The following is a 72,089-nucleotide window of genomic DNA, read 5'->3' on the forward strand; positions in this document are numbered from 1 at the left end:
CCCATAGTAGCCCCTCGTAACAATTAAACAATGACCATCTCCCATAGAAACATAAAACACTTAACCATAAACAATCTTGGTGTGGGCTTGAACAAACTAGATTTTAAAATCTCAGCAGAAACTTCCGCAGAATACACAGCCAATACATACTTCAAGGACCTCTTGCCTCAGGGGCCTAGTTGCACCCCCTCAAACAAAAGAAGTTAAACTCAAGCCCATAAATAACAAGTGGCACAATTCTGATCTGCAAAGGCTTAAAAAATAAGTTTGTACATTAGAAATTCTATGAAGAAACTCCAGCACATAAAATAGTTGACAAATTAAACTTAAGAGGCAAAATTATGAATTTTATATCACAGAAGCAATAAAGCTTTTTTTCACACAACACATTGACACAGCTGACAATTGAGCAACAACACCGTTTAAGTAAGTTTCTACATAGGCAAAAACATCAGAAAACGAATGACACAATGCAATATAGCCATGAGAAATGTCAGATTACGTGCACGACTACCTAGAATCTTTGATCCTCTTATCAAATATGAAACCAACTTTGTTTGTTTGTTTGTTTGTTTATTATATTTCTACAGCGCTCCGAACCCGGGAGTATAAGGGCGCTTAGTACAAGTTACAAGGCACAGTACATGGTAATAAACAGTAGTAGTAATAGCTCAACAAGTATACATGATATGTGTACATATATACAGAATATACAGACAGTAGAGGTAATAGCAACCAATAATGACAGAAATGAGCCATATGCAATATGTACAATTTATAGCTGAGGACTAACTTGAAGGTTGACTTTTTGTCAGAAGCCACCCAATGGCAAGCTTCCTGAACGATTGGAAGGATTTGGGCGCCTTAATATTCAGTGGCAAGGTGTTCCAGAGTTGGGAGGCGAGGACAGTGAAGCTCGAGCCTCCAGCTCTTTTAGAGGTAAATCTGGGTACTGTGAGACATAGGGCATTAGAAGATCTCGTAGTTCTAGGGGAAGATTTCAGAGTACATTTGTTAGTAAGGTAGGGAGGGGCTAGCTGGTTGAGTGCTTTGTAGGTAAGGCAGAGGGTTTTTAGATCGATTTTATGTTGGATGGTGAGCCATTTACATGAGGTTCTAGTGGCAGAGATGTGCTCACGCCTGGGAATGTTTAGTGCTGCCCGTAGCGCATTATTTTGAAGGACCTGGAGTTTGCTAATTATCGCTTGATTGGCGCCTAGGTAGAGGCTATTACGGTAGTCTAACTTAGATTGTATAAGAGCTCTAGCTAGTGTGAGGCAACTGTTAGAGGAGAGAAATCGTCTACAAGCTCTAATTAGTTTACCTGTATAGGCAATGGCTCAAGCGGTCGAGTTGACTTGTTTGGCGAGGTTGGTATTAGCATCGAGGTAAAAGCCAAGTGTTTTTACATTTTTGGCAACCGGGATAGTATTACCATTGATTATGATGTTGGAATAGTTGGGACTTAGTTTTTGTTAATTGTTAGGTGAACCAACGATGAGCAGTTCAGTCTTCTCGTCATTCAGGCAGAGGCCATGTGTGGCCATCCATGCCTGAATGACGGAGAAGATTTCATTGATCCTGGTTACATCAGTTTTGTAGTTGCCTGAGATAGTGAGGAGTATCTGGGTAGCATCTGCGTAGTTTGTGTAGGTGACACCCAGACGTTCCAGTTTATCAAAGAGGGGCTTTGTGAAAATATTGTATAAGTTTGGTGAGACACATGAACCTTGTGGGACACCGCAAGTAATGGGGATAGGGTCTGCTGCTGCCACCGGAGAGAAGACTCTCATAGTTCTATTAGTCAGGAAGGACTGTATCCATGTGACAGCTGAGGGGGAGAAGTGGGCGGCAGAGGAGAGGTGATTGCAGAGAATCTTATGGTCAACCAGGTCGAAGGCGGCTGAGAGATCTAAAAGGAGTAGGATTGCAACCCTGCCCTTATCTTTAATTTCGTCAATCTGACTTTTAAGATCAACAAGGGCCATTTCTGTTCCATGCTGAGGCCGGAAGACAACAACCACCAAACTAAAATGGCCACTGAACCCATTCCCAAACCTAGCTCTTATAATTACAAAAGGCATAATAACCTCCAAATAAATAGAGAAAAAACTACCACCCCCACAGTGCCAATAAGACATATCTCACTCCCTACAACAAATTGCATACCTAAACTTAAAGGAGCCCTAATAAACGCTAGATCTCTAGTCGCCCATGCTATAGAAATATCTGAAGTCATCTCTACTGAAGACTGCAACTTCCTAGCCATAATGGAAACATGGCGCCATGAGGCATAAGGCCCAGCACTATCCCTAGCTGTTCCAAACAACTACACTATCCTCAGAACAGATAGACGTGGAGCTCGAGGTGGCGGTCAAGCCATCATCACCAAAACTAAGCTTGGTATGAGACTAACTCCCTCACCGACTACTGAATCCTGCGAGATAATGTCTACTAAGACACTTACAGCCAATTCGCAAACACTCAACCTCCACTTGATATACAGACCTCCTGGTCCCATCAATACTTTCATAGAAGACCTATCTACCATCTTTTTCAGAAAACCTTAAGGACACCACCCAATCACTATTACTTGGTGACCTTAATATAGGCTTCAATGATACCAATGACCCACAATCCACAGCAGATTCTAACATTCTGACTGAACTGGGCTACACCCAAAGAGTGAATGAGCCTACACACATTAAAGAGCAAACTCTAGATTGGGTTGCTGACCACAACTGCAAAATCTCTACCCTTACTATCTCACCTCAAATATGGACAGATCACTATCTGATATCATTCTCTTTGGATACTAAAACTCCTAAACTGCAACAACCTTGTGCACACCTACACTTACCAGAAACAAAAAAAATATGACACTAGACAAACTACTCCCTGGCATCATACCCACTTTGAATGCTCTACCAAACAACTTAGACCCCAACGCCTTAGTCGAAGAATTCAATAAAATTGTGAACAAAACTCTTGATAATAGCACTTAGAAACAGTAAACCACATAGCCATTTGAATAATTGGTTCACCCCTCTCCTAAAAAACCTTAGATTAGAAAAAAGAAAATGGGAAAATACCTGGAAAGCTCACCCCACTCCGGAAAATAAATTGAAATTAATTTACATCTCATCTCAATATAAGAAAGAGATCATCTCAGCTAAACAAGAGACTTACAATACCAGAATTACACAAGTTAACTCAAGTATGAAAGAATTGTTCTCCATACTTAGAGAACTGGAAAATGCCATAACGCCTCAAGACAACTGCCTTAAAGATAAAAAATGGTGCTCCGAAATCTAGTATACATTATCTAACAAAGTCCTAAACCTCCAAAAGAAAATAGAACAAAAAAGAAAGACATTAGCCACCCCCCACATTGCCTACTACTAAAACGCCATCCAATTCTAAACTATCCACCCAATTCTACTTCTCCAAAGTCTCCATAATAGAGGTGGAGAAAGTAATACTTGGTCTAAAGCCTTCCAATTGCAAAGGAGATCTCTGCCCAGCACAACTTATCAAAGATGCTGCGCAGGACTTAGCACCTTTTATTACTAAACTGATTAATGCCTCCTTTACCACTGGCACCATCCCAAGTAACTTAAAGGAATCCTGGGTGCTCCCACTCCTCAAAAAGCAAACCTTAGACCCGGCTAGATAGAGCAGCACACTTCTCCACTGAGGCTAGTGTGGATCCAATCATTTCTTAGTGACCATACCATGAGGGTCTTCTCCTCTATAGCAGCCGCAGACCCCATCACCTTCGGCGTGCCACAGGGCTCATGTGTCTGACCAACGCTATATAACATTTTCACTAAGCCCCTGTTTGATGATCTGGACCATCTGGGTATGACGTATACCAATTACGCAGACGATACCCAGATCCTCCTCCCACTCACAGGGGACTATGAAAAGGACCTAGCAGTAGTGAACAGAATCTACAGCATCGTTCAGGCATGGATGGCCACCCATGGCCTATGCCTGAACGATGATAAAACTGAGCATCTCATCCAAGGTACCGCATCCCTCATCAATAAACTATGTACAAACTACTCCTCCTTCATCATCGATGAGAACTGCATCCAAGTAGCCCAGAAAGTAAAAACGCTAGGTATATACCTTGACTCTACCTTATCATTTTCCAAACAGGTAAATACCCTAGCTTCATCAACAGCTTACACATGTAAACTAATCAGAGCTCAACAGCTTACACATGTAAACTAATCAGAGCAGGAAAACAATTCTTATCACAGCACAGTTGCCTAACACTAGCCAGAGCTCTAATCATCTCCAAACTAGACTATTGTAACGCCTTGTACATTGGAGCCACCAAATCCACCATGAACAAAATTCAGATACAACAAAACAATGCTCTCCAAGCAGCATTGAACATTCCTAAGAGAGAACACATCTCAGACACAAGAAGGAAACATAAATGGCTTACCACCTATGAGAAAATCAGACTTAAAACTGTGTCCCTCACACACAAATCACTATGCAATAAAGCCCCACAATACTACAGGACAGATTCAACAGAACACACTCCATGAGACAAACGAGACTAGCCAACACCAATCGCCTTCAAGTACCCCGATTTAAACTTGCCACTATAGGTGGAGCCAGCTTCCCTGTCAAATCTGCTCAATTGTGGAGCAAACTACCTGCCACAGTGAGACTAGAACAATCCTTTACCAAATTTAGGCAAAATGTGATCAACTGGTTGATAACAACAAATGTTAAATGAATGTATGAACTTGCTCCTGCCTGCTTTTACCCACTTGCCTGCTACTACTGTTACCTGTCACAGGTATAACACGCTTGTAACCTATGACCTTGTAACCTGTAACCTTGCTCTAAGCTGTACATTTTCTTACCTTCTGCGCCCTTATACCCTAGGGCCCAGTGCGCATAATAAATACTAAACAAACAAACAAATAAACAAACAAACAAACATAAACTTTATAAAACCTTCACTTGCTCGGGATAACATGTTCCAATCCTACTTCGCTGATAAAATAATAAAGACCAGAAAAGAGATTACCAAGAAACTGGTAGCATTACCCCAAGATCCAATCCTACAATGTGTAAACCAAACACCTCCTCTTACTGCACACGCTATGGACCTGCTACTGGAATTCAGTTTCACTCCAGTTTCCCCCAACAACATTAAAACTGTCATCCTCCATCTCAACCTAACCACATGGTCCAGAGACCCATGGCCATCTGTGGCCCTAAAAAAGTATACAGATCATATATTTCCGCGTCTGCCATTCTACCGTACTGTCATCTCTCTCCTCCCTTAGCTTCTCTAGCTCTGTTCTTAATTGGTTCCACTCCTACCTTTCAGACAACTATTCTGTATCCCGAGAGGGCCACCTCTCTTCCCCCCAACTTCTATGCAACAGTGTCCCCCCAAGTTTTGGTCTTGGTCCCCTACTTTTCTCTCTTTACCCTGTCCCCTTGTCTACCAATGTCAACTCATTCAATCTTTGTTTTTTTTCTATGCTATTGATTTGCAGATGTTCCTTTCCTTCTTATCCTTTTCCAACTCTCTTCACTCTAATATGTCCTCTTGCCTTCTTGCAATCGATTTTTGGATTTCCTTTCATTTCCTCAACTTCAACCCTTCTAAAACTGGAGGATTTGAGTCAATAGGGGATACGGTTTTACTGATATATGTGTTCTTCTTATGAGGGATATGTTTTTCTGGAAGGGGAGGAGAGATAAAAGGGGTGTTTTCCCTTTTCTTTTTTTAGACTTGAAAATGTTGGTATTAGAAAGGACTATTACTGTTGGCTGTTGCTTTCTGTTGTTGCTCTTGTACTGATGAAGTGCCCATAAAAATAACTACAACAACTACAGTGAACTTTGATTAAAAGCAGGGCACTGTGTGAAAATGTTTAATTCTGTGTTTATTTACAGACAATAGTCATGCTCTAAACCATTCCTTGTTTGAGAGTCGTTTGGTTGTGCTTCTCTCGTTACCGATGATCTGATTTAAGCATGATTACATTTTGTGTTGCTGGAAATCTTCAATGCAATATATGTTAAACATAACTTTAAAGTGCAATGTGTGACCAATAGATTCCTCACTCCTGTACCTGTGCTAGATGTTAATACAATACCGGGCTACAAAAGTCCCAATGTGAACTGCAGTGAACATTGGTACCTTTGTGACCTGTTTGGTTTTTATTTTCAAACTGAAACAATGCAAATCCGAATGTACACATAAATCAGACAGGTTTATCTCTGTCGCTCTGTATGTCAGACTTGTGATGAAGGAACAGCCACGTGGGCTATAAGGCGTTCACCTGAGGAAGGCATTGTTGTTCCCCTGGGCCACATCTCAGGTAGTTTGACAACAGTGCACCTGGAGAAAGGGAAGAGACACTGGTCATGGAAGATTGCCTTCGGATTGTAGCTCTCATGCTGAAGCTACTTTCCTCACCCAATAAACCAGTTTTTCCAAGCCAAGATACTGTTCAAGACTGCATGCATCATCTACAAATTAGTCACAATTAGCACGCCAGTACCTGGCGGCTAAGCACCACCATTTGGTTGGCGCATGCTCTTCAGGCAGCAAATCAACCAACCGGATTGATTCATAACTCGTTCTCAAGAAGAGTTCCCACAAACAATTCTTCTCTTGTCACACCCCCACTCTCTGGAACGTGATCCTGGTCTTGGCTCGGAATGCACCCACAATTCTCCAGTTTCGCAAATCTCAAAAATTGTGGCTTTTTCAACAACACCTGGCCAAGGACTAATCCTACACACACACTGACGCACAGACCAAAACTAAGCATACTGTGCTACTGTTAAAAGATGCCAGGCCAAACGCTGCATTCCCACACCTTGTACACTGCTCTGCTGCTCTCGAACTAAGACTGCGCTTTAAACAATAAAAGACATAGAAGTAAATTAACTGAGCTTGCAGAAATGTGAAACACATTAGAGTTCTGGTTTCATAGTGACCAACACATGCCACTCCAGCCATGACAGCTTAGTAAAGCTGATGAAAATGCATTTGGTGGCCTCTTATCATCTTGATTTAAAATCTATTCAAAGGATCTTTAAACAGCTAAAATGTAGATATCCTTGTATTGACCATCTGTATGTGGCAAGGTTGAAATAGAAATCTGGGAGATATCAAACACTGTATTTGATGAAAGATGACCTGCCCTTTTTTAGCCCTGCTGGTATCACGTTGTTTCATCCCCAGGTATTTTTTCGATGCAATTTTTAATGAACAAATTACATTGAAAAATCTCATTGAAATATATAGGGGGAAGGAGTTGAAAGGGATGGGGAGGGGTTGGTGTAGGGTTAATAATATAGGGAAGGGAGGTCTGGGGGACCCCCACATATATTAAAAAAAGTCTATCAGTTTTAAAAAAGAATCATTTCTTCAGAAAACAATATTTTGAAAAAACAAATGTGGGTACAGCAGCATAGAACCGCCCTGTTCTCCCGAGAAACAACTGACACACTGATTGCTGACCTAATGTCATGGCCCTGATCAGCAAAAGTCACAGCTGACTATTGAGCATGGTACCTGATCTAGTTAGCGTGAGGTTTGATGTGGCTCTCAGAGTAGCAATCAAAATATGAAGACAGGTGAAATGGGTGACTGTGACCCTCATAGATAAAGCAACCCTTTCTCTGAACCAAACGGCCTCAGGCACAGACTTTGGTCACACTGCAGGCCAATGGATTCTATCCTAAGTGCTTGAAGGTGATGACCTAATCCCATGTTGCGGACACAATGAAAAAGCCTGCATAACCCTCAGATTTACAGCAATTCCCTGCAAGTCATGTGCATGGCTACATTTGCAGGGTTTAGTGTCTTTCCATCGATGGATCACATCGAAATGCAGATCTAAGCCTAAATCTAAACCTAGCCCCAACCCTAACCCAACCCTTAATCTAACCCAAAATCTAACCTGAAATCTAACCCTAGCCCCAGCCCAATCCCTAACCCCATCCCTAACCCTTACCCTAATCTAACCCTTAATCTAACTCCTAATCTAACCCTAAATCTAATCCTGGCCCCTAGTCTAACCCTACCCCTAACAGTAATAATCCATCAAAATTAACTTTCTAAAATGATTCAATGAATATGCTTTTCGATGGAAAGGCAATTCAATGAATCATTTTCGATGGAAAGGTATTTGATTAATAATTTTTAGATGGAAAGTCCAAATATCCATTTGCAGTACCCTCGTGGTATGATTTACAGCCATGCTGTACCCGCACTACACCTGCACATAGGCACAAAGACAATAGATGCAGTGCCTGAGACATGGCCTATCCCCATGCTCTTGGACAGCGACCCAACCTGTAGTATCTGGTGTGTGGGCTTTGGCCACACCCAGGGGACATTGACCTTTGTCTGCTCCCCAGGCACAGTGGTCCCAGCCAGAGAGCCTTCAGGATGTAGCTTGGGGACATATACCTTTTACATATTATAGATGAGGTACAAAGACCCCACCAGCAGTGTCTGGCGGTCTTGCGCCTAGCCGAGTGACCACACTCACAGTCTCCACATTTCATGGCCTGCATCAATTCCCCCAAATATATTGTGTTTAGGGTCTGAATCAAGGAGTATGTTTTGCAAACACTGAAGTTAAGAGAAGTTAATCTGTCTTGGAAAGATACACGGTGCATGTTTGGCATGTTAGTTTTATTTTCTGTGACTTTCAGGCACTATGATTTGATATAACTTGATTTCACAACCTTTACATGAGTCACATTATTCCTCATAGCTCTCAAAACATGGCTATTCCTAAACTAATCCATACACATTGCCACCAGCCGACCACCTAGATGCTGATGCCATCTTTAGTTTCCCTTAGCATTACAAAGCAAATGCTGTTGGTAAATGTAAATTCACAGTACCTCAATACTAAACAAGGTCTGTTATCATGGACACCAATCAAGGTCTATCTGACATTTGGACGTCATTTAAAGTTTAGCAGGTATTAGTTGTGCTAATACTGGCAACCTGTATTGCTGTTGCTGCCATTGGTAATGGTAATCTATGCTTGCTTATGTGATTTGGCTATCTTCCATTCTGAAGTCTCATAGGATTATATTGTTGAGTGGTGGTATTACTGCATGCAGTAATACTGCTTTCCCTATTGCTACCACTGCCAGTGGAGGTAATACCTCCACTAAAAAGCAAAGATTTATTTTGCCCTTGGGTTTAAAAACCCATAGTCAAGTAGAGTGGTGAAACAGGCAACGGTCAATTATACATGTTTTACACTTCCGTTCACACTTTTGATAAAACCCATAGTAACATTAGCTAGAGGAAATCGAGTATTACTGTTCCATGACATAGAAGTGTAGTGGCAATTAATGTAAACACATGGCAATAGTTTTTGTATCTATGCTTAGCTAACACACATGCTAACCGTATATTTCTGCATGTAAACATGTGTTTGTGCTGCTCTCATGCATGCCGACAGAGGGCCTGCTTTGGATCAGGTCCCTCTGCTGCCTTTGGGAGGGGCGGGGCAGGGGGGGAAGGGAACCAAAGCTGCACACTGCTCCACTTTGGGGATTCTATAACAGCACGTTCCCATGCTGCCATTGCCGACCCCAAAGAGCAGAGTGGTGAATGAGGAATAACAGTGTTCCTCCATAATCCATTTTCCAGGAGCCCCCTTTAGGCTTCCATATCTGAACTCCAAATTCATCAAGCTGAGTGTTCGATCCACAACCCACACTGGGATTAGAACATCAAGCGATGTGTGCATCAGTTTTGTTCAAGACCCTCCTTTTCAAAGAATGGTTCATCCTCAACAGCTAGGACCACCCCCTCCACTCCCCACCTAACATGAGACTGGGTGATCTCCCTCCTGATTCATCCCTCGGTTACTTGCAGATCCCTCCTCTAGCCCACTGAATGCATTTTCGCCGATTATTTTTGCAATTTATTTTCAACAGCAAAATGCATATGGTAAGTGGGGTTAGGGTATATATTGTATTATAACTGTCATTTGTATAGTGCATTTCACCATTGGTATGGTCTCAACGCGCTGTAGATTGAACGCCCTCGGGGGACCAAAGTTCAGGTATGGGAAAATTGTCAGATGAGTTATTAGAATGTGTGAGTTAACCATTACGAGGTAGGTAAGGGTGGCCAGTGCCAGCAAGCTACTCATGTCGAGCTGGTATATGGATGGGTGCTGAGAGATATTTAGGAGAGTATGCAAGACCAGGAGACTTATTATGTGTGCAGCTAGACCAAATGTTTGTTGTGGTGTACAGCTGCTTTCTTTTGGAAGTGGTGTTGCGTCTTAGAGTAGTGAATGATAGTAGATGCATTCAGGTGGGTGGCCGTGCCTTTGGTCATCTTCCATAAACATGGAGTGTGATACGTATCTGTGTGTCTTGGCTGGTTTCATATTTTCGTGGATGCAGCTGAAGTTATTGTATTTTTATGTATTTATTGGTTATTTATGATGCACCTTTACACACATGTTTCGAGGAGCAACAAGGCACAAGGGTGGGGGAACAGGGAGGACAAATGGATATGATCCTACTAGGTCTTGTTACATTTAGAATGTGCAAATGCAGTAACGAGAAGTGCAGGGGTGAGTGAGGGGGTGGGGGCAAGTGCATGTCTGGGCGGAAGGGCCTGTAAGTGCAAGGGGAGGCCAGGTGGACAGAGCCAAGGAAAAGCAGAGAGTGCAGGGGAAGGAAGGTCCACGGTCTAAGTGCAAGGTAAGGGGCTGGAAGGTCTACAAGGTTACAGGCCCAGCCAGGCTAGTGTGAGGGGGAGGGGCCTAGAAGGGCAAGTGCAGGATGAGGGGACAGAGTTCAGGGGAGAACAAGTGCAGGGGTAGACTGGACTAGGGATGGGGGTGGTGCCGTGTACGACTGAATGAACAAGGTAGCCCATCAAGAACAGACAAGGAAATTAGCAGGAGAGGGGGAGAGCAAAGGAAGAAGAGAAAGGGAGGGTAATGAGAAGCTTCCAGAACCTTAGGAGATCCAGATCAAGTCTGAGAGGGGCATGGATGCCATTTCAGTGGGAGGCATCAACAGAGGAGAGAGATCTACCCCTAACTCTCTGCTTGGAAACACGTTTGCTCTGCATGGAGTTAAAGCTAGACTACTGAAGGGCTCTAGCAGGGAGGTATTTAGGGAGATAGATTTGGATTTAGTGGGGTCCCAGGTCCCAGAAGACCCCGGAAAGCTGTGTGGATAATGCAGAGGGTTTTGAACTTGATGCTCACAGCAACCCAGAGCCAGTGGAGAGATTTTAGGGCTGGAGAGATGCAGTCCCTGGGCTTGAGGCAAAGGATAAGTCTCGCAGTCCTGTTCTGGATTAGTTGAATGGGGTAAAGGGAGGAGGTAGGCAGATTGACAAAGAGGCTTTTACAGTAGTCCAGCCTAGACAGAACCAGAGCTCTGGAGACATTGGAAAGTGAGGAAAGGGAGAATGCCTCTGAGGAGGTGAAACTGAAAGTGGGCCCTCTTGGCCAGGTCCATAATGTGAGGAGAGAAGGAGAGAGAGGAGTTGAAGATGACACCAAGGTTTTTTGCCTCACAGGAGGATGAGGGGAGTAGGCCCATGGAGTGCGGACAGTGTGTGGGAGGGAAAGAGGGAGCAGGGGTCCCAATGAGAAGGATATTTGTTTTACTGGCATTAAGGCAAAGATTAATAGCAGTGTGCATGCCTAAATAGCAGACAGACAGACAGTCATAAATGAGAAAGGACAAGGAGGAGGCAGAGGAGGGAAGCTTGAAGGAGAGCTGCATGTCATCCGCATAACAGTGGAAGTTAGGAGAAAAGGTGGAGATAAAATGAGCTAGAGGGGCCAGGTAGATATTGAAAGGCCAGGGCGAGAGATGATAGAGCCCTGAGGGACAACACAGCTGGAGAAAGAGATGGTAGAGAGAAAAGGGCCCAGTTGAACCTGGGAAAGTTGGTCCAAGAGGAAGGAGCCAGAGCTGTGATGCCAGGGGTATCACAGAGTCTATTTATCAGGGTGACATGATTGACCATATCAAAGGCAGAGGAAAGGACAAGAAGGATGAGAATGGAAGGAGAGCTGGAATCAAGATCCGAGAGAAAATCTTCATGGGCGTTCAGCAGAGCAGCTTCCATGCCTCTGGCTGCTCTGAAACAAGAGTGGTGGCCGTGGAAACAACCACCAGATTCAGTGTGGTGGATAAGCTGGGAGATGGCCAGCTTCTCCAAAAGTTTGCCCAGAAAAGGGGTACTGGAGATAGGGCAGTAGTTTGCCAGACAGGAAAGTTTGGCAGAAGGCTTTTTGAGGAGAGTGTGCACAAGGGAGTGATTGAGGAATGAGGGGAAGGATACAGTGGAAAAGGAATGATTGCAGATATCGGCCAAGGCTGGATCAAGTGAGACAATGTTGTCCTTGTTAGTTCTGGAGGAGCAGCGGAGCACCTGATTGGATGAGATTTTCATAGAGAGGACTTGTCTAGAAACCTCATCAGATGTTATGGGAGAAAAAGAGAGTAGGAGGGGAGATGAGAGGGGGGCATGGGAGGCCTGAGAACAGGTGAGAGAGAAGGGTGTGGAGTAGAGGAGAGTGAGGACAGGATGTCCTGAGTTTTAGAAATTAAGTGAGAGGCCAGGGAAGTGCAGAGGGCCAGGGAAGGCAAAGGATAAGTGGAGACTGCAGTGGGGTTGACAAGTTCCTTGCATATTTTGAAAGGTTCAGCCGTGTTTTTAGTGCCCACAGAGATGCAGAATTGGATATTGTAAGAGGATTCAATTCAACACTACAGCTAAGTCAATGCCTAGTCTGGGATACTGAATGGATACCCTTATTAATATATCTTTATGTCCAGTTCATGCGTTCTGGATGACTACCCCTATATAACACCCCTCTCTTGGAATCCTCCTGACCCCACTGAGCCAAGAAGTAGTTCTGTTTTGCAAGTTAAAAGGTTTAATTGATAATTTAAACAATAGATATATATATCACACTTTAGAATAAATTAATAATTGAATAGCACACTTAATCTGATATGATAAAGATTAACAACGGAGAATCTGGCACTAGCACACCTCTTTATAATCGCTAAGGAGTTGACATGAAATGGATAAGGTAGCACACTGGTAAGTAGGGACAGAATAATAATGTGATAGAGAATGCTTTATAGAGTTCAAATGGATGTAATGTTGAATGAAAATGCAATACAGAAAATACTCAATATGCGTTCAACAAAACAATGTAATCACTTTTCTCTGGCAATCCCCTCCCCCCTTTATGCAATGCAAGGAAATGGAAGGAAAGCACACAGTTCTCAGAAATGCAATCAAATGTAATTCAGTTCACCCCAGCAAGATTAGACTACAGAAGTTGGAAACACAGGCCTAAAATGCTTTTATATGTGCTGGCAATGAAGTGAAAAATATGCTAAAATGCTTTTAATTCCCTCTAGAGGTTTAGGGTGAGTGGTATCAAGTTAATATTAGTCCAGGCTCACCCTAGCAATGATTCAGGAATGATTGGCAGGTTAAACAAATTTTTTCTTTAACGGAAGGCAAGCAGCAGCAGCAGGTTTTTACACGTGGAGAAACTTGCAAATCGCGGCAAAATGTCAAATCGCGGCAAAATTTGCGAATGCGCCGGGCGCGATTGCAGAGGAACTTCAAGGGCTAGCCATATCATTTTGGAGTCCGAGGAAAGCCTAGGATCTCAGCTTCCAGATGAAAGTTACTGCAAGTCTCTAACACAAACGGTTACGGAGATATGAGCGATTAAATAAAGGTAGTTTTTCAGATTTGAAATTTTAAAGTTCAAAAAGACAAGTGCAGCTTGCAACTAGAAAATGACAGGTGACAGCTTTGCAAATGACAGGTGACAGTTAGGAGGCAGTTCTACTTAGATTAAAATAGATTGAATTATATTATTTTAACTAAGAGATTGGTTCTGCACAGTTCTGCTAGGTACTCACACTATATTTTTGAATTAGGCCTCGCCACGGATCTGGTCAGGTTTTGCACTGGACTCCGGTCTGGTCTGGGTCTCTTCACAATGATCTGGGTCAGCTCTCTCTGGTTCTGCTAACAGTGATCTGGGTCAGCTCTGCTCTCTCTCTGGTTCTGGAAATTTGATAGATTTGAAGTCTCTATGTCTGCTCTCTGAAGGTTGAGGGAGGTAAAGTATGGATTTTCCCGGCAGAGCTTCCAGCTGCAAATGGATTTGAAGGTCCCTATCTGTCCTGTCTGTCTGCTTTTATCTGTTTTGAAAATGGGTGGAGAGGGCAGCTCTCTAGGCCCTACCCCTCTCTCCTTGCCATTGGCCCAATTCTCCCCTCTCCCATGATTGGGGAAGGAACTGTGAGTCAGAGGGATGCTGTAGGTTTTATGGGTCAGAGGATCCTCCCCTGTCAAATTGCACACAATCTATATTTGCTCAAAAAACATATTTGCACAGGTACACATTTGTTTAAAATTACATGCACCCTTCACATATCACAGGAGGTATACCCTGTCCAAATCTGCTCTTCCTGGGGGCTTGCATTCAAAAATGGCACATATTTCACTTTTTAACTGGTTTCGCAATATCGGACATTACCCCAAATTTACACACATGTGCGCAAGGAGTATGGACATTAATTGATGAAGTGTCAGATTTTTCACATGCATACATTTTGAGTAATATCCTCTTTTCCGCTAAAACCCCCCTGAACATACCACCGGGTCCTAACACGTCTTAAAATGTGGGCAGAAAAATCACAAGAATTATGGTGTCATTTAAATAATTTTCACAAGTCCGTACTATGAGTTATTCATCTTTTTAGAGTTATGTTCTGGCCCCAAAGGGGTGTGGTTTCCCCCCAGCACAAGGTTGAATTTCTGGTTTTTCCAGTTCTGCCAAGCCAGCTTGCTCTCACAGGCAGTGCCCCTCCCCTGTCCTTCCAGGAGGAAGCTCCATTTACGACTCTGCAATAAACCATCTGCCTGGGTGAAGGGGGTTGCATTGTTCAGAGCTCCTGTATTCTGTGGGGGCTCCCCTTAATTCAATTATCAGAGAGATGGCATATCCTTAGTGTGGCCAGCAAAAGGCAGATAGGCCTGGGAACACAGCTGTGACTCAAGTTTCACTCCTGATGGGGGCTAGTTGCCAGGCAAAATTCAGTTCCTTAAGCCAGGTTTCAGATAAAATGTCACTTTTTGTTACCCAGTTTCTGCATTCAAATAAAACTAAACATTTTTACATATGCAGCTAGAATGCTGATTCTAAGTTTAAAACTATGACATTTAAAGGTCACTCAGTCAATTTAAACACTTAGATTTTTAGTGTCTTTCAGTCCAAATTTACTTAAACTGCTGAAATCCACAGCTCAGCCAGTCTTGTTATAAACCTTCAAGTCACTTCAGAATATAACTTTACATTGGATCCACCTCTCAGTAAGTCTTTCTTTGGCTTGCTTTAGGTTCATTTATTCAGTTTTCTACAAAAAAGTAAAATCTGGTGTTGTTTTAAAACGCCGGCTTTTTGATAGTGGTGAGTACTGGTACTGCACCCCTTTTTGGGATTTAAGAAAAAGAATTCCCAACAGTTATGGGTTTGCTTTTGGCAATCAGCATTGCCATTCCCAATGGTTTCAGACTACTGTGTGGGTAGTCCAATGGTGGTTTTAGGCAGTGTCCTTCTGTGCCCATAACATCGGCAAAAATGAGTGGCAGCCTATTCTTCATGCATTTCCCTGTGCATTTTCTGGGAAGCTCTGGCCATCATGATGTTTTCCATGTCAGTACTGCACAGTTTTTGAGGTAGGGCTCGGATGCATGGGTAAAAACATCCCACAAGCCCCCCTCTTGCGATGGCCATTCTGTTTCACTGATGGGACTCGCAAGACCTGGGATGTTTCCTCATCTTCTTCCAATAGATGGCACAGTTCAGCATCTTTTCCTCCATCCGGTACTGATCGATCGGTTCTCCTCGCCGGTCCTGATGGGAATATTGGGCGGTACACCGGGCCCGTTGCGTCTCTGCTCCCGGTCTCCGGGTCGTCCTCCTTGGCCCGTCTCAAGGTTTTCTTTCTCCTAGGACGACAAAGGAAGAGCGGCAATACCTACTCATAGACGTCTTTCCACCACTGTTGAGATAGTGGGGCAGCATATGCATTTCATCATAACGAAACATTACATTCTTATTTTGAAAAAAAAACAGTATAACTAAGAGACAGTTTCATGCAAATCACAATATTTTAGAGACTAGATATGGCATGTTTTATGGTTGGAACTGAATTAGTCTGAGACAGTACCCGCTAGGATTCCAGAGGATTCCTCCAGTTGTTGCAGAGTGTGCCTGGGATGGCAACATTTCAACTGGTTTATGAGGACCCACTTGTCTTCCCCCTCTGCCAAACCGCCTTTGGGGATGCGGATCTTGTAGGCCACAGGGGAGATCTTGTCGATGATCTCAAAGGGTCCCTTCCATGTAGGCAAGAATTTTCGCTGTTTGGCCTGGTTCCTTTGGAAATTGTATAGATAGACCCGGTCCCCCACCTGATATTCCTTCCTGGAAGTCTTCAGGTCGTAGTGGGTCTTCATGCTATCAGCTGATCTTTCTAGATTCCGCTGAGCATAAGCAAAAGCATGTTGGAGGTGTTTCCTTAAATTCTCCACATACTCATGAGTAGTGGAGGCATTTATCAGTGTCTGCTCTTGGGTCCTGTAGAGCAAATGCTGAGGAAGCACCATCTTGCGCCCAGTCATCAACTCAAATGGTGACATTTTGGTTGCAGATGAAGGGGTAGATCTGATGGCCATTAGGACCAGAGGTAATCGGATATCCCAACTTGGCCCAGAATCTGCCACAAACTTTTTTAAGATGCTCACAATTGTCCGGTTGTAGCGTTCCACTGCTCCAGAAGAAGCTGGCCTGTAAGCAATGTGTAGCTTTCTCTTGACCCCCAGTATCTCCCACATCTTTGTCATTACTTCACTGGTGAAGTGGCTACCTCTGTCTGACTCAATCCTTTGAGGTAGACCAAAACGGGAAAAGATGTGGTTAATCATCAAGGCAGCTGCAGTTTCTGCCTTGCAGTTTGGGGCTGGGAGACATTCCACCCACTTGGTAAACAAGCATGTCACAGTCAACATGTACTTATTCCCCCTAGCAGAGCGAATCACGGGGCCTACAAAGTCGATTTATAAATCTGACCATGGCAGGGTCATCCCCCTCTTTTGGAGAGGCGCACGGTGCGTGAGGGATGATGGATGAAATTGTGCACACACAAGACACCCCTTCAAATATTGGTCGAGGTCCTGCCCCATGTGTGGCCAGTATGCAACCTCTCTTAAGATTTCCAATGTTGTGTGAAACCCCCTATGACCGGCGGTGGCCGCATCATGGGCGTGACTTAACATCAGGCTTCGGAATGAGGTAGGAACCACCCACTGATCGTGGCCAGCTTTGGATTTCCTTACCAACAAACCGTCTTGGATTCGGAACATTTTTGGACATTTCATCAACACTCTTAGGTCCTCTTTCCCAATGTAATCGGTATCCGTCAGGGGAAAGTTCTCAGGGTCCTCAAGGTGTTGGTAAAACTTACCAATTATTGGATCCCCTTTCTGAGCTGTAATTAAATCAGCATCAGGGGTCTCCTTACTCCATTGTGCAATTGAAAGGTCGTTGTGAGCATTTGTCTGGGACCTAGTGATAGCAGTGACCTGGATTTCCCCCAACAGGGACTAAATCTCAATTAGATCCCCTTGGATGGCCCCGGTTTTGGCCAGCTGATCAGCTAAGTCGTTTCCAGTTTTGTCTGGTCCCTCTACTTTGGAATGACCCTTGATCTTTTTCCAATAGATGGTCATCTCATTCGAGGTGACCAGATCATCAATGTTTTGGATCAACTTCCCATGTTTCAAGGGTTTGTTGTTAGCACATAACATGCCTCTGGTTTTCCAATTAACCAGGTGCTCCACGAACCCATTCCGTACATAATCCGAATCTGTGATTATGACCAGTTCGCGGAGTTGATGCTGGACAGCAGTGAGGATGGCCTGATGCACAGCCATCAATTCCGCCACCTGACTACTTCGGGGACCAATTTTGTATCCAGCGGAGGGTTCTGGGAACTCCTTCACCCATGCATTCCCTACGCCAGCCACCAGTTCTTTCTCCCCGTCGTTGTCAACATGGTAAGAGCATCCATCCACATAGACAGTGGGCATTCCCTCACACTTGTCCTCTTCAAAGACTTTGTGTGGGGAATTAAGGTATGCCTCCATGTTGTCCTTGATTTTTAGACTTTCGTCCTCGAGACAGTTTTCTCTGGCACAATCGTGCAAGTCAGCCAGACCTTGCGCGAGGGGACTCTTCTTGTTTTGGCCATATCTGACCTCCACAGGAAAGCCTTGCATTGACAGAATCCAGGAAGTAATTCGGGAATTACTCACATTTCCGGCCCGGATTCTATCACTTTGGAGATATTGCAGAGGCTGGTGTGGAGTCTCCACTATGATGTGTTCCCCCTGGATAAACGGGCGGTAATTCTTCAATGCCCACACCGTTGCCAGGAGTGCCTTCTCACAATCGTTGAATTTTTCCTCCACAGAGGATAAAGTTTTGCTCGCATAGGAGATTACTTTATTGACCTTGTCATGCTTTTGGTATAATACTGCCGTCAAGCACGTATTAGAGAACCCCGTCTCCAGGAAGAACTCCTTGTTTCTGACAGGGTAAGCTAGGCAAGGCGCTTGTGAGAGGCTTCTTTTGAGTTGTCTTACTGCCTCGGCTTGTTCTGGACCCCATTCCCACTTGACCCCCCCCTTCAGGAGATGAATCAGGGGTCTGGTGATCTCTGCGTAGCCCTCAATGAACTTTCTGCTGTAATTCGTCAGTCCAAGGAGGCTCCTTAGTTCCCACAGAGTTGTGGGGTCTTTCAGTTTCTGAAGTGCTTCCACTTTCTTTTCCTGGGGACAGAGACCCTAAGGAGTAATCTTATGCCCCAAGAAATTAACACGGGTTCTACACCACTGTGCTTTCTGGAAGGAAAGTTTTGCTCCGGCGGCCCTCAACTGGGTCAGAACATAACGGATCTCCGCTATGTGTTCCTCCACAGATGAACTTTTGATGAGGACATCATCTACATAAGCCAGGTTACCCCTCGCACCCAGGTCGGGCATGGCCTTATGTAGGAAAATGTTAAACTCATTACCGGAGTTGAGGTATCCGAAGGGAGTCCGGGTCCATGTGTACTGCTGGCCCCCAAAGGTAAAAGCCAGCTTGTATTGGTCCTCCCTACTGACAGGCACAGTCCAGTATCTATTGGTCAGGTCTATTGCAGTGAATACCTGTGACCCCTGGATCAGGGCCAGCCCTTGGTCAATGTAGGGCAGAGGCCATCGGGAAGTATGGACCCTTTTGTTGAGCTCCCTGAGGTCGGCGCAGAGTCTCCACTGGCCGTTTGGCTTTAATATTCCCAGCACCGGATTATTGAAGGTGCTGTGGATGGGACGGATTATTCCCCGGGACTCAAGGTTCTTAATTATTTCAGTAAGGGACTCCATTGATGCGAGAGGCAAGCGATATTGCTTCACAAACACAGGAGTCATGCCAGGGTCCGTGGGGATTGTTGTTGTGTGGATGTCAGTGCGGCCACAGTCATATGAGTCTACCGCAAAGAGATCTTGGAAATCCAAGAAAACTTGTTTCAACTTTTGCTTTTGTTCCAGAGTCACACAGGCATCAGCTAGGTTGACTCTCTCTTCCACCATCTGCCTGAAGCCTGGAAAGACTTCTGGTTTGGCTATCTCCGCGGCCTCCTCCAGCTGGGTGGAGAAGTCCCTGGTCAGAGTGCTGATTTGGACTGGAGGCTTCAGGTGGGAAAGGCAGCCCTCATGGACTTGGAAAATCACCTCATCCCTCCTGAAGTCACAAGTCACATCTTCCTTACCATAAGGGCAAGAAGTGTACACCAGGAAGTTCCCCGCATGCCGGGTAAAAATCCTGTCTGGTGTTGTATTGTCGTCACTGTCACTGTCAAAGCAGTCCTTGGGGATTGGCCCTAACAGTTCATTACCTAAATCTATGGAAAAATGTCGGTCATCAACCGCCATTCCAATAATGGTGCCTGCGGCTAGAGTACTACTCTTTAAGTCGCTGTTATCCACCTCTATTAGAATGGTGTCATGTTCTATGTTGACTAATGGAGGTGGGTTTACCCCCAACCCTTGCTGTTGGAGAGAAGCATTTAGATGTATGTAAGCATCAGGGTTTTTCAACTCTTGTCCCCTTTTAACTTTCACTTCCAGGGAGAATTGTCGGGTCCTTTCTGGGATGGTGACTTCCTCTTTAACCTGAGTTTCAACTGCATAAGGTAGCAATTGAGCTGACCTAAATGCTTTTTCTGGATCATCAAAGCCCATGGGATTATCCGCTAATCGGGACCAAGCTTTGAAGTTTATTAGGTCCAAACTAATGGCAAAGTGATTGAGAATGTCACTGCCTAAGTAAAAGGCGGCAATGACGTCTCGCACGACCCAACAATTATGGACTATGCTCTTGTTGCCAATGGAGATTTTGAGCATACACCTGCTTGGCAGGAGATGTTTGGAATTAGGTGCTTCCAGGTCCATTTCCCATTTGTCTATCAGTTTGAATGTGGGAATGGCTGGATCTTTTGGGAGTTGGCGAAACATGGCTTCGCTGATGAAGCTCTTACCATTGTTCACGCACACTCAAGCGAGAACAGAGTCCTTCCCATCATTTAACTGAACAGGGATGAACAACTGCTCTCCAATTTGCTGAATATCAGCCAGGCTCTGAGCTGATTTCACATCTTTCTGGACTATAGGAGTGAGAGTTTCTGATTGTGGATTAGTATAGAATCTCAGAGTGTTTCCTTCCAGCGTGGAGTACCACTTTAGACTGGAAGGAAGGTTGATTTTCAGAAATAGAGAGGACCCTCCATCACCAGTCTGTTGTCCTACTGCTATTACTGTCACGTCTGGAATTTGGCTATTCTGGAAGTGAAATTCTACTTGGTCAGATTTTTGTTCAACCATGTGGCAGGTGCCGTTTAAACTAACATGGTTGACACTCTGTTTTAATTTTATTGGTCGGCTAGTCTGGGTCCAGAGGACCTTGTTTACGCAATCTATTAGGGGTGACAACCTTCTCAGGAGGTCATTCCCTAGTAAACAAGGGGTGCCCTCTGGAGTCACAACTATGACTGGGTGTTTCAACTTGTGTCCCCCAATTTTAATGTCCAAGTCTGCAGTCCCCTCAACGGGAATTTCCTTCCCGTCAAAGTTCTGCAGTTGTCCAGGAAGAGTGGTGAGAGGAATTTGGTAATTCTCTCCCCTTCCTGCATTCAGTTCGTCAAAGGCCCTTCTGGACAGAAGGGTAGCTTGAGATCCAGTGTCCACCAGTGCCAAAATTGTACCGTGCCCCTGTACTTGTACCGGGGCATAGTATCTTCCCTCCTTCTCCTCAAGGGGGCACAGATAATGCACATTTTTGGACAACTGGTGGGCTAACTTTCTGGTTTTGGACATTGCAAGAGAAGAAATTTGGGCAGAATTCTGTGGAGAGCCTTGGGAATCTGAAAGAAAAAGTTGGCAACTGGAGATCAGAGCCATTGTGGGTTCCCCTGGATCCAGTTCTGGGCCGCCCCCCCCTTTTTTGGAGGCAGTCACCAGGATGGGTTTGAACCAGGGGATTTTCTTGCTGTTGGTTCTGGGATGAGATGGTGGGCGGCGGTAGCTCAGTCTCCACATCTCCCCAGTCTGTATCCCTAGGGACCCATTTTTCTTTGGGAGGAGTTCCCCCTCTCTGAAGGAGAAGATCCTTTTCCCAGGATCCTCTGAGGATCCCTCTCCCTCAAATTGGAAGATCTGTACCTCCTCCTCAAACTGAGTCTGTTTGGGTCTTTTGTTTCTCCTACCCCCCCCTCTGCTCCTTAGGAGGCAGACTTTCAGGGGCAAGAGATTTTGTTTCCGGTTCCTGGGTTTCCAGGGGCTGTTTACAAGTGAGGAAGGAAGCTTCCTCCAAGGCTTTACACCGCCCTTCCCTTTGTGCCTCCTCCCTGGGAACCGGTGAGTTATCGGGGTGCTGCCCCCGTCATTGTTCTGGAGTACCAGGTCCAGAGTTTGGGGCATTCTGTGCCGGCATGCCCATCTGAGGGTTCTGCTGCGCCCTCAGTATTTGACCCAGATCCCGTGCCATATTTTGGACCTGGCGCTCTAATTGGGAAACCCGCTCAGGCTGATACGGGGCCCTGTTTTCTCCCCTGGGCTGATCCCGGGAAGGGTAGATATCCCTACTTTGGTAGTACCCCTGGTTGGGAAGATTTGGATACCCCTCCACCCTTGGCCTCCCCTCTCCCGGATTCGGTTGTCTGGGCTCAGGGAATTGGGGAAAGAAGGGTGGATGATTTTGGGGTTGGAAATTGGGTGGATACCTGGGGAAAAAGTTCTGCCCAGGATTTGGAGAATTTCTGCCCTCCTGTGGGAAGTTGGGAGGGAAGTTCCCTGGGTTAGGTGCTTGGCTGGATGCCCCCCCTTGGGCTGGAGGAGTCCACACATAACCCAGGATGGGTCGATTTCCCTTGTAACGGGGACTTACATAATCAGGAGAGCGAGGGACCCCATTTGTGGGACTACCTCCTTGACTCCCTGTTTGTGACTGGCCCGAGGACCTTCTGGGCCTAGCATTATTAGGTGCAGGTAGGTTTTTAGGCCCCCCCATCTCCAAATCCAAAACGGGGGCAACCTTTACCTCTGCCACCTTGGCAGCAGCAGGGGTGCTGTTGGTTTTGGGATTTTTCTGGGTATTGCTTTTATTTTCTATGGGCTTCTGCACCTCATAGATCCGGGTCGCCTGTTCAATGACCCAGTCTAAAGATCTTTTCTCGTGAAAATCCCTCACGAGCTGGGTCATTATGTATTTGGGCAAGGCATGGAAAAACGTATTAATAAATTCTCTGCTATCCGTGCTCACCCTTCTTGTGGTCTGTGCAAAAGCACGCTTTAACTCCTGCACAAACTCTTGTGGGGCCTGATCCTCCCCACATTGTAAATTGTAGGCAGCCTTGCGAGCCTCTTGAGGATTTCTATGAGTATAAAAATGTTTCAGGATGGCCGCCTTATAGGTGGACCATCTTAAATGATTTTGGTCCTCCAGCCCCGCAAAGAAACTGGAGTATTCCGGGGAGAAGGTCCACTTTACATATTGAATACAGCTTTGGCTGTCCTTCAAATGGAAAGTCTCCATCATTTGCTCAAACAACTCTAAGTGCTCCCAAACAGAATACTTGGCATTCTTATGATATGGCGTGATGACGCTCCTGATTGCCTTAATCTGCTTTAAGGGGTCCTTAAGCAAGGCCCTTTTTGTCTTATTGGCCCTTTTGGTTCGTAAACCCTGGTCCATTCATCTTCTGACTCAGAGGCACTGCTCCCAGAGGTTCCCGTCTGTTCTTCCAGGTTTTCCCGGATTCTGCGAGCCTGGAAATGGCTGGCAGAATGTGGGGACCTGGTCTCCTGTGTCCTGTACCGCTCAGAGGAGTCTTCAGATCCCTCCTTGCTGCCAGGATTTGATGGGTGACCCCCCCACTGACCTAACTGGGCAGAGGTTTTCAGGATGCCCTTAATGGGCCTACTCTCCTGGGGTTCCCCACTAAATTGCACTGTGCTTGGGTGCCCATACCCGGATGCCCGCCCCTCCATTCCTGGGTGGTACTGGCCTATGAGCCCCATGCTTCTGGCTGGATAGTAATCTGCCATCCCTGTGGCCCTGTGCTCATGTGCGCCAGGGGACATGGGGGTGGCAGAGTCCAGGGACTGAGAGAGATAAAGGCCTCTGGTACTAGGGCTCCTGAGGTTATGCTCAGGAGTTTCCCTTTCCCAGCGAACTTGGTCTCTATCCGCCCCTGCTCCCTGTTGCAATGCAAGAGCCTGCGCCTTCAGTTCCTCAGTTAAGGCCTTACTAGACTCTATCAGTCTCTCCTGCATCGCTACCTGTTGCTGGAGCCTATCATTGTGCTGGTAGAGAGCCTCATTCTCTCTCTGCGTTTCCTGATTGGTCCTGGAGCACTGGGCCAGTCTTTGCTGCAGGAGGGTTACCTCCTGAGCTGTGTCCCTATTGGCCTGCTCCTGTCTTGCCAGGGCCTCCTCCACCCTCCTGGTGTGCTCTAGCAAGTCCTGGTGTTCTTTTTGGAGGTCACCCAGTCCCTGGTGGGCCAGGTGATTTTCTTCTGTTTTTCTTTTTAAATGGCAGACTTCCTGGCCTAAGGCGTCTCTTTCCTGGCTAAGAGCCTGCATTTGTGCCACCATGTCGTCCCTCTGCCTTTGAAAGGCACCAGCTTTCTGGCGTTCTTCATCAAACTCTGCCTGGGTATCCAGGTCTTTCAAAATCAGCTTGTTGCTCTCTGCCTTCACTCTATCTAGATGACTTTGCAGGGTGGCTACCTGCTCCGTGCATGCCCTATTGAAGTCTAACTGTTGCTCCAGCTTTTTCTGGCTCTGCAGTAGGGAGTCCAAACCTTCTTGGTACTCCTTCTGCAAGGCCAGAAATCTGGTATCCTGGTCAGCCTTTTCCTGTTGCAGGAAGTCCATATCCCTCTTTATTTTAATGATGTGCTGTCTACTCTCATTTTCTGACTCCTGGCTCCCCTGCAGCCTCTGCTCAGAAGAGACCAGGTCAGATTGGACCTTCTCTAACGCCATCTGTCGCTTGTTCGCCAGATCTTGGCTTTCCGTAAATTTATCCTGCATGTCTCCCATATATAGGTACAGGTATGCCGCTATCCTAACCATCTTGTCTTGTTCATCCTTAGCTTTAGGAGCCATGTATAGTTCACTCAAGGCCACATGTAGGGGACCCTGATCTCCCCATGTATCTGACCCTGTTTCAGTGACCTGTTGCGTGATGGCCTGCAACCAGACCATGCGGTCCTGGTGAGTCCACTCACCTCTCACAAATAACTTATGTAAGAAGTGCTCTCTGGCTATTTTCATGTCTACTAAGGTCGTCATTCTAGAGATTGGTCTCTGTCCTGACTTACAGAAATTAGTATTTTATTTTTTGCAAAACAGACCTTTTCTTAGAGCGTTCCTTTGAGGAGTGCTTTACAGCGTAACACAGCGTGGTGATCCGACCGGATATGTGTATCTGGTCAGCTGGCACGCTGTATTAATCTGCACAAGTGATAGATCTAATCCAAACGTCCGGCACGAGCCCCCAATTTGTAAGAGGATTCAATTCAACACTACAGCCAAGTCAATGCCTAGTCTGGGATACTGAATGGATACCCTTATTAATATATCTTTATGTCCAGTTCATGCGTTCTGGATGACTACCCCTATATAACACCCCTCTCTTGGAATCCTCCTGACCCCACTGAGCCAAGAAGTAGTTCTGTTTTGCAAGTTAAAAGGTTTAATTGATAATTTAAACAATAGATATATATATCACACTTTAGAATAAATTAATAATTGAATAGCACACTTAATCTGATATGATAAAGATTAACAACGGAGAATCTGGCACTAGCACACCTCTTTATAATCGCTAAGGAGTTGACATGAAATGGATAAGGTAGCACACTGGTAAGTAGGGACAGAAGAATAATGTGATAGAGAATGCTTTATAGAGTTCAAATGGATGTAATGTTGAATGAAAATGCAATACAGAAAATACTCAATATGCGTTCAACAAAACAATGTAATCACTTTTCTCTGGCAATCCCCTCCCCCCTTTATGCAATGCAAGGAAATGGAAGGAAAGCACACAGTTCTCAGAAATGCAATCAAATGTAATTCAGTTCACCCCAGCAAGCTTAGACTACAGAAGTTGGAAACACAGGCCCAAAATGCTTTTATATGTGCTGGCAATGAAGTGAAAAATATGCTAAAATGCTTTTAATTCCCTCTAGAGGTTTAGGGTGAGTGGTATCAAGTTAATATTATTCCAGGCTCACCCTAGCAATGATTCAGGAATGATTGGCAGGTTAAACAAATTTTTTCTTTAACGGAAGGCAAGCAGCAGCAGATTTTTACACGTGGAGAAACTTGCAAATCGCGGCAAAATGTCAAATCGCTGCAAAATTTGCGAATGCGCCAGGCGCGATTACAGAGGAACTAAAAGGGCTAGCAATATCGTTTTGGGGTCCTAGGAAAGCCTAGGTTCTCAGCTTCCAGATGAAAGTTACTGCAAGTCTCTAACACAAACGGTTACGGAGATATGAGCGATTAAATAAAGGTAGTTTTTCAGATTTGAAATTTTAAAGTTCAAAAAGACAAGTGCAGCTTGCAACTAGAAAATGACAGGTGACAGCTTTGCAAATGACAGGTGACAGTTAGGAGGCAGTTCTACTTAGATTAAAATAGATTGAATTATATTATTTTAACTAAGAGATTGGTTCTGCACAGTTCTGCTAGGTACTCACACTATATTTTTGAATTAGGCCTCGCCACGGATCTGGTCAGGTTTTGGACTGGACTCCGGTCTGGTCTGGGTCTCTTCACAATGATCTGGGTCAGCTCTCTCTGGTTCTGCTAACAGTGATCTGGGTCAGCTCTGCTCTCTCTCTGGTTCTGGAAATTTGATAGATTTGAAGTCTCTATGTCTGCTCTCTGAAGGTTGAGGGAGGTAAAGTATGGATTTTCCCGGCAGAGCTTCCAGCTGCAAATGGATTTGAAGGTCCCTATCTGTCCTGTCTGTCTGCTTTTATCTGTTTTGAAAATGGGTGGAGAGGGCAGCTCTCTAGGCCCTACCCCTCTCCACTTGCCATTGGCCCAATTCTCCCCTCTCCCATGATTGGGGAAGGAACTGTGAGTCAGAGTGATGCTGTAGGTTTTATGGGTCAGAGGATCCTCCCCTGTCAAATTGCACACAATCTATATTTGCTCAAAAAACATATTTGCACAGGTACACATTTGTTTAAAATTACATGCACCCTTCACATATCACAGGAGGTATACCCTGTCCAAATCTGCTCTTCCTGGGGGCTTGCATTCAAAAATGGCACATATTTCACTTTTTAACTGGTTTCGCAATATCGGACATTACCCCAAATTTACACACATGTGCGCAAGGAGTATGGACATTAATTGATGAAGTGTCAGATTTTTCACATGCATACATTTTGAGTAATATCCTCTTTTCCGCTAAACCCCCCCTGAACATACCACCGGGTCCTAACACGTCTTAAAATGTGGGCAGAAAAATCACAAGAATTATGGTGTCATTTAAATAATTTTCACAAGTCCGTACTATGAGTTATTCATCTTTTTAGAGTTATGTTCTAGCCCCAAAGGGGTGTGGTTTCCCCCCAGCACAAGGTTGAATTTCTGGTTTTTCCAGTTCTGCCAAGCCAGCTTGCTCTCACAGGCAGTGCCCCTCCCCTGTCCTTCCAGGAGGAAGCTCCATTTACGACTCTGCAATAAACCATCTGCCTGGGTGAAGGGGGTTGCATTGTTCAGAGCTCCTGTATTCTGTGGGGGCTCCCCTTAATTCAATTATCAGAGAGATGGCATATCCTTAGTGTGGCCAGCAAAAGGCAGATAGGCCTGGGAACACAGCTGTGACTCAAGTTTCACTCCTGATGGGGGGTAGTTGCCAGGCAAAATTCAGTTCCTTAAGCCAGGTTTCAGATAAAATGTCACTTTTTGTTACCCAGTTTCTGCATTCAAATAAAACTAAACATTTTTACATATGCAGCTAGAATGCTGATTCTAAGTTTAAACCTATGACATTTAAACAATTGAAACCTATATGACACTCAAAGGTAGGTCACTCAGTCAATTTAAACACTTAGATTTTTAGTGTCTTTCAGTCCAAATTTACTTAAACTGCTGAAATCCACAGCTCAGCCAGTCTTGTTATAAACCTCCAAGTCACTTCAGAATATAACTTTACATTGGATCCACCTCTCAGTAAGTCTTTCTTTGGCTTGCTTTAGGTTCATTTATTCAGTTTTCTACAAAAAAATAAAATCTGGTGTTGTTTTAAAACGCCGGCTTTTTGATAGTGGTGAGTACTGGTACTGCACCCCTTTTTGGGATTTAAGAAAAAGAATTCCCAACAGTTATGGGTTTGCTTTTGGCAATCAGCATTGCCATTCCCAATGGTTTCAGACTACTGTGTGGGTAGTCCAATGGTGGTTTTAGGCAGTGTCCTTCTGTGCCCATAACATCGGCAAAAATGAGTGGCAGCCTATTCTTCATGCATTTCCCTGTGCATTTTCTGGGAAGCTCTGGCCATCATGATGTTTTCCATGTCAGTACTGCACAGTTTTTGTATTAGGGCTCGGATGCATGGGTAAAAACATCCCACAATATAGGCCCTCTTCTTTTAGCAGATGGATAGTCTGTATTGCTTTTGGGCAGGCGGCAGGCCAGTTTGCCAGAGGATGTGCTTGAAGTCTGGCAATTCCGCTCAGTTGCTCTGCACTTGCGTTTCAAAGCAGTCATGTCAGAGTCATACCAGGAGTTGCACTTGGAGGCAGGTTTCATGTGAATCCTCATGACAGGGGCAAGGATGTCCAGAGTGTCAGAGATGGATAGTTGATGGTTAGTAAGGGCTGTGTCGGAGTGAGAGTCAGTGGAAGAATTGGAGGGGGACTGAAGGTGGCAGCAAAAGCAGCAACTCACACTCGCTTCATAAGTCAAATGACGGAGAAGCAGGCTGGCAGTGCTGGGGGGTGCTTAGACAGAGGACCCAGGAGGTCCAAGTGAGAGTACGGGAGAGTATGATCAGACCAGGAGAGAGAAGTAATGAGAAGTTTGGAGATGGGGATGTCTGAAGAGATGTGAGCATCCAAGGTGTGTCCGTCAGAGTGTGTTAGACAGGAGGGAAGAATTGAGAGCGAAAGAGAGTCACAGAGGTTGCAGAAGAGCCTGGAGGCTCCATCAGGGGAATAGAGGTGAACATTGAAGTCTCAGAGGAGGAGACACTTGGAGGAGGAGGCTCGGGGAGAGGTGGTGAGGTCAGCCCAGTCTGAGAGCAAGTGGGAGTCCTGGCCAGGGGATCCGTAGATGGTGGCCAGAGTCAGAGAGGCCAAAAGAAACACCAAGCCTGTAGACAAGGCATTCGAAAGAGGAGTAGGGTATGATAGTAGCAGGGACCCACTCAGGGTAGATCAGGGCCCCCCACCCCTGGCCAGTTATGTCTGGGTTTAGAGAGAATCTTGTAACCCTCAGGGAGGAGGATGTCAAAGCTCATGACAGAGCTGGAAGTGAACCAAATCTCGGTGGTGAGAGCGAGGACATCTTGGTCAAGGTCTTCAAGGAGGTGGCAGATGTCAGAGGAGTGTTTGACGGCAGAGCAAGAGTTGAGGGTAGCTAAGAGGAGCAGCTTGCCACTTTTGAAGGTCTTCCGAGAAGGGGTACAGGAGTGTGGTACAGCCGCTAGAGGTGGAAGAGGGACCAGAGGGATGACAGAAGAGGAGAGACAGGAGAGGGGAGGAAGTTGATGAGGACGTAAGACACCGATCAAGATGGAGGAATTTGGGCTATGAGCCCTGGCCCATGACAGTGCCATTTAGGAAGACATTAATGATGACCCTAGAAGACAGAAAGGATGCCAAGAGCACCTCCCAATGGGTGCCACCATTAATGGGAGAGGAAGAGAAAGGGGAGAGTGCAGCGACCATATGGGGAATCCAAAGGTCGGGAGAGGGAACAACAAAGAGGATGTTGGTGAAAGTCTGCCTGGAAGAAGCATTGACAGGTTTCAGCGATGGGCAGGCATGGGTTGGAGACCAGGAGATCTTTCTTGAACTTTTTCCTTCCAGACTTTGACAGATGACTGGGATAAGTGATAGAATAGCAATTAGAGAAGTTAGGGGCCAGTGCAAGTACCATTGAGGGAGAATGCAGATAGAAGGAACGGGGGAGAGAAGGAGGAAACTGCAGAGCACGACCCCAACTACAACCACACAGCAATGCAACAATCAAGCGTAGTGTCAAGCAAGGGATAGGGCCTACGTCACAACATACAGCAGAAAGCATGACAAGTAGAAGCAAGTTATAAGGATGGATGGAAATAAACTAGATAGAAGGAAACAAGGGAAACGCCTAATTTCTAAATATAGCCAGAAATTGTAAAAGAACACAGATTTAACTTTCCTAAATAAGAGAAAGAAGCCTAAATTCTAAACACAGCCATCACTTGAAAAACCACACATATTTGACTTTCCTAGAAAAAGGGAAAAGCATAATTTCTGAACACAGCAGTAATTGCAAAACGGAATAGATTTGACTTTCCTAGAGCAGAGGGAAAAACCTACTTTTAAACAAAGCAGCAATTGCAAGAAAACATACAGATTCGAATTTGCTGTCCTCAGTAACAAGTCACAGACTAAGATAAGGCAGGTGAAAGGCGAATGCAGAGTGAAGGCAGAAGGTCCCAAGATACAATTTGGGTAGACGGTCTGGTAATACATTGTGGAGGAAAGACAATAAGAGTCAATGCAGGCCAGTATGCTTGAGCATAGAAGATGCATTCAACATCAGGAAGTCAATAGAGTCAATGTAGGCCAGATGCAGGGAGCGAGGTTAGGCAAACAAGGGTGCCGAATAGGTCGTGTAGCTGCAGGCGAACACAGTTGGGAGCTCAGGAGGGAGGGACAAAGAAACTGCAGTCAGTGAAGGGAAGAACGGAGACAGGAAATGCTGGAGACTCCGCTGCAATGCACAGGACATGAGAAGCTGCATCAAAGGGGGAGCACGTTGCAAGGGATTCATGCAGAATGACAAAGAGGGGCCCAGTAAAAACGCTCACAGGTGACATGGAGTGGGTGAGGACGAAGGGGTTAAGTGGGAAGAAAGAGGCTCTTATTAGCTCTGTTCAGCATGCAGGGCAGATTGAAGATGAGTGATAAGAAATAATTGAGATCAGCGAGCAGAAGTCTGGGGCACCTCCAAGCCCAGACAGGCCCACATAGAGACCAACAAAGGCCCTTATAGGTGCCTGTCGACTACAGGGCCAGGAAGTAATTTCAGCGAGTCCTCAGCCAATCAGTCAGACCTCCAGGACACAGATGGTGATCATCATCTGGGTAAAAAACACGGCGGCCATGATGGAATAGGCCTGGCTGACCAGAGGGAAATGAAGCTCCATGCGGCACATGGGCTCTAGAACAGGATGTTGTAAGCCCAGAGTTAGAATGAAAAAGTTAGCCTTGCGTAGCCTACACGCTGGTATTCACCTAAACCCTACACAATGGCTGTGCTTTAACAGCGTCTAAATATTCATCTATATTCAATAAATTAGTTACACTCGAAATGCACTTGGTTTTAATACATTGGCTACACTCTGGTATTCACTTAGAGTCAATATCTTGGCTACACTTTAAAAATATTCCCCTGGATTCAATCATTTATCTGCACTCCTATATTCCCCTAAATTCAGTTTGTTGGCTACTCTCTAATATTCATCTAGATTCAATATATTGGATGCACACTGGTATTCATCTATATTGAATACATTGGGTACACTAAATGCACTTAATTTAATACACTTCTTGCACTCAGAGAATCACCTAAATTCAGTAGATAGGCCACACTCTCATAATCATCTAGTTGCAATGCATATGCTACACTCTTAAATGTTCACCTAGATTCAATGCATCAGCTCCATTCTCACCGCACCTAGATTTTGTACATTAGCTATATTATAAATGAAATACATTCAATACATTGGCTGCACTCTAATATACATCTAGATTCAAAACATGACAGTACTCTTAAAGTGCACCTAAATTTACTATGGTGGCTATACTGTAATATGCCTCTAGATTCAAAACAATGCCTGTGTTATAAATGCACCTAGATTCAATATCCTATACAGTGGCTACTCTCTAAAATGCATCTAAATATAATGGCTCCTCTCAAAATGCATCTAAGTTCAATACAGTGGCTACTCTCAAAATTCATCTACGTTCAATACAGTGGCTACCCTCAAAAATGCATCTAGATTCAATACTGTGGCTACTCTCAAAATACATCTAAATTCAATACAGTGGCTACTCTCAAAATTCATCTAAGTTGATCTGAAGTCAAAAAAAGGATTACAGTCCCTTTTCAATTGTAATTGGTTTTAAAAAGCTTCTCTATAGTTAATTGTTTGCAACCATCTCAGACTACGCTTTAGCAACCCCATTCTGCCATGTACCTCATTGTATTTATCCAAATGAGTTTGTAGCATAAGAAAGGGTTTTGTCTTTCTTTGTCTTGATCAATAGATTCATCTCTCCTATTTGTTTAGGTTTATAGATTAAATCTGGATTATGTCCCAAACAAACTCCTCTATTGTTATTGTACTTCTTAATTGCAAATGGTGTCCATTTTAACCTAGACCCCTGGTAATTAATTTCCAAACCAACAACAAATAATTTCTTTGGAGTAGCCTGTCTGTCAAATGAAAATGTTATTGTGGTGCGGTCACTTGCCTCATTGTTTTCCACGATGAGGTCAAGACCAGATCAAATAGTTTAGGGTTTGCAAAGGCATAGTCTAGCAAAGAGGCTATGGAACCCCTCTGCCAGTTGGTCTCGTTGATGTACGTGACCTTGTACTCCTATTTAACATGGTTAGCCCCAAGGCATGCAGGAGTTTGACTATTGCCTCTCCTCTATCCCTCACATTCATAGTAACACCTGACATCGGCCTTGTATGCTTACTCATGAATGTTGCATTGAAGTCCACAGCAATTAATATGTCTCCATTGGAGGACAAGAAAAGGCTGATAATATGTCATTAAGCAAAGTGCAGAAATGTTCTGCAGAAATATCACGAGGAGTTCACGAAAATATTTACCACCAATATCTTGTTGACACCATTCCTCTTATTTTTGGACCATTCAATGACCGTTGCCAACATGTGATTCCCCACTGCTGCTGAAAGGATGCAACTACAGGGCAAATTACTTTTAATAGATGGGAGGAGGCCAGCTTTTGGTCAACCCAGATCACCTCGTATTGCCAGCACAAAAAACATAATTTACCCAGCAGCTACGTCTCTTGTGAGAGCCATATACCAAACTGTGGTAAATTAACATTGAAGGCAAAGTCCATACCAGATGACTATGATCCTGTGTGTTCCGTGATACATTTGATAATTTAGCCCACCGGGAGTATCAAGTCAAAAGCTGATCATCTCTTCTTCAACCATGTAACTCCATGTTCAGAGTACATAGCTTGCCGTCTTTTTGAGTATTATTGTATGGATAGGTTTCATCAGTGAATACACCAACCTGCTGTCTGGGTCATTTCTTCCAAAAGTTACTACCAAGGCCTGATATTTTCCTTTACCCCCTTTTGGAATCGAGGGGCCTTTTGGAGGTCTGATATTTGCCATTGTTCTATTTCTCTGGTTGTAAATTTCATATGTGAGGAACAAGAGAGCTGAAGCTACCTCTAACACTGCAGTAGCAATCAGCTTCGATGCAAAATGAACAATAACTATTGTTCCAGAGCTCAGAAATAAATTCTACTTGCTGAATGCCTTTAGAGATAATTGGGACTCAGGACCTCAAATATCACATTTAGGATCGTCTGCCTGTTTAGAGTTACAGGTTCCTTTTTGCCAAACAGCTGTTCCAAGCAGATACTTTTGTCCGATATTGTATCCTCTTTTTTTAATAGGCAGGTTGGCAAACCTACTTAGAACGTCCTGCAATATATTAGAAGTGCATTGACCCCTTCTTTTTTCCTCAATTGTACAGAAGCTCCTACCTTTTGTAGGTACATTTGTAGCTGTGCCTTTATGCATTTCTCTGCCAGAGACTATATTTGGCTGAATGAAAGAATAAGTAGACAAGACACTAAGATTGAAGGTGCTCTAATCATCCTTGTTGACATCTGGTATATTCATATAATATTTAATAGAGCCTTTATTCTCATTACTAGTTCTTTCAACTGCTGGTGCATCCGTATTCTGTAATTTGCTTCCCAAAGGGAAGCTTTCATTTTCCTCAAGAACTTCCTCTTATGGGGGTGGGAGTTAGGAAGGGGATGTGGGAGGGTCCCCTGCATTTTGCTGCAACAAAAATTCAAAATATGGCAAAAATACCTTTGGCGAAATAAATGCTGCACAGGTTCGTAGCACTCAATGAATACGAAAATAATAATAATAATAATAATAGCCTGAAAAAATGGCAATTAAAGATGCTCTCACTGTGGACAGACATAGCAACATGAATAACAGGCAGCACCATAGAAAGGCATAACTTACTGCTTGTCGATGGAAACTGAACTGACAGGTTTGATAGCTTGATGAAACCCCCACTGTTCTGACTGAAAAATATCATTAATAATATTATCAATGCTAGCCAGGATCTGATCTTTCACTCACAGCAGCCTGTTTACTACATTGTAGTATTATAATGGCACCTTCATTGGTACAGTACACCAACATTTTGACAGCATTTACCAGCTCTCATGGTCATCAATAGGCACACATCAGAGCATCTGGTGGTGGCACTCTCAGTCTAGAGTTGTATACATGCTCGGCTCCATTTTTTTTAAAACACCCCCTACCCTTGTTTTCAATATTCTTTTGAAACACACCATAATCCGTAAATCAAGCAGCCAGTAAAACAATTACACCACCCTTATGCTTAGTAATGTCTTATCTTCCAAGGGACAACCAGACATCGTGTTATACTTCCCTAATGTTTGCAAAACATAGACCACTGTTTCTCACAAGCAACTTGTGAATAAATTGTGCAAGCAGGCAATACATTGTTAGCACCTAGTTTACATGTTATCAAATTAGACACATCACAGACAAGTCAGCATTGGCCAACTTAATACAAAAAAAAAATGTTTAAGTGGGGAAGGTATTCAATGTGGAGTATACACAGGACAAGGGGCTTTGGCATGCTAATGGCTCCTTCCCAGTGAGCTGTGATTTCCCAGAGAAGGTGGACATTTGCATTTAACACTTGTGTCTGGCCCAGTCCAGTAACCATTTGTTTTAAAGTCTTGAAAGAAACAGAATTGCTGAGTGACCTGTGGCCTGAAAAGCCGTGCTATGACTTCAATATCACATAATGTAAAAGAACTTGAAAGGTGTCAGACGGCTCATATAAAAAAATAGTAGTATTTCAAGGAGACAGACATAAAAAAGACGCCCTTTTCCTCGTTTTCAGGGACGAGGATGTGTACCACTTAGCAATTTAAGCGTCACCATCGGGATATTTCTTTGCATCATGGTGCCTGTATCAAAAGCAATTTATAACATGATAAAAATTCACCACTGTCGCCAAGTGTCTTTGAAGCAAAAGAAACGTGTTCTATCAAAACTGGCCCTGATTCCTGCGATTTTCTTTGGTGAGCTAAACTGGAGTTCATCACTTGTGCATTTGAGTAAAATTATCTACCCTTGAAAAATGGATGGAACATGCATGCTTAAGCCATAGCATTGCACATAAAGACCATTGCATTGAGCAACCACAATCCCAGGCAAATGACCACAGGTGCCTCTTGTCAATTTGTGATTCCCTGGGATTTTCTCAACCAGCAGCAACGCAGAAGCCTTGCAAAACGAACGCATGTGTATGGTCCTTTCAAGATGCGAGACCTCATGCTTTTCATGTGAGCGGGCAATTTCGAGGTTTGCTTTGAGACGGGAGTGGGATAGTCCAACGATAGTGTGACTGACAGGGGAGGTAATCAATTCTGGCAAGAGTGGCATGGCTCATAGACAGAGCTACAGTTCAGGGGATTGGGGAGTTGTCTTTGCACCAGTTCTGCGGTGCGTGTGTCAGGGTGTGCCAAAAGTTGAGTCGTTTTCTCTGAGATGAGTTTTGCACCTCAGTTTGTTTATTTGCTAACGGTCTATCTGAGCAATATGAGGTTTGAATGCGTGAGTTGCCCGCAAACTGCAATTTTTGTCAAGTGAAGGCCTGTCAATTTATCACGAATTTCACTGAACACTTACATAGAAGTCCCCTTTGTACAGAACCTCACAACTTACATATTGCATATTGTAGCAAACTTGCCAATCAAAGGAATGTTTTCGTCTTACTTGTCATTTGTAGCATGCTCATATGATATTTGTAGGACTCGCAGTGCTAAATTCAGTCTTGCACACTCTACAATAGGTTTCCAGTTTACCCTAATCCTACATTGCATAACGTATGACAGTGCACACACATGTTGCACATTGTTATGTGATTCACACTATAGCAACCATCACATACACAGACAGGATAACATGACAAAACATAATATAACCTATGTTTTAAAGATACACAACATAGCAAAACATTTAGCATGCCATAGTATAGCAACAGGAATATGCCATGGTACAACATAGCATAGTGTACTCACATATCATTGCATAACAAGGCCTTGAAACATGGCTAAATATTATTATCTAAAAAAGAAAAACATAACATCATATCTTGAACGCATAACGCTTTTAGCAGAGAGGACATGCACTCTAAATTGGTGCATTGAGGCAAGGCTGCACAGGGTTGGATGAGTTATAGAAGTGTAACTATACAGGGGGCTGTGAGTTAAATGAGTGTCCACTCATCGGCATATGCTTTATACAGTTCGAGTGTAACTGCATAGGGAAATATGTCACAGAAGTATTGCATGTGTGGGACTTTTGTGAAGCGAGTAGGCAGGAACTGGACGTGTTATGTAATTGCACAGCTCTGTGAGTGCATCATATCTATGTATTCATTGTATTGTTATGGATCGACCCCATGTTGCAAAGCATCGTCTTGTTCCAAACGGGAGGGTGTTGCACCTATCTACACGACCTGTATTAAAAGTCACACATTCTGCCTTTAAATCTTAGGCAGGTCCTTATTTTCAGACTATAGAGCAATTGTCAAAATAAAATATAGCTTCTTCTTCTTCTTCTTCTTCTTCTTCTTCTTCTTCTTCTTCTTCTTCTTCTTCTTCTTCTTCTTCTTCTTCTTCTTCTTCTTCTTCTTCTTCTTCTTTTTCTTCTTCTTCTTCTTCTTCTTCTTCTTCTTCTTCTTCTTCTTCTTCTTCTTCTTCAACTGGGGAGCTTCCATTAATATTAAAAGATGCAGGCTCCCTAGTGTCCGATAATATTTGTTTCCCCCACATGTCTTTCTTAGTAATATATGTTCCAGTATTATATGTTTTTGTCTATTCGACCTTTACTCGTTCCTTCTTTTGTCATGCCTTCTAATGCTTTGCCATGGATTCCTATGTTTGTAAACTCCTTTACACATTATTTAATGACATTCTGCAAATATGAGGAACCAATTTCCCCCCTTGGAAAAGTGGAACTTGACACAAATGTCCAGAACCTTTACTTTAGGGGAGTAGCAAGTGACCTGCTTCGAAGCCTTATATTTATTGTGTGTTTTACATTACGCCTAACTAAAGCCTATGAAAATATAGCATTGCATATTTTCAATAAAATCTTTGCCCTTATTGACTTTTTTAACAAGTTACTTTTCATTTGCCGAATTGTGGGATCCCTTTTGTTATACCCATTGTGATCAACACACACTCTGGTAAATAGTGGGTGCTCGTTGTTTTGTTGTACTCATTTAATACATTCAATATACTGTGAGCGCTTCATTGGTTCGTTGGATGTCCCCCTGGACACGCACACTCTGCCTGTAGAGAATATTGTGTCCTCCTCCTCTTCCCTTGTATAAAGCACAGACACGTTTCTTGTGGGCCATGCATCGTTTACAGTCACTTGAAGACACTCCTGGCCTGATATCTTCTCTGGCCTCTCCCAAGCACTAATATGTTCTCAATCTTCCTATAGGTGTCAGGCTAATGCACATGTCACGTGTACATGCACCTCTCACAGCCACTAACGCTGTTCTCACTCACAGGGTTTCCCTCTCCCAAGACTCACATGATGGCAATTGTGTTGTTCCCCTACTTCAGATCACTGAATGTGTCGATAATGTAAACAAACCCACTCTAAATCTAACCCGCAGAGTCCTGAGCCACTATCTCCCCCTATCCCTCTTACTAATAAACTACTATAGCTCCATTCCAGTTTAGTAAGCATTCCCTACATGAATTTAGCCTGTTTCCAGAAAATTCTTCCTGCCTTTCTAAAAGCTGCATAAGACTGAAAATGAACTCCAACCACAAGCACCCTTTTATAGCCCCTGAGCTCAAAACTCGATTAAACTTTTAAAAATGTTTGAGCGACAATCGACCCGGAGGAATGTCCTGACATTTTGGTGATTTGAAGTTCTAAGAAAAAGGTTTGTCCGGGCCAAGTCCAGATATTAAGACAGGGGAGAGACACATTTCCTTGTGTATAGGCTGATTGAACTTCCTTCCATCAATCTGGCAGAGTAGTTGGAGATTCATTACACATCTGGACCAAACAGGACCGTGTAAATGTTGTGCTGAGAGAGACATATCAGCACCCATACATATGGATACCACCCTAGTAAAATTTATATTTGCAGCCATTGGTTAAACTCCTGAAATAATATTTCATGAAATTCTAGTCGTATGCAAATTATAAGTAGACCCTCCTCCAAATGGAGAGAGTGGCATGTGGAGATAGTGGCAACAAAATATAAAGAGAGCAGGAACTGGGCAGGATGAAGAAATTGCAGTGTGGAACAGTTAACTATAAGCAAGACTGGTCTGGTGTCCCTGTGCAACTACCCAGCTGAAGTGCTCGAGGTACCATACAAAGGTATACTCATTTACTAATCCAGACCTGGGCAACATGCAGTCATCCAAATGTTTTTGGACAGCAGCTTCCATGATCCCTTACCATCGCCGATGCTGGATAGAATGTTTGACAGTTGTAGGACACAATATTCGGAGGTCCACAAAATGACTACCACTGTTTTAAACTATCAACAAGCATTCACGGACTTTGGAAGAAGGTTTTTTCTGTTAAATCTGCTTAAAATGATTCTGTTTCTTTTTTTTTCGTTTCGCGTTTAGAGGTACCTTGATGAACGTGATTTCTCTGACACATTATAATATTGTAATAGTATGGATTGCCTATATATAACATATGCAGGTTATATAAATTCAGTGGTATGTCTTCTGCTTAGATTGACTGCAAAGAAAATGTGACCCCATAACTGGAAACCTCGCATTGCCATGCAGTAACATAGAACATATCCTATAAACACTGGCATGATAGACCTTGCCATATTAGAGAAAGGCCAAAATATATTCAACAAAAGTTCATCCTACACTTTGAAGAGATAGTTAGGATATCTTAAAACATATCTTATACTGCCTCCGGTAAATACACTAAGAAGTTGTGTGTGACCTTTATAAGTCCAGGATGCCAGGCTTTCAAATTCACTGCTTCTATTTCTGAAAGCCACTGAGGATCATCTAAGTGTCAGTAAATTATTGATCTGCACACTTTGCATTGTCAGACCACCTATGTTCCTTCTAGCATGAATACACCTTTTCTAGATCGTAGAGCATTCTACAAGATGTGTGGTAACAAAGACAACACTGATAAGGGATGGACCTAGTCTAAGATATGAGCTATACGTATCATTGATTTATTGAGGGGGGTCACTGTTATCTACCCATTCACCTTCCTCTGACACCAGTATTACAGAAAATTAGAAGAGAGAGAATTATACGTATCTTGAGAATTATGAAGGGACAGATGAAAAGATACAGAAAAAAATAAGCGAAAGGGAAAGGGAGACAGGTTGACCGAGACATAAAACACTTTGCTGGAGAGAGTGAATTTTACATTAGAAAGGGATAGAAAGTCAGAAGTAGATGGAGGGGAAGGAGCGACACAGAGAAATATGGGGGGAAACAACCTGAAACAGAACAAAACAATGATGGAAAAAGACAAGAATGCAGAGAGATTGGGCCTCATTACACGGCTGGTGCTAAGGGATTACCGGCACCGGTAAGGGCACCGGTGCCAGTAATCCCTTAGCACCATACTACGAGGTCCCTCAGCAGGTCCCGTCCTTAACGTGTGGCCAGACCACACGTTAAGGAAGGGACCTGCTGAGGGACTTCAGGGCAAATAAAGGTACCGCTAATAGCGGTACCGTTATTTGCTCCTTCCCCATTCCAATTGAGCCCTATGGAGGCTCAAATGGGAATGGGGAAGGGCCTTGGTGAATGGGGAATTACCGCCCCGCAAACCTTGGAATGGGGCGGTAATTCCCCCATTCACCAAGGCGGAATCAGTAAAATACCGGCGGCAACCATGGCGCTAATAGCGCCATGGTTACCGCCGTCCGTGTAATGAGGCCCATAGTGTGATAAAGGGTGGGTTTAACTTGGATGAAGAAAGAGAGAGAGGGCCTCATTACAACAGTGGCGGTAAGGCAACAACGGCACAGTTAGTGCCACCAGCACCATTTTTGCCATGCTGCCACATTACGAGTTCTGCTCGCAGGGGGCGCTCTGCATGCCTGGTCGGACTAGGCGTGTAGAGTGGCACCCGCGAGCAGAACAGGATGGTAGCAACGGTATTGTTATGAACAGTAACGCTGCTATCATCCTCCCCATTCCCATGGAGCGCTATGGAGGCTCAAATGGGAATGTGGATGTACCGGCTCCAGGTCCCATGCAAGGGGAATTACCGGGCCCACAAAGGTCAGAATGGCCCGGTAATTCCCCTTTCCCCTTTATTAAGGGCAAGGGCATGGCTACCTCCAAACTTGTAATGAGGCCCAGAGTAATGAAAGGGAGATGAGAGTGAGGCTCAGAAAGAAAGAGAGGGAAATGTAGAGCAGTAGAGCATGAGAGAAATGGGGAGACAGAGAGAGAGAGAGAGAGAGAGAGAGAGAGAGACAGAGCGACAGAGAGAGACAGAGAGAAGAAGAAGAAGAGAAATGTGAGAAACAGATGGATTTTGGGAAGCAGAACAATATACATAACAAGGCCTGTGGTAGTGGGTGTGTAGTTATGGTTAAGTTGCTCAACCCACAGGAAGTGCACTTTTTGGGTGGCTTATAACTTTGCCCTCCCTGGATGAATCTTCACCAAACTTTGCAAAAAAATATATGTCCCCCTCGGATTGATTATGCGAGGTTTGGTGAGGTTTCGTCCAGGGGGGCAAAGTTATTGGGGGGTTCCAACACGTGTGGTTTTCCCCATAGAGGCAATGGCAAACACATTTTGCTCACACGTACAACCCAAACAGCTGGATGAATCTTCACAAAATTTGTGGCAGGAGCGGCGGACTGGTCCCGAAAGTGTTCTTTTGTAAATTTGGTGTAAATCTGCCCAGTAGTTTATTTTAAATCAGCAAAAAAATAGGTAAAATAAAAATTGTGATATCTCGGTTTGGTCCTCAGGCTCACTTCCCTATTCAGTTCGTGAGCTCTCCTCTGGACCAATCAAGTGGTGGTCAGATGTCCTCGGACATCGGACACGCCGGCTGTTTGGATGGTGAAAAACATGAGCTGCGTCAGATATTTTGAAACGGTCACCATGTTGGATTCGCGAACATCACCCATTGTTCACGGACATCACAGTAAAAACATATTAAAAAACACAACATTGCACTTGCCAAACTAATGAAACAATCTCTGGAGATGGGAGGGGTGATGAGGATGGGATGGGATATGGGCATAAAATGCCCAAAAATGGGTGGTTTTCCATCTTCAAAGTTTGCAAACAATCCAAGACAGCCCTGTAATGTTCGTCAACTTCTCAGATGCTCAACGGCATTGATACATATTTTTGCATTACAGGGTTGGTGAATAACAGTTTCAGGATGGCTTATAACTTAAGCGCTACTGAATGAAACTTCATGACATTTTGTGATATCATTCTAGATCTGACCTTGAATAGTTCTGCAAAGTTTGGTGATGTTTTGCCAAGAGGGCACAACATTACTGAGAGTTTCCAAATATTTGAAAGGCTTATAAAAGTGGTGCCGTTTTACAAATCTGCACAAATGTTTGCAAAAAGATTTAAGAACCAGATCTGAATGTGTTTGCAACGTTTTTGGGGATTTTGTGAAGAGGGGTAAAAATAAGAGGGGTGGTTTAAACATTTATAGATGGCTTATAACTTTGTTGCTGTTTGACGAACATGTGCAAAAGATTTTAGAAAGATTATAGATCCAATCTTGAATGTTTGTGCACATTCTCAATGGATTTTGTCAAGTGGGAACTAAGTTATTTGACTATTTTATGTAAGTACATTTTGATACTTTCCAAAAAATAAAACATGGACAGATTTGCAGCAAAGTTGTGCAAAGATCAGTGACAGGGACCTGAAAGCATGGTTTTGCAAATGCGTCTGTGTTTTATTTTTTCATAGTTTAGGTACAAAAAATAGTGATATAGTTTTGGTGACTGAGGCATGGCCTGTGGCCATGGGCAGTGGCTAGATTGTACGAGTCATGGAATGTCAGCATGGGCAGTCACCAGGTTGTCAGAGTCAGACAATCTGGCTATGGCCATGGCCACGAGGGACTGACAATGGGGTTAAAGTGGGCATGGCCACCAGGGAATGGCTATGTGGCAAAGTTTTTCAAATTTGGGATAGGTTTGAATTGGAAATTCTTTTTTGCCTGAGGCTACAATTCTGCCTGTGGCTACCGCTCGAAGTGCTGCACAGGATTGCATCAACAGATCGCTGTGCCTACCACTGCATACAAACCGAGACAATCCTAATCAGGAGATAATTACAGAGAACGTCGAACCAGGTGCCCACATGGTCACCAGGCCACCAATTGTATTGATTAACCACCTTACTTGCAACCATACTGGGACAAGAAAATGGGATTGCATGCCGGACTCATTTCCACAACCTCTTAGCAATGACTGGCTCAAAATCCACATGCGTTGAGACACTATAGAATCGAAACACGTGTTGACTGACTTATAACAATAAATATAGCACCAACAATGGTGTTCAAGACAGCTTTATCACAACAATAGTTACATATTGAACAACCCAGAACTAAGGTGAACAGGGCTCACTTTCGTATTTGAAACCTAACACTTGAAGAAGGAAGGGCACTTTCACAAAAGAACCCTTCACTAGTAGCGGGGTAATCCGTATAAAGTAGTAGATGAAGCGCAGTGATATACCCATTCTACCACTCTGCAATTACTTGATAATTGTGTACTCTGAATATTGGGACATGCACCATGGCAGAAGCCCTAGGTTTGAAAGGGAAAATATATTTTGCTTGCCGCTACAGTCTGAAGTGCTGTACTGAATTACAACAAACTTGTGAGAGCAGTATCAGTAAGGACCTGAAAGCATGCTTTTGCAAATCTGTTTTGTGGCCCAATGTAAGCATAATAAATAGTGACATAAGTTTGGTGCATGGACAATGAGCCTAGCCCTCAGCAAGGACATACGCCTACTCTGATTTACTTTTGGGCATGCAGCATTTTCAACCAATCTAGGGTGTTTCAAGCCTCCCACCTTGGCATCCCTTGGCACTTTCCTCCAGGGCTTCGATGAGCACTTGTCTAGTCGTACTGCCCCTTTTTTTTATGGAGTTCTCTCACTGCACAATGCATATGTGCATGTATAGGAGCACTATGTAAAATGTTTTGGTATAAGTATGGGAAATGCAGATGAAAAAGATTAGTAGAACATTGTTAAGTGGGAGTTGGTGGGTGGAAGTTTAATATGTTGATAGGCTATATGTAGAGTTGTTTTAAGTGATTGGTGGACATATGTTGGCGAACATATGTTTGAATGGTTTAAAGCAGACCATGAGGGAGTGTTAAAACATAAAAGTAAAAAGAGTAGAAGGGATATCTTGTGAGATGATGTGAATGTGAAATCTGGGTTTTCTAGTAAGGCATGGGCTGGACAGGGGAATGCAGACACTGTGTATACTCATAAAGGGGAATGGATTATGGTGTTTATTGTATAGTAGAGAGAAGAATGTTGGACAGAAAATAGTTTCTGTGTTTTTTCTTTTTCTCTAGTATACCATTTTCCATTATTTCCATTAGTATAGTAGAAAATGCTAATGGGAATGTTGGAGAATCTTATTAATCTAAAAACGTCAATGAAAAATGCAAAGTAGATGGAGTCTATAAGCATATTTATTTAGTTATATTTTTTAACTGTACAAGATGGTTCCTAAAGGAACCTTGTTAGGCAAGATTGTATGCTTCACTTGTGAAACCCGCCAAAGGCAAAATTAACAAAGGCACCAAACCTGGTTTGGCACGCATCTCAGGAAGGAACTTTCCACAAAGAAATGGCAAAAAAAGAAGACCGGGCCATTTTGATAAAAATGGCACCCTTGGGTGCTTTACTACAGCTGCGAACGCAGCCCACTGCAAATGCACACAATGGTAGAAAAAATTAAACCACTGCCACCAGCCATTTAGTGAGAAAAGGGTGATGTAAGAAATGTTGCATGAGAAGCTAGACAAAAGGGGATACTAAGTAACCCCTCCAGCACCCTATTGTAAGATGTGTTTGCTGCGTCTAGAAAGTTACAAATGTAAGTAAAGTCAATTTCACTTTACTGCTCTGGGAAACAGTAGTTTATCCCAGAGAAGGTATTTAAACCTTGGAGAAATCTAAGGGACTTCCCTGTGTCACTGCACTAAAGGTGCTGTGTGCCACAATGTAAAAGATGATGCCTATGGAGTTTGTCAGACTCCACAACCAAAAGAAACAGAGATCAGAAATCAAATTTAAAACACATGAGAGAGTGAGAAAAAGGGTCTCACTCTCTCCAGATTCAAAAAAACCAAGTCCTCAAAATCCAACAAAGTTGTTGGGGGTCTCTAAGGTAGAGTGAATTGGCACATTTCTGAGAAGTCTCCATAACAAACGTTTTAAAAATGTTTTTTTTTTTTGCAGGAGAGGTCAGAAAGTAAACTGGAGAGGGAAATGAGGGAAGGGGCATCAACCACAAATATGGATTGGCAGGTGGGCAGAGGAAGATCTTGAACGTGTGTTACATCTAAGGCAGGGGACAGTGTTTCTCATGCTCCTTGATTACAGCTTCAAAAGCACTATGAAAATGCTCCCCCCTGCAAAGTGGAGGGTTGCAGTATATACAGAGGATTGTTGTCTTCGAAAGATATGGATCAACAGCCTCTTTTATTGCTTGTGAGGTAGCCTGGTGGAATTTTGTGTCCCACAGAAGTAGGCAATGTGGTTACAGCATTGGTTGAGGAAGATGAGATAGCGGAAGACAGCCTACTACTTCCTCAGAAAGGAACAGCCCTTCTGAGAGCATTGCGATGGTTGGATTTGGCATGGCAGCGCACAGAGGTGGTCCTGTAGGTGTGCTGCCCAGGTAGTCTGCATTTCACTTTGGTAGCTTTAGCCTATGGTACATTCCCAACAGTGGTATTGAACTGCCACACACACAATTCTCTCTGGGTGCTGTAAGAAACTAATGGTGGCAATAGTAAGGACTGACACAAGAGAGCACAGTTCAAGGGTGTTTACTGAACAATGAATGCAGGGTGGAAAAACACCTAACCTAAACCTAAATCTAAGATGGGAGCAAGCGTCGACCATCATATTAAAAATAAGGCAGCCCTAGTGGCGTTGTGTCAAATAAAAGGGCCTGTACTAAAAAAAATGATTGCCAAGTCCTTACAACTAATTACAGAATGAGTGTGAGGTAGGGTGTCAATAAAGCAAGAAGTGATCTCAAATCATAAGTCAGGATGGTTTTTAGCAAGGGGTCTCCCCCACATTTTGAGCACATTGTCTTTTGTGTTGTGCAAAATTGTTGATGTGGGAAATGGGGGGACAGTGCTTTGGAATATCTTATGTGGTAGGATGGGGAATGGGTGTTGGAAGACGGGGGATACTGTGGCTCACCCGTTGGTGTCCCCAGCCCACTCCCCAAGAACCCCCCATCCAGGTGATCCTCCCTCAGTGGTCCACCCCCAGAAACTGAATCCAATAGCGATGGCTGTGTCCTGGACACCTGGATGACAGATCCCCAAGGACTAGCTAGGGAGACACCTTCAGGTTTCTCACATACCCTTCCTCCATGTGATGTAATCGCATTTGTTTCACAGAGGAACGGGAAAGAAAATCCACATTTCCCTGGTCTTTTCCTTTTCAGTGTTCCACAGTGAAACAATAGGGTTGTAGATCTAGAAACCATTGCCTGACCCTTGGGTTGGAGTCTTTGCATTGGTTAATCCAAACTAGGGTTGAGTAGTCTGTAACGAGTGTGAACGTTCGTCCCAATAGGTAGTATCTAAGATGGATAATGGCCCACTTGATGGCCAGAGCCTCGAGTGCCAACACCAAGTTTTTTTTTTTCATGTGGGAATAGCTTGCGGCTGATGAATAATATGGGATGTTGCAATCCATCACAAAACTGGGACAGGACGGCTCCTAACACTGTAAGGGCGGCATCTGTCTATAAGACAAACAGCTTAGAGAAGTCGACTACCTTTAGGATTGGTTAAAGAAGTTCCAGGGGTCCCGGGCTCAAAAGGCAGCAGAAGCAGGGCCATCATGCCTTACATTGGAGAGCCACAACCATGGCTTTCCCTCTGCCCCCATCAAGGGGAAGATTTGTGCTATGGAGGGAGTTGTGTCCAGTCACCTCCCAGCAAAATCAAGTGCGAAAAATAAAAGTACCAGAATCCTCAGAGCTAATTAACTTGCCACACCTTAAAAAGAAATGCAGACCTGCCTGAAATAGCTAAGAAACTCAGCCTCCCTGAAGATTGATGAAGTCATGAAAACATGCGTTAGGAGGAGAAGCTAAAGGCTGGTAACAGAGCGCCTGCCTTTACATCTTTAAACATTGTTCCAGGAGTCCCAGGCTCAAAAGGCAGCAGAAGCAGGGCCATCATGCCTTACATTGGAGAGCCACAACCATGGCTTTCCCCCTCCCCCATCAAGGGGAAGATTTGTGCTACAGAGGGAGTTGTTTTCAGTCACCTGCCAGCAAAATCAAGTGCGAAAAATGCAAGTACCAGAATCCTCAGAGCTAATTAACTTGCCACACCTTAAAAAGAAATGCAGACCTGCCTGAAATAGCTAAGAAACTCAGCCTCCCTGAAGATTGATGAAGTCATGAAAACATGTGTTAGGAGGAGAAGCTAAAGGCTGGTAACAGAGCGCCTGCCTTTACATCTTTAAACATTGTTCCAGGAGTCCCAGGCTCAAAAGGCAGCAGAAGCAGGGCCATCATGCCTCACATTGGAGAGCCACAACCATGGCTTTCCCCCTCCCCCCATCAAGGGGAAGATTTGTGCTACAGAGGGAGTTGTTTTCAGTCACCTGCCAGCAAAATCAAGTGCGAAAAATACAAGTACCAGAATCCTCAGAGCTAATTAACTTGCCACACCTTAAAAAGAAATGCAGACCTGCCTGAAATAACTAAGAAACTCAGCCTCCCTGAAGATTGATGAAGTCATGAAAACGTGCGTTAGGAGGAGAAGCTAAAGACTGGTAACAAAGCGCCTGCCTTTACATCTTTAAAATTTATCCCTATAGGATTGGGTTTTGACACAGCATCTGCTTCAAGGTGTTATAACATATCACATCCTCGTCATTCCAATGAAGTTTACGAGGTTTGCCATTCTTAAGTTTATCTTTAGCCAGGCTGTTTTGTCCGAAAAGTTGGGGATAAACTTTTGTTTCTATCCTATTAACCCGATAAAACCTATAAGTTCTCTTTTGGTCTTGGGAGTTGATGTGTCTAAAATGGCTTTTACCTTCTCATGTTGAGGTTGTATATTCCTGTTCCCAACAAAGAAGCCAAGATATTTTACAGCTGATTGGGCCCATTTGCACTTAGCTGGATTAGCAATTAGGCCAGCATTTCTGAGGACTTTCATGATGAAATTAGGATGGAAAAGATGATCCTCCCAAGTCTTACTATAAATGATGATATCGTCAATGTAAGCTCCACAGAAATCAGAATGGGTAGGATTCGATCCATGGGGCATTGGAAAGTGACTGGCACACCATGCAGACCAAAAGATAGGGCTTTAAATTGGAATAATCCTAGCAGCTTTGAAAACACTGTCTTTTCCTTATCTGGTCCATATAGGGAACTTGCCAGTACCCCTTGGTTAAATCTAGGGTAGATAGAAAGGCGGCTGCTCTGAGTTTATCAATTACGTCATTGATGCGTGGCATGTGATTGGCATCGAAGTCTGTTATGCCAATATCTTGATGGAAGTTGATACAGAATCTTCAGGAGCAGTCAGGTTTAGTGACCAGCACAATAGGAGAGGTCCAAGGACTTGAGAATGGCTCAAAAGTGTTGGCTTTCAACATTTTGTTGACTTACTCGATCACTATTGGATTACAAGCTGCTGGGAGTAGTTATGGTTTTAATTGTACCCCTTTACCTTTAGGTGTTCTAATATAGTGGTATGTACCTTTTACTCTTCCTGATTTTTCTTAGAATACATTGAGAAATGAAATTACTATGTCTTTTAAATCTTGTTGGTGTTGAGTAGATAACTCAGAAGGAATTAACTCAAAGTTATCTATGTCTTCGGGAACCAGACAGGCTAGGACTTTGGCATTGGTGGCTGACGGGTTCTCCTTCCACTCTTTCAAGAGATTTAAGTGATATAATTGGATTTTCTTTTTTCTATCCGGTTGAGCTACTCTGTAACAACAGGTTCCCATTCTTTCTCCTACTTCTTAAGGTCTATGTCACTTGGAGACTATCTTGTTCTCTGAGGTAGGTAAGAGGACCAGTACTTCCTGTCCTATGGAGAATGATCTTAAATTCATGTTCTTGTCATAAGTAGCCTTTTATTGACTCTGAGTTTTTTCATATGAGTACAAACCAAGTCTCGGACCAACTTCACATGTTCTTGCATTCGGGTGGAGGTTTGCGAGATGGGAATAGGGGCCTCTTCTCGTTCTTCCCAGGCTTCTCGGATCATGTCCAGGACATCTCTCGGCTCTCTTCCAGAGAGTAATTCAAAGGGAGAGAAACCTGTGGAAGCTTGGGTAATTTTCCTCATTGTAAATAGTGCCCATGGGATCATTTGATCCCAGTCTTTCCCGTCCTTGTCTACCAGCTTTTCTGAGAGTTCGTTTTAGGGTTTTATTGAATCCCTCTACCAAGCCATAGTTCTGGGGATGGTACACAGAAGTTTGCAAGGTGGTAATGTCGAGTAGCTCTTTGACTTCAGTCATAAGCTTACTCATAAAATTTGAGCCCTGGTCCCTTAGTATTACCATGGGAAAACCGACCCTGGAGAAATACGGTAGAAGATGTTCAAGCATCTGCTGGGTGGTATTATTTCATAATGGGAATGCCTCAGGATATTGGGTTGCATAATCCACAATCACAAGGACATATATGTTGTCTAATCTGGGGGTTTCAAGTGGCCCAATTATGTCCATACCAGTTCTTGAAAAGGGAATTTATATAATTGGCAACGGGTTCAGAGGGATAGGTGATGGATTGTGTTTACTGGTCTTTTGACACATTTTGCATGTGTGTACTAAAGCTTTTACATCGACATGGCCCCTGGCCAGTAAAACGTTCCACCAACATGTGCCTGGGTTTTAGATTGTCCTAAATGCCCACTGGTAAGATGAGAATGTGCAATTTATAGTACACCCTTTCGATGGTTTTTCTTTTGACCAATTGTATTTTTGAATACTTTCTGGGGAGGTTTCTCTACGGTAAAGCAATCCTGGTTTTAGAAAGAAAAAGGGACTCCCTTTCTCTAAGCCCTCTTCTTCTGGAATGGCTTGCAAAAATACTTCAGTGATAACTGGATCATTTCGTGGGGGGGAAAGCTAGGTCGGGATAGAATGGCGTGTTCCCCTCCCTTCCCTTTTTCTTCAATGTTAATTGATTTGTCAGATTCCCCAAAGCCTAAGGTACCTCTTTCTGTTTTATCTGGTTCACTTTCTTTAAACTGAGGAAATAGAGCTCTGTCCAAAATCCTCAGGGCAATTTGATCTCCCTGACATACCTGAAAAGGGATCTTGCCGTGGTTTTATAATAGAACCTTCACATCTTCCCTAAAGTTGGGATCAATTACGCCTGGTAAGACGTCTATCCCAAACTTCCACGCTAGGCCAGATTTTGGGGCCAATCAAATGTAACATCCCGGAGGGGGTATCAAAACCAAATCTGTAGGAATCATTCCTCTTTTCCCAGGGGGAATGGTAGCTTCCCTACTGCCACAGATATCAAACCCTATTGATTTCTTGGTGGCGATGGAAGGACTAGAGGCTCTCTGACTAGGTTTTTATAAGTGTAGGGTTCCCCAATTAGTTTCAATTGAGTCAGATCGCACTCCAGCCATTATATATAAAGCACTGATGGTGGCAACAGTAAAGACAGACACAAGTGATCACAGTTCAAGAGTGTTTATTGAACAATGAATCAGGGTGGAACAACGCCTAACCGAAACCCAAATCTAGGATGAGGGCAAACGTCGACCTTCAATTAAAAAAGAAGGCAGTCCTAGTGGTGTTGTGTCAAATAAAATGGCCTATACTAAAAAAAGAAATATTGCCAAGTCCTTACAACTAATCACAGAATAAAGAAAGAAGTGTCCTCAAATCATAAGCGAGGATGGCTTTTAGCTAGGGGTCTCCCTTCCCCATGTTATGAGCACAGGACAAAGTGGAACTCCTGAGCACAGCACACGCTCAAGCATTCCCAGCATGAGACAACAGTTCCGTACCAGCTATCAAGTTCTTTGATGTACAAGTCTCTTTTCACAAAAGTCTCTTGCCTTTGAGGCCTGATGTATCCAACAAACAAACACAAAGTTCTGCTTCACTTATACATTAGGTGATGGGTTTACCCCTAGATCTCCCTCGTCTGAGCATAGACCCTTCAAAAAATCATATGCAACAAATAGATTAACAGTTCCTTTTTCAATGCACTTTGGGTAACAACTTTCCACCCCAGATCTCCTTCTTTCGGGCTCGACCCCTTTAAGACATTTGCCTTCTTCTATCGGGCTTACTGTGGCTTCTCTTATTTCACGAATCTTAATTTCTTTTTAAACAGTTCTTCAGGCTTTGCCCCTTTTTGTTGGCTTCACTCTGACGGGTTCATTCTTGCCAACTTTATAACAAACTGTTTATAGGGACTTTAGCAAACATGACTCATTTCCGTTAGCTTCTCAATCATCTGTCGGTCAAAGACTTTCGACGGTACAGAGGATTTTACAAAACCCCTGAATGAACACTTTGACCTCTTCTCACATTTTCCCAATGGCTTCTGGATAGGGTAATTTCTACCAATGGGTAATCGCCCAGAGTTTCCGGCCTGAGCACCCATGTGCTGCTGGACTCCTCTGTTGCTGGTTTTCCACCTCTCTCGTCAATTGTATCTTTAAGCTCCTCAATAGTTCAAATGAGTTGTTGGCTATTTATCGTTCAATACAGTTTGGTTTCTTATCGGCTCATCCCTTGACTCACTGGTTGTGCTGAATTGCTTACTTTCTTCTCCTTGGAGTCAAGGTTGGTACCATAGAGACCAGCGTCTCTCCCTGGCTTGGATATCAGTGGAGGAGGGTCTCATGTACCGTAGACATCTGCTGCAACACATATTGGCTATTATTTGTGGAATTTCCTCTGCAAGGTTTCACAGGCCTTGGTTGAAAAGGGCAAGGTCGCTTTTCTCCTTGTCACCCTCTTGGTCTGTGCCGTCTTTCTCCTCCTCTTGAACTGCTGTGCTGAGTTAGCTCTCATGTTGTGCGGTCTGCCTTGCTCATCCTGTGCTCTCGTACTCCACCTTTTATCCCTGTGGAGAAGAGAAAGGGCCATCAGGTGTGTGCGATTCTGGTCAATTGCCTGACTTTGCCTGGCCCTTGTATTGGGGCATGTCAGGTGAACGGCTCTGGTGTTAGTTCGTTGTCTTTCGTGTTGTGCGAAAGTGTTGGTGTGGGAAAAAAAAGGAGGGGCAGTTTTTGGGAATATTCTACATGGTGGGATGGGGAAAGGGTGATGAAAGAAGGGGGATACTGCATCTCAACCATTGGTGTCCCCCTCTCACTCCCCAAGGACCCCCGATCCAGGTGATCCTCTCTCATTGGTCCACCCCCAGGAACTGGATCCAATAGCGATGGCCGTGTCTTATCCACCTGGATGACACGTCCCCGGGGACTAGCTAAAGAGGTACCTTCAGATTTCTCACAGTGCTAGAGGTAGGCACTTCCTGTACTTCATCTTCCTGGCCCTCTTCATTGTCTTTTGGTGTATTGCGCATCTTTCATTGTGTAGGTTCTCCATCTGATGGTGGTTACTCTCGGGGAGGAAAGATGGCAATAGCTGATGCCATTTTTTAAGATAAATAGCCGTTTTGCTAGTATTCTTCCAAGTATTTGCTGTGTGCAGTGCAGTGCATGGTGGTGGCGCGAGCTATGGTTGCTTAGCTTAACGTAACTGGTTAATTTCCAGGAGTTTTCAGTTTTACTTGCAACGATAATGTCCCTTTTACAAAACATTTTCACTGAAAAAATCATAAACTCATTATTTCTATTCAAGTACTATATTTGTAGAGTTATACTTCAAATATGTTCTTATAGTAATTCACTTGGGTTTCACTCACAGCATATGAAACATATACATATGGGAAAACACACATATATATGCTCATATTTGTTATGCTCATATTTGTATGTGTTGTTGTTTTTTGTGTTTCGTTTTGAATAATGCAATTATGTAGCAAGTGGGTTTTATTAGCTAGTTATTAAATGTTGCCCAGTAGACAAAACTGTAATAAGAAGCATGTATCATTTTACTATTGAACATGGTACGATTAATAATATTGCACATCCATCATCTATGTTGCACACAATGCCTATGTCTGTACATGAGTAGCTTAGTATACTGGAAAGAACCTGATAATAGAATGGTATTTGTAGCAATACATTACTTAATGCACTACGTACCTCATGAATTTTATTCCAATAACCCTTCACACTTTTTGATCAACATTACAATAAGAATCCCTTGTACAGACTTTTTATGAAAATAAATGCACATGTGACGTCATCAGTGATGTCATCAATGACATTTGTGATGTCATCTTTGATGTCCTGGGTGTTAGTCATAGCAGTGCACAGTGGTGGCGTGAGTTATGGTTGCTTAGCTTACCATAACTGGCGAATTTCAAGGGTTTTTCAGTTTTACTTGGAACCATAACGTCCCTTTAACAAAGTTTTTTTACTGAATTTCATAGGTTTTTAGTAGCGCAACTTAACCCTAATGTCCCTTTAACAATTTTTTTTTTACTGAATTTCATAGGTTTTTAGTAGCTCAACTTAACCATAACATCCCTTTAACAAAGTTTTTTTTACTGAATATGCACTTGCATTGTGTGAATTTGAGAGATGTTTACTAGAATTCCCTTACTTTATATACATATAACATAGAACATACTGAGCCCTCATGCTAATGATTTTTGAAGGCCATGGACTGTGCGTATGACCGCGGACGGGCGCGGACGACATCAACACTACCCAAACACTCAGGGTGTATATAAAATTGTTCTATCATACCATAGAAAAAATGCACAAGTTTAAAATGCAGCACATAAACACATTGTAAGTAATAATAAATAAGCAGTGCAACCTATAGGTCTAACACATCAACCATCCATTTAAATACCATGTGTAATGAAATGGATTATACCATAACTAAAAGATATGCCTCCAAACTGCAGAGCTAGGAGCGACAGTATACAAACACAACACAATGAATACAAATTACCAGAAACTAATAAGTAAACTTAAGTTTTCCTATATAGTTGTAAACTTTTTGTATGAGGTACAGAACAATTCATTTTTTTGTGTTTTTCACACAGAAATGTGCAGTACTTTGGATTGGCTCGAGGAGAATTTTCTGCGTAATGAAATGTCGGAAGATAGCGATAATAATGAAACACTTCTCAGCATAAGCAAATTAATAGTCAATACCCAACATATATATATATTTATTATTCACAGACCATGCAAAGATTGAAGAAATTCCACCAAAAGGCACAATGCAAGACACCTTGGAATGCATAGAACAGAAAGTGGACATGCTGAAAGATAATTTCAATGGTTTAAGGCAATTTGTGGAGGAGCATGTCAAAGGAAAAATTTGATACCACTGTACTACCTGTACCTGTGCCGCCTCTCCATGTCCCAGGGAACTATCCCCAAACCCTCACGAACAACATAAATGTTTCGATGAAATTTCCATCCCTTCATCCCCTCACAACCATCCTCTGGAAAACCCTAATTCCCCTATATTTGTTTTAGTTTCTGCGTTCCACTCTCTTTCTAAAATGCTGTATATGTGTATAATAAAATAAATGTTATGTTAGTTGTAATTAAATTGTTTGTGTCTAATTTTTATTTAAAAATAGTTAAAATGGGCACAGATAGCGCGCCTGTCCGGCCTGTCCATAATTAACAAAGTATGGATGTCTTAAAGACACTACACCTATCCGTACCATTCGCAACCAAGATGAAACTGTTCTTAGAACACACCAGCTGTCCGGGATGTCCGTGAATTAACAAAATGGGGGTCTCCTAAAGACACTATGGGCCTCATCACGACCCAGGCGGTAAGTTACCGCCTGGGCCGTGACTTTACCACCATGGCGTAAACTACGTTTACGCCATGGTGGTTGGCGGACTTACCGCCCCATTCGGACCTTGGCGGGGCGGTAAGTCCCCAATCCCCATTTACCCTTCCCCATTCCCATTTTTGCCCCATAGGGCATAATGGGAGTGGGGAAGGCGTTAATTACGCCACCGTAAATTACGGTGGCGTAATTAACTCCATGGTCCCTTAGCGCCATGGATTTTAACACCTGCTAAAAGCAGGTGTTAAATTCGCCATGGCGCTAAGGGACCTCGTACTCAGGCGGTAAGGGTCAGCGCTGTTTACGGCGCCGTAAACCCCTCACCGCCTGGGTCGTGATGAGGCCCTATACCTCTCGGTAGCAGTCACAACCAAGATTAAACTGTTCTTAGAACACACCAGGTGTCTGGGATATCCATAAAATAACAAAATGGGGGTGTCCTAAGGACACTATACCTGTCCGTACCGTTTGCAACCAAGATAGAAATTTCCATAGAACAGACGCGGTGGCCACGATGTCCGTAGTCAAACAAAATGGAGGTGTCCTAAGGACGGTATACCTGTCCGCACAGTCTGCAGAACATCTACGCAAATGCGCACCATAACCATAAGTCCAGCGAACATCGCGCCTGTCCGTGGCTGTCCGTCACACTTGTGTCACACTTTTAATTAGTTTCAGGACCCGAACACTGTCCGTAGAACACCCGTGCGCATGCTCACGACCGTTCCTGTGCATTTGGTGTCCTGCAGACACCCATTACCTTTGCGGCAATGTTCACGACGTCATCATGTGACCGCATCCACATTTAGCGTGTGTCCTAATTTGCACACTTTGTCTGCTTCCCCAACATTTTAATAGAACTTATGCAGACAATGCAAATTATTTTACAGTAAAAATTCAACCTTTCACATGTCCCAGACAATGGCCCTAGCTTTCCACATGTTTTTTGAATTTATTTTATCACTTTTCAGTGATCGATATGGTCATGAGGCACACCCCTCCACGCCTATAAAAGGCCACACCCCAGAGCTCATCCTCATTATACTTCTGGCTATCAGAGATTGACTTTTCCTGCATTTAGTGCTCTAGCGGAGATTACTTCACCAACACTAATGGCATCCATGACTGCTGTTCCTACATCAGCCTCAGCCCCACCCCCAAACCCTCCACCACCACCTCCCCAAGGGCTTGCAGAGGGGAATCCGCATGAGGATGTAGAGAACGAGGATGAAGAGGATGAAGAGAATGAGGTCGAGGAAATCCCTACTACCAGCACTCGCCGGGAGTCGTGGGTGTGGTGGATGTTTACCGTTCATGGTAACGTACCGAAAGCACGTACGAACAAGGTCACCTGTAACCAGTGCAATTTGGTGCTGAGTCGTGGGAGACGTGGTTCGTACAGCTTTGGTACGACATCCATGAAAAGACACCTAACTTTGTTCCACTGTGCGGACATTCGCAAAGTTGTACCATGTAAAGAATGTAGTATGTTGAGTTCCTCCGCAGCATCCTCCGTTTCCGATCCTCTCACCACAAGAGACACTCCTGTGGGAGAGCGCATCCCTCCAGCTGCTTCACAGGCCATTCACAATGCTGTTGACCCTTACCTTTCGAAGGTCACAATATTATGTATGTACTGCGACGCAGTAATCTGCATGGGGGAGAGTCTTCAAAGTGCTTTCGAGACTACTGTCAAGGAACACCAGAAAAGCTGCTACCGACCTAAATAAGGCCCACTCTACATCTTTCTCTCTCCACCTGCTCTTCCTATCCCCGTGGTTGCTGTCTTTTCCTTACCCTCCTTTCCCCTCCATTCCTAGTGTGTCGGGTGCGGAAAAAGCCCCAAAAAAAGCTGCCTTTCTCAGTTTAAAAATAAAACTATCAAGTAAACGGTGCAGGGCCCCGTGCATTTTTTTAAAAGTCCGCAGACAGTCCTAGGACAGATAACATTTTGGGGTGCAACCCTAGCAAAACCAATGCACTTTTCTCTGGGAGTAACTGGTGGCTCTGAAAAGAGCCTTTTGGTAGTGTTTTGTGTGTTTCAAAAACTTGGATTAGTCAACATGTAATACAAAATAGATGACTGTACTTCCAAAAAAGGTTGCAATGCATTTTGAACATTTTGAATAAAAATCTGATTGCCAGCATATATAAAATGGACACCATCTCTGCGCAAAATGTATGTGCTACGAAACATAATATTTTCATTGTGGAAAGACGACATACCAACATCTCTTGGAAAGGCACAAACAGCCTTACTCACATTGCGCCTCGCTTTCTCCATTTGTGGACCAAATGAAGTGGAACGCAGCCACATTTGTCTTTGCGCAATATGTGAAAAAACTACTTGACAATTTGGAAACATGTCCATGACCTTCTCAAGTCCTTCCTTCATTGCAAATTGCTAAGAAATTCCGGACACATGTCCTAAACTGTTCCCTCCACAATGAATTATAATAATGTCAGGATGACACTCTGTCTGTAAAGTACAACAAAGAGGTACCAAGTCCAGCAACTTCATTCCATGCACTACATGCCAGTGCACGTCCACATGAGGGAATCCAAGATCTGCAGATATAACACAACTTTCTGCATGCACCTTCAACCAATGTATCCGTGAGTCTCCCAAAATCCAGATAATCTGTTTTCGAGCACACACAGCCATAGCTGTCTGTTCTCCTCTCAGGAAAAAGACGTCCTCACTAAATCTCTCCGTACACAACACACCCACTAAACTTTACTGACCAATCCGTAGCTCTGCTCATTTTCATTTGCTTGCCTCTCCACCCCAGAATCCACATATGTAATACGCACTGTCCGCAGACTACTGCCATGTCCGCGGACATATAGAAGATCTAAGCGTGCCGAATGTACATTTAAATAGTATTCCCCATTTTCCCTTTAAGGTGGGCTCTGAAAAGAGCCTTTTTTGTTGTTTTGCAGATACCTGACAGACACTTGTTATTTTGTATTTTTCAGGGTTTTTTTTCTTCTTAGTTTACTCCTAAAATCTTCACATAACCTGTTCCAAAGCAATCCTTACATTCCTAAAAAAACATGGCATTTCCTAAAAAAGATAAAGAAACACTATCTGCTTTGAAATAATCTGCATTACTCGAAACAATGTTCTCGTGGCTACAGAAAAACATACCAGCTCTTAGCATGAAAACACGCATGCCTCGATTAATTGCACACCTAGCAATGCTTTGATCAGGACAAAAAACTGAACTGTTCTCCCATTTTGCTCTAGGAAGTAATCCAGAAAAAATCACTTTCACAGTTGGAAAGATGTTGATTACTGCTTGAACCAACTGTTCCAAATCTCCCAACAAAGTAGGGGAACTCACGTAGACCAAATGGAAGGCACCATAGTGCAAAACTACTACATGGGGACTGTTCATCCTACACATATCCCTGCAAACTTGGAGAATTGCCTCTACATTGCAGTCAGTCGCAGCGCTCCACACCACCTCCACCCTTCTGACATCGAAATAGTTTGCCAGATGCCTGCATTGAGAATAGTGCTGTAAACCATGGACAAACATATCTCCGAGCACCAACACCCTGACTGTCTCCACCTCTGCCATCTTCACTACACACACTCTCTTTCTACACAAATCAACAACATCAACACTGATTGGTTTATCCCTACAGTCCCCTTTCCATGCTGGATTTGCTGTAAAACCCTATATGTGGCACGCTCTACCCGCGGACAGGCGCGGTGTCCGCACAGCACGTAACTCTTAGCCAGCCCTTCTACCCTTTCCACATCACTCGCAAATCCATTCCCTCATTGGACACAGCTAAGCAGTTACACAACCATCCACCAATCACATCCAAGACCTCTACATCGACTCCATCATCAGAGCTCCGCACTTCAAATATACTGTTGATCACTCTGAATACAAGTCTCATATCATTGGAAAGCACCTACTACAAAAACTACTGTGCAAGTCTCCAAGATTTCTACTTACAGCGCCATGCATATGCACAAGCATGATTACAAAGTACAGGTATGCATATTTTATTCAGAGTACATATACCACAGTTATAAATCCATATAAACAAAGTAATGCCACTAAATCTGCATAACCAATGCATACATACCAACGCTCCCGCTTTAAGAGCGAGACTCCCTAATTTTCTGTGAAAAATCGCACTACTTTTTACTATCTCCCCCATAACCTATACATACATGCCAACCCTCCCGATTTACGTGCGAAACTCGATTTTTCATTAAAAAATGTCACAATGTTTTAGTGTCTCTCACCAAAATAATACTAATCCCAATGCGATCGTATGATAAACATAAACGTTCCCAATTGCTATGGTGAAATCTCCCTCTCAGGTGCTCCCGATTGAGCGCATGTCTAGTTATAATATGAAATTATTCAAATTTTTCCCTTCCAAACCTCTCTGCTATCTACAACACAGCTGCTAAACAACAAGGGAATTTCATGACCTTAAAATTGTACTAATTTGCAAAGCTGGTTGGACTAACATACTGCAAATAACATATAAAGGCTGCACATAGTCAAATAAAATGCGTGCATACACTATGTTCAGATATCAAACGAGAATACTACGACGAAAAAATGAAAGTTAACGTGTACATTAACATCAGTGCTATAAACACACAAAATGACTAACTTCTTCCTTTTACAATTGCAGTGAGGACCACTATCTTGAAAATCAACAGCATCTAAACTACAAACAACATATCTGAAGCAACATGCTCATTCCACAAAAAAAGTAAGTAGAATACTACCTTCATATTCTTACTGTTCCTCAAAGAAACTGTGTGTTTCATTCATGTAATTTGTGCACCAAAAAAAAACATCAATTTCTGAACCTTTCTGCCCACAAATCCCCATTTACTAAACAGATATTAACAGGCATAATGGCACACAAATTCCTCGTTTTTTTGGATAACAAATAACATACTCAAGACTTAGAATGTCGGTACTACAAAACAAATAACTGTTTTAATTTTATACCATTACGTTTACTTTTAATGCTTCTGCTCACCACTAGCTCACTTTCTACTCTCATCTGAACCAGAGAGTAGTAACATACAAACAAAAAAATAGCCTTGCCAACTCATTGTAACTGCCCAATGCACATTCACAGACCACCACAAATAACTTCCCCATCAAACTCATAAACGCATGCACACAGCACACACACATTGTAAAACAGATCAACCCATACCTTCTTTTTTTTAACAAACCCCAAAGAATGCCTACCAAAAAGCAAGTCTGTAGAAAGCAACACAGATATAGAGCAAATGAAAATAAAAGTGTCAAAAATAAGCATCCTTTTCTACCAGAGTTTGTACAAAAAGTTCAAACAAAACAGCTAATTCAGTCATTTAGCAAAACAAAAGAAGCTTCAACTACAGAAACTATGCCTCCTCTATCAAAATGTGAAATTAAACAGAAAATGCTTAACAAGAATTCGGCTACCACTACTGCTAACACTGCTCCTATAAACCCTCATATAGTAGCAAGAAACCATACTAGAAAAAGTATTTTAACAAAAATGTTCCGCCACAGAGTCCTTCAGAATCTAATAAGAACAGGAGTGAAATCATCCACAACCCTTAAAACCTACCGTAGAAAATGAATCCTAGAAGCTCTCGTAGACAGTGCAATCCTTCTCAAAAGGAAGTTATTTATTTTAGTTTTAAACAGGATGAAACCACTAACAAACGTAAGTACTAAACTACAAAAGAAACTTCTCAATAAACGGAATGTCAACAAAAATAACTTCTTAAATATCTGTGGAGGTAAATGGGGTCACACCACGACCACAGAACCATATTATGACGAAGAAGCATACAAACAAAACACAATTACCATCCATAGCAGTGGACGTGGATATGAAAAAATCAATAATACCATCATGGAACAAGAAACACTGCTTACAAAAGTATCCCCAGAAAACTCAGAATTACCTCACCGTTCGACTGAACCTCAACGTCCAGTATACAAATGGCTGTGCACATCAATGTGTAACATTCCCAACAAATCTTTCAAATCTTTACGCCAGTTCCTCCATCAGTATGTGAAAGGTAAAGACAAAATCAAAATGAAAGTGCTGCAAAATATGGATACCTATCTGTGATAAATCTACTGTAGAATGCTTTAATAATCTGGAATCAGGCTCTGGCTCTGTCAATACCAGCTTAAACAGCTCCCTAAAGGGTTAATTCTGTCTTTCAGCAGAAGGAAATAATTGACAGCTATATTAACCAATCACTGTCAGTCATTCAAGTGACTACAACCCTTTTTGCTGCTCTGTGGTTGCTAGGAGACGGAGGGTGTGGAAATTCAGAACAACAGTTACGAATGGGCTTACTAGGAGCCTGTGAAGGAGCAGAGGTTAAAACAAATATAAAAGGAGTTAAACTGCGCCTTTGCGCTTATCCCACGTTATTTTACTCATTTGTTGAAACGATCGACTAAATCACTGTTTGTTGAAAGTTTGATACAGCCAGTTTCAAGAAATTGGCGTGACGCCATTAGAGAAGAGAGAGAGAATCCATCACTTCCTACCTCCTGAAGAGTGACTGTTGACATTCCTGAAATCTTCACAGTGAGTAAAAGGTAATTGTCAAAGCTCCTGAAACGCCCAATCCGAGGATCGCAACGCCGGAAACTAGGAGAGAGTCCAACACAGAGTTTAGGATTCGCTGCTTTGTCAAAATCACATGAGGGGCGGAGTTCAATCGGATGCACTGCAATACAATCGTCAGCTGTGAGAGGGAGGGGGCGGAGACCTCTCTGCATGCCGATCATATCAACAGCTGATTAGATGACTGTCGGAAGAAAACTCAATGCGAGCAAGTCCCGGCAGACGAAAGTAAAGTAAAGTAAAAAAAAAGGTACGTGTGAGAGAGAGAGAGAGAGAGAGGGAAAAGTAAAGTGAAGAAGGGAAGTGAAAGTGAAACCCGATGTTAAGAGCAAGAGACTATTGCGATACGTTGAAGTGTGTTTGAACTGACTATGAGAGAGACATTAATGTATTCAGAAGAGAAAAAAAGGTGAACACTTTGAACAGCTATTAGAACTTAATTTCTTAAAGAAAGTTATTAAACAACAAGCTACATATAGATGAAATAGAGACTAAGTGGTTATACAGATTGAAGAAAAGTCAAGGAGAGAGTCTTTCTGAATGAGATTAAACTTTAAGAGCTATAATATATCCGTACAGAGACTGTTTAACTAATGTGATGGAGACTTGAAGAGAATGTAATTATAAGAGGAATCCTTGGACTCTTGGGGAGATATGAACTAGCAGAGACTGAGGAAAAGAGACTTTGAAAAAGTGAGAAAACTTCTTAGAGATTTAACTGAAAGGTCCAAGTGTGTTGCCTGTAACTGCTTCCAGCCCAGGCCGTCTGAAGAGATGAAAATGTATCCTTTTTCCTAAGAAAAAAATAAGCAGAGAAAGTTATTGAATAAAAGTTGTTTCTGAAACAGAATAACACCAACTTTTATTCTCAGCGTAATTATTTATTATCATACAGAGAATACCCGATTACACTGTCCAGTGCGCAAATACACAGGACTAGAAGGACATTCATTAGCCTGCATTTCAGAACCTATTTGCAAAAGTACCTTCCATGATATCAAAATGATATCAACACATCATTCAAATGTAAGAAATCTAGTGTATAAACTGTACTATGCTAAAAGTCCAGCTTTGGAACTAGCAAATTTAAATAACACTCTTCTACATGGTACACCCAAATACCTACAAGAAGATATCAACCGTATCCAGAGAAAATATTTTGGAAGTGAAAGCCACTTACACAATGCAATAGCTTTAGAACAAACTAGCAACAATTGTGTACATGTCGGCCTTCTATTACACACATACAAAAAAGAAATACGAAAATTTAAAAGTACATCCGCTGAAGTACCAAACAATGTGTGTGTGTGTGTGTGTTGCCGCAGAACTTTTTACAAAAGTACACAAAAACTATAGACGTAACATACAAAATAGAAGACAAAGAATATTCCAAATGGTTTGAATTAGCTCTCTACCTTTTAGCAGAAAACAAATATGAAATAAGTGAACCCTTACTATGTTGCAGTTACTGCACTACAAAACCTGGCAACAACCAAACTCCTTCACGTGCTATCACAAATAACTTGGAATTATTCCCACTACCAAAACCCCTGCAACAACTCAATTTGTATGAGAGCATCATAATTCAAACAGTACACCCATTTCAAGCAATAATACGCCTTCACCAAAAACAGCAAAATTACCTCCATCTGAATTGGTGAAAGGCATTTGTGGCAAAGTAGTTCATTTGCCATAAGATCTGACAGAAAATGTGCATACTCTAGAAGTGCAACGTCCAATAGAGCATTCTTTAATTGTCTTAGAAAATGGTGTACCAACAAAAGACAAAAAAATTTGGCAACAACTCGTGGCCTTAAATAAAGTTAGACAAGCCTTGCAATATCTGAAAGACAATAATGAATACTACAAAGGAATAAATATTTAAGAAAGCTTAAGGGAAACAACTCAAATAATTCAAGATTCATCAGAAACTGGTCAATTTGAACTTCTGGATCCTGCTGCAGTATCCACTCCTTTGGACCATTATACAATTCATCCATTGCACTATAATGAGAGCATAGATGATGCACTAGAAACTTAACAAATGTGACAAACCAAAGGTTCACCAATGAGCATATGGGAAAAAAGTATAGAAGCATGTGCTTTTCCACAACTATTTCCTATTGGCAAAGGAGGAAGATACAATGATAGACCCAATCAGATAACAGCATCAGAATACAGCTCATTACGAATGTATTCTGAAGATCCCAGATTTAGACAAAATGTGGAATACATATTCCACCTACTCTTTGAAAGTGAACTAGCAACCCTATGTTACGGAGTTGCACACATAATTAAATCTGGAACCCACTTTCAAAATATGTCAGCTACGCAATTAATACAAAAAGTGCAAGAAAAAGTTGACGGTTTACAATCAAGCATAACTAATCTGTTTCCAAACATGCGTGGTACGAAATAATACTGGTTCCGGCATCACAGAGATATACGTTGTATGATCAGAAACCTTGGACCACCCACTTGGTTTGTTAAATTAAGTTGCGCAGAATATGCATGTGAAGAGTTACATGAATTAATACGCATATCAAACAACAACAAAACCAACATAGATATACTAACACCTGGAGAACTTTGCTCTCTAGATCCTGTTAATGTTGCAAGATATTTCCACCATCGTTTCATTGCTATGCTACAGTTTATTTGTAATAAAACTATTCCTCCCCTCGGAGAAGTGCAACACTTCTTTTGGAGAAAAACATACCAAGCCAAAGGCGCACCACATGTCCACATGCTTTTATGGATTAAAGGTGCACCTAAATTTGGTCAGGACAGTGATGTCACTGTTTTGCATTTCATCCAAAAATATGTAACTTGTGATATCCCTTCACAAACGACACATAGTGACCTTCATGGACAAATTGTACAATTTCAAAGACACAAATGTGGCAAATATCGTCATTGCAAATACAAAAACAAAGGAAAATACTACACCAAATGCTGCTTTGGTTTCCCTAGACCAGTTACAGAAACAGGTGAAGTGAACAACTTCATGTCTTCAGTTTGACATAGTGTTAAAGGTAAATCACCTAAGTACACATATTACATAAAAAGAACAGAACAATCAAAATATATCAATGATTACAATGCAATCATTGCCCTCTTATGGAATGCAAACATAGATGTGCAGTACATTGCAGACAATTCCTCTGCAGTTACACAATATGTTACAGCCTACTTAAAAAAATCAGAAAAAACACAGCTTCAAGACCTCTGGAATTACCTATCATCAGAGAAAACACTATCTCAGAAATTGTACAGCTTAGTCATAAAATGCTCTCTCATAGAGAATGTGGCTGCTATGAAGCTGCAGATCATTTAACAGGTACTGCTTTATATGAAAAATCTGAAAATATATTATGGGTAAGTCTTGGTCCTGCTAAATCAAGAAAAAGATTCTCAAATCATACGACGACATAGAAACAGTAGCCAAAAATGATCCTAACAGCCAAGAAATTTTGAAAAACAATTTACTAGACACATACTTCCCAAACAGGAGTACCACCTTGGAAACCATGTGTCTATACCAAATAGCCCAAATCTTCACATACAAAAATAATATAAAAGCTGATGAAAATAAAGGTAGATACAGAGTGACAAATTGTGAAGGCAGCTTAGTGAAACTTACCAAACAAAGCTTAATAAATCATATAAAATTGTCATTAAAAATCCTCGACATAAAGAACTATATTACATGTTCCTGCTACAACTTTTTAAACCATGGAGAAAAGAAGAAGAGTTACTAGATATCTATGACTCCGTTGAAGACGCTTTCAAAGCAAATGAAAGCACTATAACCGATGTAAACTTTACACAGTACAAAACAATGTTGCACAATGAACAGCAAAACGAAGAAGAAATCCAGGCCCAACCAGATAAGAACCCTCCCGACATAGGTCAACCTTCTGTAACAGGAAGCCAAGAACCACAACGACAGTCACTAATAGCAGATGAGGCAGAATTAGCTATGACAGAAGTAGACAACACCATGTCTCACTATGAAGAAGATACAGAAGACTTAACTGTACTGTAATCAAAACTGAACAATGAGCAGCGTAGCATTTTTCAAGAAGTAACAAAAGAAATTGCACATTGTGTACAAAATGAAAATAAAGAATGTACCTGCCAAAATTACAAACCTATACTTCTATACGTCAGTGGTCAAGCTGGTTCAGGCAAAACATTCTTAATCAAAATCATCAGCAAGTTCCTTCAACAATTGACAAACAACAAACTGTCAGCTGTTGTAACTGCAACCACAGGTTTAGATGCCTACAACATAGGCAGTGTCACTTTACACTATTACTACTCCGTCCAGTAGAACACCAAAACAAATTAGAATATTAAAAACTTTCAACAGAAGCTGCAATGGAACTACACAGAGTGTTAAAACAAATGAAGATGCTACTAATAGATGAAGTGAGCATGGTCTCCAACCTAATGTGGCTTTGATTTACCTCAGATTACAAGTACTCAAAGCAAACTACGAAGAGCTCTTTGGAGAAAAACATATTATTGTTTTCAGAGATCTTCTATTGACACCAGTGAAAGGTGAACCTATTTTTAAAACCTTAGGAAGCAAACTCTGTCGTAAAACTGTTGGCAGCATAGGAAATGTTAACCTTTGGCAACATTTCCAATACAGAGAATTTACAGAAAACATGCACCAGAATGCAGACCTCACCTACACCAACATTTTAAAATGTATTAGAGTTGGTGTACTATCTCAAGAAGCACAAGCAATATTAAAAAACCGGCACATCCATGCACTTTATGGCCATATGTCATGTGCTACTGATGTCATGGAACAATTAGCACACACAAATGTCAATTGTATGTCCTTGATGCCAACTCTTGCAAGCTGTTCCAAATTCAATGAAACAATGTTGAATGCAACCAATAATTGAATTTTCTCCACAGACAAACTGGACGTACATGGTATGACACTACCCATGTGTCAACAAGCAACAACAAGACTAAATACCTTAGAAAACTCTATCTCCAACACAGCTGGTTTGGAAAAAATATAACAATTATCTTTAAACTTTAGAGTAATGCTGAAACGTAACATTGACGTGGAACAAGGCCTATTTAATGGAGCACTTGGTACAGTTGTTGGCTTTCAAACATACCCAAGTGACAACAACATTCAGTTTGTCAATATTCTCTTTGACAGACTATCAGAAGTAAAAAGGATAGGATGCTCAACAGCTTGATTCCTTCTTTTCAAAGACATGTATGTATGCAGAGAACAATTTTCTCTAACTCTAGCATATGCAGTCACCATTCACAAATTACAAGGTCTTACCCTAGATAAAGCATTGATAGACATTGGGAACACAGTTTTTAAAGAAGGCACGAGCTATGTAGCACTATCACGCTTACGCACACTTGACGGTCTATATCTAATCAACTTTGATGCAAATAAAGTAAACACTGATATTCCTTGCATTTTAGAATACAATAGACCACGTTCACTATACACCTCCATCTAAAAACCTATCCTGTTCCACAAAAAGCAAAACGTTGTAAAAGAAAACTACTTCAAAAAGAAATGCAACAGGATCTCACTGCAAATCCTCCAAAGAGAGTAAAATAAGCTAATACTTCATCAAATACTACAATCAAAGAAGAATCTACTACTCAAAGTAACTCAGGTACTTCTTCAAAGAAGCAACACACACTACGAAGAAATGACTTGGACACAGTACTGTCTGGTCCATTCAAATTTTCAAATGTAACATGTGTAAATTGCTACACAAATGTAGCAATAAATATTCTATTTTAATTGCCACCAATTGTTGACAACATTTACTTACACAATAGAGACCAAATGTGTTTGCAAATGTTAGTCCTTCATAGAAATGCAAGCAACAATCCTGACAACACATATAGGGCCTCATTACGACCCAGGCGCAGGACCATGGTGCTATTAGCACTATGGTCCATGCCAGTAACTTACCGACTCCGCCATGGAGAAAGGGGGAATTACCACCCCATTACAAGGTTGGCAGGGCGGTAATTACCGTAATTAGCACCAAGGTCCCTTTGCGGGTCCATTCCTTAAAGGCTGGTAAAACCAACCGTTAAGGTGGGAACCCGCAAAGGGACCTCGTAATAAGGCGCTAAGGGATTACCAGTACGGGTACCCTTACCGGTACCGGTAATCCCTTAGCGCCAGGGTTGTAATGAGGCCCATAGTGTTCATGGAATAAGCCAAGAATTGGACTATTGTGCTGGAATAGTGAAATTCACTATAAACTCACAAGAAGATCCACAAGAATTTCTAATGTACTTACTACAAGTACTGGAAAACAAAAACATACCTATAAATGAAATCTTGCAGATTTCATACATGTGGAAACATACATGCACTCTCTGCAACAATATGGCACAGGAACAAATCCCTAAAGAACGCTTCATGTATGTATCCATACCTAACTGTGAATCCGTTCCATTTCTGCAACTTGTACAAAATGCAAACCATGGCAGATTATGTACTACCTGCAATTCAGATAATCACTCCACCTTACAAATGCAAACACATAGTAAATACGAAATATTAATGCTTCTACGTTACAATGCAGATGGTACCAAAAACAACTGCAAGCTGACTGGATTCACACATGGTCAAGTATCACTTGGTAAGAAAACCTTCACAACAATAGGTATCTACCACGCAGGAGCCACAACCAATTCAGGGCACTATACTGCATACATAAATAAGAAATGTGGATGGTTTGAATGTAATGATAGTACCATTACTCTAAAGCAGAGATTACCAGCAAATCTTACAAATGCTTATTTGATGTTCTTAAAACCAAAATTTGATAAATAAACTGTATTTAAACCTTTAAGTAAATTTGTGTTACAAAAATATAAACTGTTAGAATACTCCAAAAGCTATCTAACTGCTCAAAGATTCTACAACAACTAATCAGATAAATGAATACCACTAAATTAGACCAAAAAATACACAGTTAGAATACGCCAATTGGTATCTAACTGTCCCAAAATTATAAATGCGCGTTAAAATAATATAAACTGTTAGAATACTCCAAAAGCTATCTAACAGCTCAATGATTCTACAACAACTAATCAGATAAATGAATACCACTAAATTAGGCCAAAAATACACAGTTAGAATACGCCAATTGGTATCTTACTGTCCCAAAATTTAACAATATCCAAATAGGTAAATGAAAACCACTAAAATATATTAAAAAAATAGACAGTTAGAATACACCAATTGGTATCTAACTGCTCCAAAATGTTATAATATCAAAACAAATGAAGAATCTGTTACTGTTCCAAAAAAAATACAACAAAGCAAAGTATAAAGCATTAGCCAGAAACAACAAGTGAACACTGAAAACAAACAAACAAATAAACTGTAGCATAACAGAAAAAGGGTTTTTTTAAATCCAACATGGATTTTTTTTTCTCCCACAGACCCAATGATTTTAGCAACAAATACAGAAACTGAGCAAATTGCACAGTACTCTGATTTGTACTCTACTAAATATGAGGGTTGAAAAAAAATAAAAGTATATTGCTTGTACAATGTAATAAGTCATTACAAAATACTAATACTAACATGCTATTTTCTTTTATCACAGAAATGAAGAAGAAAAACATGGACTCCCATTACTAGACCAAACAATAAGTATACAATAATAAGGACAACCATAGCAGCACATCACATCCATAGTATCTAATACCTTTGTTCCTTATACATTTGTTTTTCACCCAAAGTTATAAACAAATTTGAATGTGATATGCTGCGGTGGTTGTTGCCAGGGCATGGCCATGCACCCAAGACTCTATGCCCTGGCAACAACCACCGCAGCATATCATCTATAGAGTCAAACATTTCAACTATGATCTATGGGAAACTTTTAATGTCCGCGAACAATGTGAGTGTTCTTAGAACACTTTGAACTTGCCAGCGAACAATACGGACACCGTTTTCAGGACACCCCCTACGAACATTTCAGAACACCGGGAGTGTTCTCAAAAACGTCTTCAGAACACCCCCATCTTGTTTATTTGCGAACATTTCAGGACACCGCGAGTGTTCTTAGGACACATTCAACTTGACAAAGAACAATACGGACAGCGTCCTAAGGACACCCCCTACGAACATTCCAGGACACCGGGAGTGTTCTCAAAAACGTCTTCAGAACACCCCCATCTTGTTTATTTGCGAACATTTCAGGACACCACAAGTGTTCTAAGGACACATTCAACTTGACAGAGAACAATACAGACAGCATCCTCAGGACACCCCCTACGAACATTCCAAGACACCGGGAGTGTTCTCAAAAACGTCTTCAGAACACCCCCATCTTGTTTATTTGCGAACATTTCAGGACACCGCAAGTGTTCTTAGGACACACTCAACTTGACAAAGAACAATACGGACAGCGTCCTCAGGACACCCCCTACGAACACTCCCCAGACACCGGGAGTGTTCTTAGAAGCGTCTTCAGAACACCACCATCTTGTTTATTTGCGAACATTTCAGGACACCGCGAGTGTTCTTAGGACACATTCAACTTGACAAAGAACAATACGGACAGCGTCCTCAGGACACCCCCTACGAACACTCCCCGGACACTGCGAGTGTTCGTAGAAGCGTCTTCAGAACACCCCCATTTTGTTTATTTGCGAACATTTCAGGACACCGCGAGTGTTCTTAGGCCAGACTCAACTTGACAGAGAACAATACGGACAGCATCCTCAGGACACCCCCTACGAACACTCCCCGGACACCGCGAGTGTTCTTAGAAGCGTCTTCAGAACACCCCCATTTTGTTTATTTGCGAACATTTCAGGACACCGCGCGTGTTCTTAGAACACATTCAACTTGACAGAGAACAATACGAACAGCGTCCTCAGGACACCACCTACGAACACTCCCCGGACACCGCGAGTGTTCTTAGAACAGTTTCACTTTACTTGCGAACAAAACGAACACATATTGACTCCTTAGAACACCCCCTAGTCAGTTTATTTAGAAAATTTCAGAACACCCGTGATGTCCGCAAACAAATTGAACACAAAAAGAACGTCTAACACATAAAAAACACAACTTTCATCCTATCTCACACACTCCCACCCTCCCCAAACACTCCTACACACCAACACACTCTACAAAATACACATTTTGAACAAAGTTTCACCGCGCTGTCCGGGGCCATCCGCGAATCCAATATGGCGGGCGCTACCGAAAAATCTGACGCGCTTCACGCTCCACGCCGTCCAATCAGCAAACACGTTGCATGTCCGCGAACATCACGCAAGACGATTGGCCAATCAGGACACTTTCCGCGTAGCGAAAGGGAAGTGTATCCGCAAACCGAACACAGATATCACTCATTTTTTTGACCTACTTTTTGGTCATTTTAAAAAAAAAACTACTAGACGAATTTTCACCAAATTTGCAAAAGCACGCTTTCGGGACCAAGCGGTTTTGGCCTGTAGACGCGAGCAAAATTTTTTTCCCATTCACTCTATGGAGAGTGAGTATAATGTATACAAATATGAGCATATAGAGGGAAGGTAGATTAATAAAAATAAAACTATGACAAAGTGCTGATAAGCATAATGATTATCTTCATGCACAGAAAGGATTGCTCTCTTTCAAGCCTGTATCTTCCGCTATGTACATGTTTCATATGATGTGACAGGACCCCAAGTCTACAAATATAGTACCTTTTCAATTTTTACTTCCTGACTGTTACTGTAGAAAACTATGTGGCTTCGATATGTCAGTAAAGGATAAAAAGGGAGAGCCAGCCAGTTATGTCATCAATGACATTTGTGATGTCATCTTTGATGTCCTGGGTGTTAGTGTTAGCAGTGCACGGTGGCGCGAGTTATGGTTGCTTATGTTACCATAACTGGCGAATTTCAAGGGTTTTTCGGTTTTACTTGGAACCATAACGTCCCTTTAACAAAGTGTTTTCACTGAATTTCATAGGTTTTTAGTAGCACAACTTAACCATAATATCCCTGACATGTAACATAGAACATACTAACCCACTCGTAGTGATTTTCATGTCCGCGGACTACCGCCATGTCCGCGGACACATCGAAAATCTGAGCGTGGTGAATGTAAATTTAAATAGTGTGCCCCATTTCCCCTTTGAAGTTTACTCTGAAAAGAGCTTTTTTTTTTTTACAGATGCTTGACAGACACCTGTTATTTTATGTTTTTTTCTTGTTTTTTTCCAAAGCAACCCTTACATTCCTAAATAGAAAGGCATTTCCGGTAAAAGATAAACAAATGCCATCTTCTTTAAAATTAACAGCATTACTGGCATCAATATTCTCATTGTTTCAGAAGAACATACCAGCTCTAAGCAGAAAGGCACACATGCCTCGGTTGATGACACACCTAGCAATGTTTTGCTGAGGACAAAAAACTGAACTATTGTCCCATATTGCCCTAGGTAGTAATCCAGAAAAAATTACTTTCGCATTTGGAAGGATCTTCATTACGGCTTGAACCAAGCGTTCCAAATCAGCCAACAAAGTAGGGGCACTGACGTTGCCCAAATGGAAAGCACCATAGTGCAAAACTACCACATGCGGACTGTTCATCGTGGCCAGATCCGCACAAACTTGTACAATTCCCTGTACATTGCAATCAGGCACAGTGCTCCACACCACCTCCACTCCTTTCACATCAAAGTTCTTTGCAACATGCCTGCATTCAGCGTACTGCTGTAAACCATGCACAAACATATCTCTGAGCACCAACACCCTGACTTTCTCCACTTCTGCCATCTTCACCACACACAGTCTCTATCAACACAAATCCACAACCTCGACATCTGATTGGCTGATCCGTACAGTCTTCTTTCCATGTTGGATTTCCTGGAAAAACCAGGATTTACCACGCGCTGTCCACGAACAGCCGCGGTGTCCGCGGACGGTGTCCACTTTACTCTCTGTACCATTCCCTCATTACATA

The sequence above is a fragment of the Ambystoma mexicanum genome, chromosome 8, assembly GCF_040938575.1.
Source record: "Ambystoma mexicanum isolate Mex_15411 chromosome 8, UKY_AmexF1_1, whole genome shotgun sequence".
Taxonomy (NCBI): Eukaryota; Metazoa; Chordata; class Amphibia; order Caudata; family Ambystomatidae; genus Ambystoma; species Ambystoma mexicanum.